Source organism: Salvia hispanica, chromosome 6 (assembly GCF_029641045.1).
Source record: "Salvia hispanica isolate PSC_SH4W2 chromosome 6, Shi_PSC_v1, whole genome shotgun sequence".
NCBI lineage: Eukaryota > Viridiplantae > Streptophyta > Magnoliopsida > Lamiales > Lamiaceae > Salvia > Salvia hispanica.
In genome coordinates this window covers 42,844,342-42,905,303 of record NC_142697.1, presented here as the reverse complement: position 1 = coordinate 42,905,303, position 60,962 = coordinate 42,844,342, and the positions used below count along the sequence as shown (strand labels likewise).

Sequence of the window (60,962 nt, the reverse complement as noted above, 5' to 3'; positions counted from 1 at the left end):
TGATTTAGTCGCGTTGTCAATCGAAACTCTATATATAATTAATAATTGAGTGTATAAAAATCTTTTTATGTTGATGTCAAATACAAACGGCATCATCTATTTTAATTCTAGAGGAATAAATAAATTACTCGCCATGCAACTACTTAAAAAAAACGGCAAACCATAATCTAAAAGTTGAAGCAATTTAGGTTTGTGAGCTCATTGATTACCTCTATATCACAATTTATTATTTTAATATATGGTTTATTGGGCCATGCATATTGTATATGGCCGTTCACACAAGATTTTTAAGATTAATTTCTTAGATTTCAGATTTGTAAAAATTAGAATTTAGACTTTAAAATATTAATTAATTATTAAAATATATAAGAATTAAGTAGAAATGCATAACGTGAACACATATTTGTATTAGATGTATTTACTACTCCTAATTAATTAGTGGGGACTATGTATGACACCAAATTCTTGATGTTGCACCATTAAATAAGGTGGACTGTCTAGCATTTTCACAAGTCATTAACACACCCCCACCTACATAAATTATAAATTTAAATGGCCCCAAAAATTTGTTGAGTAGCTTTAAATTAAAGGGTTGATTTTTATTCCAATTGTGATTAATTTTTTTTATAGGGTTGTGATGCTATTCGCCTATTTTCCCAGTTGATTATCTTAGTGATTAATAATGCTAGTCTGATCATTAAAAAAAACGTCTCTTGTAAGAATATGAAAAATGAGGCGAAGTTACGTTGGAAAATTTTTAATATACAACAATTTAGAAAGTAAAAAGAAAATGTTTCTAAATTAAGGATAAATTAAATTAATCTTTTACTCATTTAAGGTGCTTGTATTTTTTTGAAGTTCCAATATAATTGAGATTTATATTTTTGTCAAAAAATAACTCTTTGTTCTCTTTATGTCTCTTACTTTATTCATAATCTATTTAACATATTACTCTTGAACTCTAACATGGTAAAAAGTAAAAACCAACTCAAAGTCTCAAACGGTAATATTTTATTCACAATTTGCATAATTTAGGGATATAATAATACAAATCCAAAACAGTTTAAAGATAAAATAATACACTATACAGTTGATTTTATAATTAAATATACATTATACTATTAGAAAAAATGGTAAAAACACGATTTTATTATTCTTCTAGAAGTGTGGCAAACCTTTACCCAGAGCATTGACGTTTATGAAGAATCCAACGAGATCTTGCCGGTAAGGCAGATACGATTTCTTCCTATCAACTTCGTTCATCGCTCTGTTTCTCACATACAGAGCCTCGTGCGCCGAACGCGCCGCCGCGCCGGAGGTCGAACCTGAGCCTGAGCCTGAGCCGCTGCCTCCTTTTCCTTTCAATTTTTTCGGAAATTCCGCCGGCAATTTCTCCTCCCTGCTCTTCGGCGTCAAAAAGACCAAACTGTCCTTCCCGTCGCTATTGCTCCGCCGCATCAAATCGCGAAACTTCCACCGCTTCGACGCCGATCCGGTGGATTTGCTCTTCTTACACCGGCTCGGCGACGCCAGATCGCACGCCTTCGGCCGCCAGACGCAGTACGTGCCGGCGGGGACGCTCTCCAGCTCGTCGGCCTCCGACGAAGAGCACGACGGCGGATCACCGTCTCCGCCTCGGCGATCTTCGAGGAGGAGCTGACTTAGAGGAACCTGAACACTCGAATCGCGCCGATCGTCGCTCAGCAGCAGATCGCGGTTGAAAACTGGAAAAATCGGGCCGAGCTGGCCGTCGTAGACGAAATCCTCCGCCGATAGCTCATTATCGTCGCGCACCAGAGAGAATTCGAAATCCTCGTCGTCTCCGATCTTCTCCGCGGCGATTTGCACGGCGATTTCGGCCAATCGATCGGATGAATAGCTGTTGAAGCTAGGGCTCGTATATGCATCTTCTCCGCTAATTATCCTGTTATCCATTGCAGAAATTTGTGATTCCTGTGTACTCATAAGATATGCGTGTGTATATGTATAACTGTTATATCTTGTATGTATATGAGAGAGAGAGAGAGTGAAAGGGGGTTTATATATACGCGGGCGGCGAAGGCGTTGCAGAGATTAGCGAATGACGTAATGACGATTGTAATCACCAATTGGCAGGCTTAATATTAATAGGAGTATAATATTTGGAAACAATAAAATAAAATCAATTTATTCACCATGCATAGAAAAAAATTTAAATGTCACTATACTTTATATTTCGAATTTTAGACTTTCCATACAACTGTGTTAATTCAATTTAAATTTTCAAAAAAAAAATCTAGTTTAAGAAATTTGAATCAGAACGTTGCTTTTCAATTTCTATAAATAAAGCCAAATTTATTTATTGCATTTGAAAGCGCAAATCGAAAATTCTGAATCACCTTTTCCACAATAAAATTTTGATTTTGGGCCAAAAGTTTAAAGGTAAGAGTCATAATAATTGAGACAAAATTTGGATAAGGCTGTTTATACTAATTTATATTGATGTTTATATATATATTTGTAGTGTCTAACTAAATTTTGGGAGTTGTGATAAAACAAAAATAGAGAATCTAGAACAAATAGATGACCGGGTTTGAGGGATTTAGCGTGTAATTTTAGTCTTTTTTTCTGTTACATAACTACGTGTTTGTATTTAATAGTAGAATATTAAATTAATAATATTCCTCGTAAGAAATTGGTTCATGCCGCGGTGAGTTTACACTTGCACGTGGGCTTCTAGAATGGTGATTAGATAAATAATTACGTTAAGTACTCCCCTTTTAAATGAACGCAAGACTTGCTTACCAAACCTAATTAACGACGTTTTTTAATTTAACGAAATTTATATGCTTTTTATTATAATGTGTTCGTTTAACTTGCTACGGGATTTCGTGATTCTGAAATTTAATAATTATTACTATAGCTAGTGGAGTACTTAGACTCTTAATAAAATTATCATGTACCAGTACATACTCCCTCCATTCCATAATGGAGGCAAAACTTTTCGGCACAGAAATTAGAAAAATTGTGTTAGGCGAGTTAAGTAAAGAGAGAATAAAATGAAAAATTAAAAAAAAAAGTAGAGAGATGAAGAGAGAAAAAAGTAAGAGAGAAAGAATAAAGTATGTGTGGAAAAATTTATTGACTTTTACTAAAAAGAAAAATGAATCTATTATTATGGAATAGAGAGTATTACTTTATTGTTTGCATCGTCTACGTTATAATTAAAGAGGATACAATTATCATCTCTTGGTAATTAATATTGCTATTTTATGCAATCCAATCCTGTAAGAAGGGCAAAATAAGTGTACATCAAAGCGGAGGAAAAAGTTATGCGCAGGCCCTTGACTTTAAATTACATGTATATAATATATGTTCTTTCTAAAATCAAATAATATGAAATTTGAAAAATTATTATTTTGGACAAACGTTAATAAATTATTTAGATTTTAATTTTCGGAAGTCAATGTCATCCAATCAATTCCACTTGACTATTGCATATCCAGCCGCCTTCCAGAATAATGTTCGGCAAATAGCATGAGGAATTAATTATGAGAAAATCCATTGAAATCTTAGTTTACGCTGTCATAAATATGTAGAATCTAAGATTGGAAAATAGCATGAGAAAATAGCACACTTTCTAGAAACATGATTTCACTGAATTAAGTTGTTGTAATTTATACTCCATATCTAGAACTTCTTCACATGCGTTCGAATAAAATAATATGCTATGGAGATTTATTATTTCAATTTTGTATTCCTTCATTCATGCATGTCTCATTTATATTCCATATGAATTTTTATAAATATAAAAAAATAAATATTACTTTAATTATATAAAATATTAGTGAAGTCTATTTATAAAAAGTACTAATAGTAAAATAAAAGATAATGCTACTACTTATTAAATTACGGATATCTAAAAATGACAATATGTTATACTCTAATAGTATGTGTGATATTTTAAATTTTCTTGACCATAGATGCACGACAACATATATGATATATGTATGAAGTATTTCAATATTGTACTAAATTTTCTTGACCAATGGGTGCACGACATCATATAGTGTGTATGAACTATGAAGTATTTCAATATTATACTAGATGAATGAAATACAAGATGTAAATGAATATATGATAGACAGATCTTGCATATCTTCTGCATTAAGATTACTGTCATAATTACATACTACTTAGGAGAAATCTTGATTACTACTTAAAATGCAATTTTTGGTGATTAGACACATGTCATCAATATTAATGAGATGTCTCTATTGAAAACCACACGTTTAATGTCGAAACTGATCATTAAACCTTACATTTCTAACATCCAAAATTCTAAAGGTATGTCTGCAGGTTGAATTTAGTACATGCACGGAATATTGAAAGCTTAAATATATGTGTTTTAAATGGTTGACCAAAAATTTGAAGAATTAAATATATTACTTACTATCTAATTTTCAAAGCTCATATTTTAATAGTGTAAATAGAAATAGAAAATGTACACAGATAATTTAAAAATGAACAGAGTGACCAATGAGAATAAACTTGAATGCAATCAGTTATAGATTAATAGTACTAATTGAATGCATATATACTAACTACATAATCCCAGTGATCAACTTAAAATAGGAATTAATACTAATTTCATCAACAATTTTTATGTCAAGTTATTCGAAACATATCAGGTAACCACCAAATTAAAAGAATATATACTCCAATTTGACCAAAATAATTTGTCTACTCACGACTCTTTCAAAAAAATTCAAAACACATGATATGAATAAAATGAAGTGGTCAGCAAACAAAAGGCCGGAGCTAGGGGAACAACCGAACAAGAACAATATAAAACCTGTTTACTATATCAAATAAAGATAGTAGAACTATGTACATTTTTCTATAATTAATGCCATAATTAAATATTTAGGAGACAGTTCACCAGACCCTCGTGGGATTGGAGGGACTGCAGAGCCGGGCCGGCAATCGGTATGCAAATTGGTGAAACTTTTTTTAATTTCTGTTAGATTTAATTAATTTAAATTGTAAATACATTATACATACAAATTTATTATAATTGTCTGATTTATACACACCAATGATTAGTAGCTAGTTCGATGAAATCCACATTTCCTTCACGAACACTCAAAAGCAAAGTCAAACATAACTTTATTGGAGTAGTACCTAATGAGTAACGAGTAATGGGCATACGAAGTTTCTTGATAACAAAATAAATATTCACTTCCAAGTGGCTTGATGCAAAAGAAAGGCCATAAACAAAGAATTCATGCTTTGTCACTCTGCAATTCTATACAATGTTAAAATCTCATAAACAAAGAAGACAACGTAACCAACCTCTCTTACGCGCTCTACTAGTTAGTACGCGCTATGAAACATTCGATTAATCATCCTAACTAACACTTAATCACCCTAATTAATGTCATCTAATGGTAACACTCATTATGAGAGCACCACCGCGTAAGTTTTTAGCAACAATTCCATGCTTTGTTAAAATCTCATAAAGACACTTATAATTACGCTTTTAACTTAATTTAACTACAAAACATTTTGTTGGTTTTATTGGGTAGACTTTAATTTAGGCTGTGTTATTATGTTGGCCCGATGTGATTAATTCGGCTGAGCCCAATTACTTATCCCCTCTCACCATATGCTGCCACGTGCCCTCTCATTTGGATCCCGCTTCTCAGCCGTTGGATTTAGGGCTGTGTTTGTTATGTGAGAAGGAGATGCGCCGTTCTCATTCACTCTCTAATCTCTCTCTCTACACTCGATCCAGTGTATTCTCTCTTCTCTCTCTTCTTCTCCGATGAACTTCCGGCCATCTCATGGTGATCTCCCATGGTTCTTTGTGTGGTAGATCTGTTGTGAGTGCTGGTGTGAGACAATCTCTTCGATTGCTTGTTGCTGGAGAGGAACTAGGGTTTGTGAGACTAGGAGGCTTTGTGCTGAGATTTGTTCGGTGGAACTTTGATCTGGTGTGAGGGGATTTTCTGGTGGAGGTATTAGTGGTCTGAGGGTTAACTCTATCCTATCCATCCGTGCTCCCTTGGATCTTGTTCTGGAAGAATAGATTAGTGTTGTTGTGGCGGGTTATGAGCCAAGAATCTTTGATCTATTGTTTCTCTCTTTGTTCTTAGTTAGTAGTTTGAGTTTAGCTCCGAGAGGGTCCTTCTTGTTATTACTAATTGTTTTGATTAAATGTGCAGATTATGGAGCTAGCAAGGATAATAGCTTAGATCGGTTCAAGAGGCGACCGGCGACCACCGCGGAAGTGTGCGGAAACCGCCGGCGCCCGGCGGGCAGATCAATGCAGCGGTCCGTTTCGGAAAAATACGCTTGGAAGAGAAGTCTCGTCCGGCGACCGCCGAAAGTCGTGCGGCGGTCCGCCGCCGAGGGAACAGACTCTCTGGAGTTCAACGCGAAGACCGCCGGCCAAGGTGCGGCATGAAACATTTAATTACAGATATTCCCTCCATTTTTTATAAATATAAACTATTTTTCTATTAGTTCATCCTTGACATACAAAATACTACCTCCGTCCCTCAAAATTTGCTACACTTTGACTCGACACGGGTTTTAAGAAATGTAATGGAAAGTGAGTTGAAAAAGTTGGTAGGATGTGGGTCCTATTTTTAAAGTATTAGTTTTATAATAAAATGTGAGTAGGAATGAGTTAGTGGAATATGGGGTCCACTACCAAAAATAGTAAAAGTGAAGTGTATCAAATTTTCAGGGACGGACCGAAATAGTAAACTGTATCAAATTTTCAGGGACAGAGGTAGTAACTTTTACCCTAAGATAAAGTATCATGTAGTAACTTTGTTTCTATCTAAAATGCATTATTTTTGGGATTAGACTCATATCATAATAAATAGTGAGACGTCTCTTTTATAATAGGAGTAATTATCTCAAATAATTATAAATTAACTAAATAACTAAAAACGAAATTCATCCCGCGGACCCACATGGGTGTATAGTTTTCCATGGGTGTATAGTTTTCCCTCCATTATCAGGAGTAACGAATATTGATTCCTTTAAAACGGAGCACAACCACGCTTGTCACTCAGTAAACTGCGATGTATTCAGTTAAAAATTTGAGATCGTCTACGGCGGTTTGTTGCTGATCAGCGGAAATTCTACCATCGCCGCCGCAGCATTTCTTCTAGGCCAGTGTTCGGATTCCATTGTTGGTCAGGCGTTGGAAATCGTCTCATTTCTCGATTCTCTGGAGCCCTAGGTCCGTCTAAATTGCATAGCGATAATTGTGTTTTGGATTATCATTTCACTCTGTGATTTGTAGCGATAATTGTGCTTTGGATTGTTGTTTCCACTCTGTAATTTGTAGCGATAATTGTGTTGCGGATTGTTATTTTCTCTCAGTCATGATGCACGATGCAGTTGTTTTGTCTATCTTCGAATAAAAACAATAATGAGTTTATGCATTTCTACGTTCTAGCTCATGTTAGTTGGAATTTTAGCTATAATTGTGATAGAATTGTTATCTCCACTCAGTTTCGATACCTGTTACACTTTTGTTTTTTTGATCTTATAAAAAATAAGATCCTTTAAATTTCTCATGTTGTTTGAAGATGCTTCATATTATACATTTTCAGATCATGTTAGTAGAACTGTTAGCTGGAATGCAGTCATGTATGTTAATTTGGTGTCAGAAACAATCTGATGGAGGAATGCCAGTACTTAGTTATTTCTCTTATTATTTAGTCATTAGCATAAATATCTGATTTGCATCAAACTGTGCTGCGTTTGGGCTTCATGTAACTGTTTATTTATGTGGTTGTTAAGCTTCATCATATGAAGCTGTTTTTTCCTTTTCTAGTCTAGTTAGTTGCACAGCCGTTGAAGTTGCATATTCACTTTTACTCTTCATTGTATTGTTTGTGCATATATTGAGGCATGCAACTATAGTTCTTTTCAATCATGAGTCATGAACTAATACTTTAAAAGTAGGACCCACGTCCCACCAACTTTTTCAACACACTTTCCATTACATTTCTTAAAACTCGTGTCGGGTCAAAGTGTAGCAAATTTTGGGGGACGGAGGTAGTATGATGTAGTAGATGATTTCTAATATGTTGTTGTTATAAGATACTTTAATGAATGCTTTCCCAGTTTCCCATGTATGCGATTTTGCAATGTTTTTGTATAGCAGTTGCTCTCTTGATAATTTGCGGTTGGTTTTTCTTTAATTAGCCGATTAGTTTAGTTGATAAATTACCGATCACACTATTCACACCTTTAATGAGTTTCCTAGTTATACTTTCAATTATTTTTTTTGAAAGCCATAAATTGTGATAATTTCGGTGCAGAAAAATTAGTTATTTTTATTTATTTTTTAATTTATCTTTTTTGCTTAGAATATTACTGTACTTACTTTTTAAGAAGGTGTAGTTATTTATTTGATAAGGTGGAGTATGATTATATATATTTCTCAATTTACCTTTCTCTTTTGGAGATGCCATTAAAAGTAAAACAATTGTTCATCAATTGGTAATATGCTCTTACATTAAAAGTAAAACAATTGTTCATCAATTGGTAATGTTCTTAACTTGTGAATTAATCCTCTAAAATGGGCCAAATATGTCTTTCATATTATTTTTGTCAGCTTCTCTTTCCTTTCTCCAACTTAATTTATTTTTTTTGTTTCAGTTTAATTATTACTCCTACTAATTAAGATGAATTGTCGTTTGTATTCTGGTTTTTAATGTATAGTTTCTAATTGAATATTATGATTGATTAAATAAATCTTAATTACACTTTAATTACAAATTCATACTACAACAGTCAAAAAATATTAATCGGAATTTAATATTCATAACTATATTAAACTACTACTATCAAGTATCATTCAATTTGTCTCCTCTCCCTGAACAAGCAACGTAAATTCTTGAATATTAACTTCCTTGCTAAAACAAAATACACAATAAAAAAAATTGACCAAGAAAAAAACTACTCCTACTTCCTTGTATACAAACAAAGCTTTCTACAAGACAACTTACAATCAATGTAACTGTGAATTGGGCTTCATCAATTTGAATCCCAACAAATTATCATACTTTACTATTTACACAACAATGTATCTTTCTCCCTCTGTTTACTCCTACTATCATCCGAGGTTTCCCTTTGCCATTTTTGGATAATGTCGTGAGGCATGGGAAAGAACTCCGTCTGAACCGTCCTGTACAAGACGTAAGGCAGCAGACATGATACAACCGCGAGCAGCGTCCCGAGCCAGAAAATGGGGCTCGGCCCGCAGGCCTCCACAAACACCTGGTAGGCCGTTGTCGAGAACAGAGGCGGGAAAGCCCCGTAGATGAGCAGGAACGCGTACCAGACCGCGATGCTCCCCCAGATGACGAAGTGCTGCATCCACGTGAAGTAGTTGATCGAGAGGGCCATCTGGCAGTTGACGGCCCACACGACGCACGTGTACATGTAGACCCCGAGCGCTTCGAAGTCGAGCACGCGGCCGTCTTCGCGGAAGGCTTGGTGCAGGGCGGAGCTGGTGGTGAAGAAGAAGACGACGACCGAGCAAATGATCCCGTTGAGTATCCATCCGAGAATCCGCGGCCAACTGAAGAGGATGTTTTGTATTCCTTCTTGATATAACTCGGGATTCTGCAAACCCGACTTTCCCATTCAACGATAACTACTACTATAATTTTGGGACGGGACTAAATCACGGGCAGTTCGTACCTTCAGACAGAGTCGTGGAGAGACGTCCTGATCGAAAACACCGAGTGCTATCACGGGGAGCGAGGTGAAGAATACGTTGTAGCACGACATATACCAATCGTTATAAGCTGGCTGGCCAGAGAAGGAAGCGTAAGCCTCGAACCAGAAGAGAGTGAACCCGAATGCAATGTTCTTGTAAAAGAAGTAGCACACCTGCATTTTTAGCAGAACGACGAAAGGAAGAGCATCAGATTATCCCGATACTATGTACTCGTTTTTCGTGAGAAGTCTCGATAGAGGGAATGGAGACATACCATCATAGAGATTCTTCGGTAGCACCAGTGGCCATGAACCAACAAAAGGCGTTCCAGAAATCGGAACTGTGCTATGGCAAAGTCACTCGCCATCACAGCCTGAAATAAACGAGTCAAGTTTTGAAATACGTGAACGTTATGCCTTAAACGAGTCTAGATCGTGCTATAGAAGAATCGGGGCGATGTAGGAAAGATATACAACGTAAAACAGGAGCTGAGGTTACCTGCATTCCTTCCACACCGCTGATTCCGACCCCAATATCAGCTTCTTGAAGCATGCCAACATCATTTGCCCCGTCGCCAATAGCCAGCGTCGTCCTGCCCGTACTCTTCTTAACCAATCTTGTAATCTGAATATCTTCAACAGTGACATTACATTATTTGATCCTAGTAAACTCTAAATTCAAAACAGTACAGAAAAACAACGAGCATATTTGAGAAGGGTGGAGATAGGACATACAAGGGCTTTCTGTTTAGGCGTGGATCGACAGCATATAACCGAGGCACAACTAACTGCAAGCTGCCAAAACGGACCCTCCAGATCATCGCTCAGAATGAACGACAGTGACTTGCCATCAATTATCAAAGCGAAGAAACTAAAGTTCCCTCCAGACGAACTCAGTAGCAACATTCCTTGTCTGATTTGGTTCGTTATGCTTTTACGCGAAGCCTAGCATGGCAGACAAGAAGATAAGTTAGAAGGAGGTGTATTTTAAAGACATTTATGGATATTTCGGACCTGTTACCTTTGCAACAGCCTCCTTGTCGCCTTTCCTTTCTAGCTCGATTATTTCTGGAGAGTCTAACGTAATCACAATTTGCTCCATGTCCTCTCGCAGCAAGCTGCAAGCAAACCTACACAAAATCACGGTAGTATAAGATAGCATGTCGCTTTCAATCTAATGGCCACAGTAGCGATTAATCTTACCCGATGTTAATGGCTGTCTCCATCTTATCACCTGTTATCACCCAAATCTTGATGCCTGCCTTTTCGAGCCTTTCAATGCACTCGGGAACCTAGAGAGCGCATACGAGTAAATAACATCAAGAATGGATACATCTAGACGAATACCATTCAATTCATTGTGAACAAATTGAAAGAAAATGCAAGTTGGAGAGTGACCCCTTTTTGCAGTTTGTCCTCTACAGCTGTAGCACCGAGGAGAATCAAGTCTCTTTCAATCTTATCAGCCGCCGCCTCGATCAATGCATCTCTGTCGGGACCAACAGTTGCCTTGGCATCCCGAAACTCTTTCTCCCACGAACTGAACTCTTCTTCGCTAAGCTCACGGTATGCAAGTACTAGAGTTCGTAACCCTGCTTCAGCATATCTTTTGACATGCTCCATCGTGGTAGCTTCAAAATCTTGTGAGTTTTTCGAGAGCCTTTCAAGCATTACACTGCACGCAAGCACAAAAATGCATAAGCAAGGAAACAAAAGGCCCATGTCGAAAACAGGACACTTCTAGTGCATCGATGTCCTCAGAGAGAAATGTACATGTCAGAGCCCTTGGACAGAAGTAGCAACTGGTTTTCGACATTTCTTACAATCACGGACATCCTTCTCCGACTACTGCTAAACTCCAACACATGGAGAAGCTCGTATGGTCTGTAAAAACAATACCACATAAAGCTAGGATAATATAAACTACATAATAATAAAATTCCCAAAAAAGAAGCATGGAGATTTAAAGAGATTGCACCTGTCGACTTTCTGGTGGCTCTCGTGATCCAATTCGCTCAAAGAGATGTGAGACTGTGTTCTTTTATACATCTCGAAGCCAAGCTCCCTAGCAGCAATGACGAAAGCAGCTTCGTCAGGCGACTCAGCTTCATACAAGATTCCCTTTCCTTCCTTATCGACCTCGGGAATGGCAGTATGGCAGAGTGCCAGAACTCGAAAGAATTTCTGGATCATATCCGCATGAGGCTCATTCACCCACTGACCATTCATGACCCGTTCATCGTAAAAGTTGAAGCCTTTAACCGATTCTCCATGTGCCATGCCATCGTCACTCTGCAAACTAGCAGATGAAGTGACTTCAGAGTCATCAAGTGCATCTCCTCTTCTCTTTGCAAGAGCCCTCTCCACTTCCGTTAAACCACGGCCATACGCAGTTCCAACAATCGAACACTTGACAAACTCCATTGAGTTGCACGTCAGTGTTCCAGTCTTGTCAGAGAGTATAGTATCCACTAGACCAAGCTCCTCATTCAAATTCGACGTCTTTGCAGTGGCCGGTCCATCTGTTTCCTCATGATACATATTGATATCTTGATTGATAAATATAATTTGCAATACTTTGACTATCTCAATCGATACATATAGGGATATCGGTATCAAATACCCATACAACATAAGCCCGGTCAGGAGATGTAGGAAGGCAGCCATAAACGCATCATTCGGGTCGAAAAATGCAGTTGTCTGGTCTGGTCTAAGATACCACCTCCTCATCTCCCCGTCATCATCTATATCGCTCTCCGTCATGATTCCAAAGAAGAACGACCCAACGAGAGATACAAAAACTAACAGACTGAAGAGGACGTACACAATTTTATCCATCTTTCTCTCAATCCTACTCCTTTTCGAAGGAGGCTCCATAGAATTCTTCATCACTTTCGTATCATGATCAGTGAAAACAACCACACCATAGACATAATCAGTGTTTCGTAACTTAGAATCTCTTAGAAGAAGCTGTTGCAGGGAGAGGGGATGCTGCTTATTGTTATAGTAAAGAGTTCCGACAAAAGAATAAAGATCCTCATTCGGGTCTTCACACTTGATAACGGCTTTAAAGTGCTCAAAGGAATCATCCTCGTTCAGGGTGCATGTAACATCTAAAGCATGCTTCACCTTTAGATTAGTCTCCCCATCTAAATTTGTAGTTTCGACATAACAAATCCCATCCTCATAACTCGAGGAGAGAAGCAGCAGATCAGCAGGAAAATGCTCGTCCTTGTGAACTTTTACCAAATCACCGACTCTTAAATTCCTCCATTTCTCCTTTAGGAATCCATGATCTTTATCATAGACTTTAACCTTCCGATTGTTGGCCTCTATGTCCTGAAAATAGGTTTTCAGATCAAAATTCATTACACGGGCCAAGGTGTACAGAGAAACGAGAGAACAAGCAAGAGTAATACAACCACGAAGAAACAGAATAACCTCTATTTCCAATAAAATGCACAAGAATGAATGTTAAATAGAATCACTTTTGTGTTTGCAAATAAAATACGAATTTTTCCAAGTACGACTAGTTGCATTCACACAGATAAATTAGGTACTAAAAAATCAGCACATTATGATCAGTGAACTGAACAGATACTATCACACAATAAACCCTTCTATCTATGTTGGAAACAGTTGAGTCATATAGCCTAGTCTATCAAACAAAGTTTCTTAATTACAAAAGCAACGATGAAACATCAAGTTTTCGTCCCTACATATGTTTTTTTGAAACATTTAAAGTAATTCTCCTATAAAACTGTCACAAGCTTTGGCCTCATCTATCCTTCTCTAGTTCAAACAATTCTACTTATATCACCGCCAAAAAAGGAAATTCCACCATCATTCCAATTCTACCAATTGCTTTTCCTGATTGAGGCTACATTGCACAATCGGAAAATAAAACTTCTGCTACACAGCCTCACACATTCTAGACAAAGCGAAACAAGTAGTAAAATCAACATATGAGGAAGCTCTTCCATCCAAAACGAGCAACGAACAATAGCATACAAACAGAGAAATGTCCCTAGTATAGAAACAAACCAAAAGCAACAAAAAAGGATAAAAGCAATAAGAGTATATACCTGCTTCTTACGCCTCCAATCCTCAATGGCTTCCTTACCAATGGTCGCCCCGATCACCAAGAGCAAAGGCAGAAGCACACTATACGCAGAGTAAGGCGCCAGAGGACTAAAAGACACACAAGCCACCACAAGGAAATATATGTTTGCAACCCTCCTAAACTGCTCAAACAACGACTTCGGGATGAAATTAAGCGCGGTGTACTTGGTAGTCGAGACATAGTTTCTCGGGTAACTAGGCAGAATCTGCTCTGGATTATCAGGATCATTACAATACACCACCCTTGAGTAACCCTTTAGCCCAATTTGACTATGTTCATCTCTAAATGATGATCTAAAGCAAGAAAATGAATACAGTCTACTAAACCGAATCCCTTTCTTCCCAGGACTAGCCATATCTCCCCTGTCTCAGACCCTATCCAAATTCATAAAATCAACTCCTCAAATCAACCAATGAGCTGTAGCAATAATTTCAAGAATCCACATTGAATAGCTGTATAAACAGATCGGCAAATGAGGTGTAGCAAGAAATTCAAGAATCCAAGATAATCACAAGAAGAAGAAAACAAAGATGCAGTAACTAAACCCAAATGGGGAAGAAAAGGAAAAGAATTAAATCAGCATCCAACCAAATTGAGCTGTCAAGAAAACCTCAAGTCTCGTTTCCCCTCATAAAAATCCATTCTTTACTTTGGTAGCAAGTTCTCGAGGCTTCTTCCCTCCTTCCTTCCGCCATTACGTGATCGCGAGGAGAGAGAAAGGGTCTCTTTCTTGGAGCAGTAGAGAGAGAAAAGGTGGGAGTTTGGAGTTAGTTTAGCTTCTTCGTTGACGAATTTGAATCAACAGAGAAGAGCAGGAAATGGGCGTGGATTGAATGAGGTGAAAAAGTGGGAAAATTGTTCGGTTTTGGATTAGTTAATGATGATCAGCTGGCATGATTAAGCGTTGATGTAATCAAGATTTTCATGTCGTGTCGTATTTTTGCGTGCATACTAACTACATTATCGTATTGGTCTTAATTAATGATAAAATGTGACACGGCCAATTTTGTATGTGGCGTCTTTTTAGGCTAAAGTATAAATTGGGCTACGTTTATAGACGCAGAAATTTATGCATGAGCCAATGTAAAAGTAGAATAATTGTTGCTGACACGACCAGACAAATATTGCTATTACAATACAAAATTTGTCTTCTGATTTTATCATTGTTTGTACAGGTTAGGTATGTATTGATAATGAAATTTAGACTTGATAATTGAGTTATCGTATCTCGATAAAATTTGGTCAGATTAAGCTTGGAAAATAATTTCAAAACCATATCATTTCAAAAATTATTTCAAGAGAAAGTAATGGGATTGTGCCATTAAAGAGCACTTCACTTACACTATTTATATATTTTAAGAACTTCACTTGACACCGTATACATATTGCCTATTGGTATTAAGAAATGCTTAACTTATAGTACTATTTATTTTTCACATTTTTTAAAATGTTTTCATATTTATGTAAAATTAATTGTATACTTTGATTAGTAGGTAGAAAAGGTGCACATATCACACATATTAAATGCTTAACATTTACTTAAACGTAAGCATTAAGTGTTAATTCTTTTACAATCGATAAGCACATAATACGTGCACAGAGTCTTACGCAAATGGCTTGCTTGTTGATACTCTTAGTATTCCTTAAAGGCTAGCATTGATACTAGGAGTACTAAAAGTATCAATAGCAAGTCATTTCCGTAACACTCCGTGCACGTATTATGTAGTTATCGGTTGTAAGAGAATAAACACGTAGTGATGTATATTTTGCTGGACAGATGCAAGAGAAGATAGAAAAAAAGAATTAACCAATTTCATACGTTTTGTTCAAATGCCAAATACAAACTAATACTTGCCAAAAACAAGTAAACACCCAGAGAAAAAGACAATAGGGTGGGTTGATATAACTCATGTCATAAGATAGATTGATTAGTTGGCCATCGTGATTGATTGCGCAATCTGGACCGTCCAACGCCACATAAGTTGTTGAATTATGTGGTGCGACTACGACTGTACAACCGTACGGTGACAAGCACTTACACGACTTTGTAATATTCATTTGTTGGAATATACTGTTGGATTAGATTTAAACTTGTTTAATTCGGCATAGTTTGATGAGGTATGTAATATTAACTTTTTGTATAATCACAGTTGTTATTTGATAAGTTTACATGCACTTTAATTAGTAATATACTAATAGATACTATAGTAGTAATATTTTAGTGCACTAATGTGTATGTGCGTGCGACATTAATTTTTAGGGCAATTAGTATAAGATTTATAGACTAAATGAGCTATTTTTTTTAATAGACTAATATTTTGGGATAAATTCTCCCGTCCTGGTCTATAAAAAAAACATGCATGTAAGAAGGGATAAATATTTGAATATAGTGTAATTAGCTAATCAAATGTGAAAATAAATTAAGCCAATAAATAACATTAACATTCGTGGGGAAAATTTTGGTGTGGAGGTACACATGGTATCTTGATAAAGTATATTCAATTATGAATATATCCGTCATATTCACAAATAAGCATCTAAACAGATACAACTAATGCATGACTATAAAAAAAATTTAATTTTGCACAGAATTGAGTATTATGATGGTTTTATCAAAGCATACATATGATGAAAATGAGAAATTAAAGTATGAATAAATTTCTGTAGTAATTAATTCCACTTCTAAAGTGATGTTGAAAATTCAAATTATCAAAAAATTTGCTGGCACCACAAATTTATCTTGGTCAACTAGATTATGTCAAACTAATGTTTTACATATTATGATTGTTAAATGCTAGAGTCATTCATCAGTAACTAGTTCTATCTTTGACTTTAAATATGAATTAGTCTTAAAATACTTTAGGTCATTTTTCTTATCGAGGTGTTTACAAAATAGAGAAGAAATTAGTCAATGAAATTGCATATTGATACGCTAATCTTGAAAAAATGTTATGATTGGCTAAATAGAATATTGTTATTATATATCCATACATAGGATATTGATAAAATAAAAATCATATATTATAAACTCCAAATTATAGGATCGTTAAAAAATGTCGATAGATTATAAAATAATAGCAACAGAAAATCTTAACATATTGTCAATGACTGAGACCGTGTTGACACCAAAATCTTGAAATTTTAGATTGTGCTGACACTCGTTAAATGTGATGCGTGTGTGTATCTCATAGGTACAAGATGACAATTACGAGCACTTGCCACATTCACTCATTTTACACCATTGTGCAACAACATTAGGCAGACATGTAACATGTGTAAAATTTCAATTGACTATAGTAGTATATATGCATAATAAAAATATTAAAATAAACCATGTATAAGAAACTTTTTATTGTGAATTGGGCCGTCTTATTTGACGAAGTGAGACCACGTGCTTATCGGGCCAACCCGTCGCTGTCGGTGGGCCCTCTACGGAAAATAGAACAAATCAACTGCATGGGAATTATTGCAATCATAAAAAGTAATTTTGATTTAAAATTTTGAGTACTATCCTTTTCATCTTTATTTTATTGCTTTTGACCAACTATTTAAATAATTTATCAACGACCCCTCTCATTTCTCAATTCATATTATGATCAAATATTTCTCTCTCCTTATTCATACACATAATTAATGATCCACCCCCTTACTTTATTAAATAATACTCCCACTCTAGTATTTTTTGTGTCTCCTTCTTTTTAATCTATTTATATGTCAAAAGTTAATTTATCTACTATCTTCGCCATAGTTGAGGCAAAATTTTCCGACACGGAGTTTTAGAAATAAATATTGGGTATGTTAAATAAATAGATAAAAAAGAAAGAGAGAGGAAAAGGTAGAGAGAATAAAGTATAAAGTGAATAAAGTAGAGATAATAAAGTAAGAGAGAGTAAAATAAGAAAGAGAAAAAACTTACCATATAAAGGAATGACTCAATTCTAAAGAAACTTCCCGAAATAGTAAAATGACTCAACTATGGCGAAACGGAGGGAGTATCTTATTAAAAGCTACGTACTCCCTCCATCTCATTCAAGATGTTCATATTTTTTAATGATACATAATTTTAGAAGGAGTTGTAAGATGAAATAAGTAGAGAGAAAAATATAGTTAAATATTTTAATGGAAAGAGAGGAAAAAGAGATTTGTTTTCAAATATAAAAAATGAACATCTTACAAAGGACAAACTAAAAAGAAAATGTGAACATCTTGAATGAAACAGAGATAGTATTTTATTTCCTAATCTTAAGGCCTATTGAAATGGTACAACGGGACAATAGTTACTCCTAATCTATATTCTTTGTTTGTCATAAAGTTTTTTCATCGAAATAATTGTGATTACCTGTTTTATTTTTTTACTATATTTAGTATATAGGACATAAATTTAACTAATGTATATTCCCTCCGTCTGTAAATAGGAGTCTCGTTTTTCCATTTTAGTCCGTCCGCGAATAGGAGTGTGGTTCATATTTACCATAGATGGTAATAGGGTCTCACCTTCTACTAACTCTTTTCACTCTCACATTTCATTTAAAACTAATATATATATAGTGGGACTCCTATTCCACTAACTTTTTTACATTCACTTTTTTTTAACATTTCTTAAAACACGTGCCGCCAAGAAATGAGACTCCTAATGACGGACAAAGAGAGTATATCACTCATGTTCTTTCATAGTTTCATACTCTCTTCATGCAATCATAACAGACATGATTCTTTTAAGCACTCGCCCAAAGAAAATGGGATAAGAGCATCTACAATGGTCGGCTAGCGATCGGCTAGCCGATTCGCGTCGCTGGCCGATTGGTGGGCGCTGGCCGATTGGTGGGCGCCATTGTGGCGGCCCGATCGGCCAGCGCCGAATATTGTTTTTTTTAAAAAAAAAAAAAAAAACTATATAAAGCGATTTTAGTTTCATTTTCATTTGCACCACTTGTTTTAACGAGTTTTCTTTCTCTCTAACTTTCTGTACAAGAGCATCATCGAGCGATGGATCACAACAACGAGTCCAGTACAGCGACGAGTGGATCTCATACTCCCACGGTACCTGTGGGATCTGGATGGGGCCAGATGGGCCCAGGGTTTGACGTCCCTTGGGGACAGTTGATGGGGATGATGGTTGGTGCGCCGGGGGGGATGCAAGGGGGGAACCAGGGGGGTATGCCGGGGGCTATGCCGTGGGGGATGCCGGGCGGGGGGCAGGGGAGCCAGGGGAGCGGCGGGCAGTCAGCGCCGGGGTGGGGAGGTATGCACCCCCAGATGCAGCAGCAGATGATGGGGATGATGTGGCAGGGAGGGATGCAGGGGGGGATGCAGCACGGTATGCATCCCGGGATGCAAGGGTCACCGGGAGGGGACACGGTATATCGTCCCTCGCTTGATTTTTTGACGGCTTCGTCTCACACGTCGACCCCAGTGGAGACGCAGTTCACTGGCGATGACCTTCTGTCATTGCATGATATGGTGATCGATCTCGGGGATCCGGATACTCCCGTTCCAGCGAGGCGGGCCGCGCCGAAGAAGAAGACGAAGGGGAAGGCTAAGGCGGTCGGCGAGTCGTCGCAGCCCGTTGGTGGCGACACCCCCGGCCAGAGGAAGTGGACGGAGGATGAGTACGCCGGGGTGGCCAGGGGGTGGTTGGAGGTGTGCGACGATCCGCTGATTGCGCACAACCAGCGGGTCGTCAACATGTGGACGAAGATCAGAGCTTCCTATAGTAGGCACTGCCCGCACGGGAAGGACTTCAGCGGGGATGAGGTCCGGAAGGGGTGGGAGCGCATCAGGGCCGTGGTCGGCCGATTTTCGGGGTTGTACGCCAACGCCCTCCAAGAGCTCACTAGTGGGCAGAATGAGGAGGACGCCCGGAGGATAGCCGAGAGTCGCTTCCCCGAGGCGGGGAAGTATAAGGAGTTCCTCTTCTGGGAATGCTTTTTGTTGCTGAAGGAGTCCGAGAAGTTCCTGGCGGGGTGCGACGCTGGGTGGCCGAAGAGGCAGAGGCTGAACTATTCCGGCGACTACAGCGGCAGCAGCGGCTGATCCCACGACCTCCCCCCGGATGCTGAGGAGTTTCCATCCCCTCCTTCATTTGCTGGTCGCCCTCGCCCGATTGGACAGAAGCGGGCGCAACGGGCTGCGAGGGGCGGGTCCCCCTATCGCCCCGCGAGGTCCAGTCCTCCGCCCTCCCACCCGCCCCACTCGAGTACACTCTCCATTCGCGTAACCATACGCGGGATCAGATGTACAAGGTTTTCCAAGATTGGAGGGCCGACACTGACCCCACGGAGAAGATGTTTCTTCACTCGATGCTCGAGAGCATGCGGGTTGATTTGGAAATCGCGAGGGCACGGCTAGCGGGTTCCGACGTGGGCTCAGATACCACGGGTGGCGGCAGCGGCAGCGGCGGCGACGACGGCGAGGACGGCGGCGACGGCGAGGAGGAGTAGAGAGTGGCGAGGCTCGTGTGTGGAAGCCCTTTTTTTAAAAAAAAATCATGTATTTTTTTAAAATCTTTGTACTTTTTTTTAATGAAATGAATTAATTTTCCCGTATATGTGTCGTAAATTTAATTCCGTAATTTAATCGTAATTTTAATTCCGTAAAATGTAGTATTTTTTGAATTATTTTTTTGCGGCTGGCCTATGGCTGGTCTAAATCTGATGTGGCAGGTGTATTTTTAGTGCTGCTGACGTGGCAGAGAGGGAGAATGACTGACCTATTGCTGGCCTATGACTGACCTATTTAGCATCGAAGATGTCTAATAAATGGTAGAGAGAGAAATATGTTTGGGGAACAACAACTTGTAGAAAAAAATTCCAGTCATCTCAATTCTTATACCCGTTATTGCTTTTTGTAACTGGGTACCCAACAATATTTTGGAAAATACTTGTTACTCGTCATAGGCCCAAAATAATTTTGAATCGTGCCCCGTTTAAAGGAAATTACTGATATTATTAACAAAGCTAAGTTAGGCCACTTATATCCAATAAGCATACATGAAGTTCTTGGGCTATAGCCCAATATTGTTTCCAATTTATTTGACTATCTTTTAGTTGACTTTTCTTAAATTGAATTATCTAAATCAGAGGATAAGATTTAAAATTTTGCAGCAATACTTAGATTTTTTTCATAATAAATAAAATATTAGAGATGAAAAGGACGTTCGAATAATGTATACTTACATATTACTACATGTTTTATAATATTGTGGGTCATAATGTCATCATAACTTGACTAGAAAAAAAAAATGGATAACAAGTTTTTTAGTTTGGCTGTCCACCAAACCACTTTCTGCTTTTATTGGTTTTAAAATACTATCCCACTAAGATTTTGAACATGTTCTTTACTAAATTACAACCTTACTATTTTTTTAAAATCATAATTAATGGTTTCCAATACTCAATATAATTTATAGTACTCCCTCCGTCCTAGAAAGATTGTCCCAGTTCATTTTTGGCACTTGTTTTGCAAAAATAATAATAAATATGTAAAGTTGAAAAAGAGTAAAATAAGAGAAAGATTAATGTAGGTAAGACCATTCTCTACATTATTCTCTCTTTTATTTTACTATCTCTCTACTTTAACTATTTATTATTATTTTTGCAAAACGAGTGTGAAAAAGGAAATGGGACAATCTTTCTGGGACGGAGGGAGTAACATGTAGCGGTTGGTGTTTAACTACAAAAATGTGGTTATAGTTAAAGGGGAATGAGAAATAGAACAACATCCTCAAATGTCAACTGTATTAGAAATTTTATTTTGTAAAACATAATTAAATAATTGCAATATACATATATGAATATACGATCAACTTATAGTGTGAGTGGATGAACAATAATTGCGACATCTCATGTGATTCAATTATCATTATGCTCTCCACACCACGTTGATCACTAAGTTAATGAAGTTTAGTTTAATATTTTATTCATTGTTAATCAATATAAACCAGCCACTTTAGATTTGAGAATGTGAAAGCACACAAATTTCTTTAATTTAATAAATATTCACTCGATACATGCCAGTTCGGCACTTTTCACTAATATATGTCACCTAGTATTGATATATAGTAGTACATATTTATACCCAACATATATGGTTGGAAAACTATGCAATCTCTCCCAAAATGGAGTATAAAATTTAATACGATTGTGGAAGTATTGTAAGTAAAGTTAAAATCACACGTTTAAGTGAGTATTATAGAAATTGAGACAATAAGTATCATGTGGCAGGTGTTCAATTTAATGAATCCGACAAGATTGAGTGTTATGAACTGAGTATTATAAAAATTGAGACGATAAGTATCATGTGGCAGGTGTTCAATTTAATGAACCAGACAAGATTGAGTGTTATGAACGTAGTTTGATCAGATAGAATGTAAATTAAAATTAACTTTATTATCGTTTACTCGAACAATCACGAGTCAATTCAATATCGGAAAATGTGGAAACAACTAAACCCGAGCGATCGAACATCCCGGTTGAGCTGAGTTGACTAGTAAACGAGATTCATACCGCGGGACCACATGGGGTGCGACTCTAGCGATACAGTTGTCGCTCTGCTTATCAAATAAACGAAAATTGATTCCCTTAAAAAGAGGAGCAACGAAATAAGCCATTCCAATTGCTACGCTTGTCATACAGTAGAGCTACTGCTTCTAAATTTGCGCAATATACGCGAGATTCTATTGCTGCATACGTATTCAGTTGACAATTTGAGATCGTTGTTGCTCAATACCGGAAGTTCTGCCATCGCCGCCGCAGACGGCGTATCTTCTCGCCGGTGATCGGATTCCGCCGTTGATCAGGCTTTGGAAACCGTCGCATTCTCATTCCGCGATTTGCCGGAACCCTAGGTCAGTCTAAATAGGAGATGAACTGCTTATGAATCTGCATAGTTTTTTTATTGGATTTGTGGCGATAATTGTGTTTATATTGTTATTTTAACTTTGTCATGATGCACGACGCAGTTGTTTTGTTTTGCATATCTTCGAATAGTAACAATCGTGATATTATGCATTTCGAGCTTATGTTGGTTGGAATTTTAGCTATAATTGTGCTAGGATAGTTATTTTCACTCTGTTCTGATACCGTTGCAGTTATTTAGTTTTTTTAATCTTATGGAAAATAAAATCCTCAGAATTTGTCATGTTGCTGTTTAGAATGTTTCAGATTCTCCATTTTCAGATCATGTTAGTATGTTACTTGAACTTTTAGTTGAAGTGCAGTCATGTATGTTAATTTGGTGTTAGAACCAATCTGGTGAAGGAACGGAGTACTCAGTTATTTTCAGTCAGTAACGTAAATATCTTATTGGCAATTGGCATCGGACTATGCTGCGGTTGGCCTTCATGTAACCATTTATTCATGTGGCTGTTAAGCTTCGTTGTGTGAAGATGTTTTGTCCATTTTATGTGATGTTGGTTGCGCTGCTGTTGAAGTTGCATACTTCATTGTTTTCTTCATCATGTGGTCTGTGCATATATTGATGCATGCAACTTCAGTACTTCTCAACCATGAATCATGAATGATACTTTAACATTATCAGTTTCAAGTGGCCTTTAGTGGGACCTGCTATTTGCTGAACATGTGCAGATGATCAGTTATCAATTGTCAGAAGTGTTCTTCCCCAGCATTTGACCCTACTATAAGTTATAACTAAATGACCCCATGCCATCATAACTTGTGTCTTCTCAACAGTTGTTTATTTGGTTTTTATAAACTGTGCAGATCTTATTGTATCATACTAAACTGAAAGCAGACTTGGTGTTTGACTGAAATTTGCAAGAGGATTACCTTTATGATCATATCTTTTCTCATCTGTAGAAGTTTACAAGTGATCACTTCTTTAAGGGCTGGACAGCACTGCAAGTTACTAGCAGTTGCAGGGGGGAGACTTGACGTGACTGCGGTCAGGCTTCACTTGCTAATTTAACCTTCCTAAATTCTTGATGCATCATCAGATTGATATTCTCTGAGCACAAACTCTTGAACATTTTTGGCACATGAGGAACAATGCTAACTTGTTTAAATAACCATAATATAGTACTTTTTCACCAGCCTCCATTGCAACCAGTGAGGGGACTTTTACTATATCAGCAAGGTGTAGCCGTGTAGAAGATTCAACAAAATAAAAAAGCAGAAAATCATGAAGCCGCCATCAGAGAAGAAATTCCCTCTTACTGCTAAAGATTACAAGTTGTGTGAGGAAATTGGAGAAGGGGTCAGTGCTACTGTTTATAAAGCCCTCTGTTTACCGCTTAATGAGAGTGTTGCAATCAAAGTTCTTGATCTTGAGAAGTGCAATAATGACTTGGTAAGTCCTTTTCACCTCTATCTGGCAGAAGATCCTCTTTCGTAAAATACTGTGTCTCATATTTGTTTTTTTAGTGTTTATATTAAATCTATTCTGTAGCTGCTGAACTTACGAAAAATACCTAGTATTTCATCCAGATTTTCATGATTGTATATTTGAGCTCATGTCTTTTACCTCATATGGATACACAAAAAGCTTTGAGTCATGAATATTATCAGCGTATAAAAACTCATTATCATGAAATTGTTTAAATTTTGCAATGGTGGGGATATGACCAGATTAGAGTAAATAAGACACTACACACCTGACACCACAGATTATATAAGGGATAAAGGAATAAAATTCTATTAGATGTACACAGCTAAGGTGAACTTGGAGGCATGAGTCTTGATGGTTGGGGGTTTGTGCTTATCCTAGTCTCTAGGCATGGCTAAGGTGTGTCTATATTTCTAGGGAGGCTTACTATTGTCGTGCTTGTTAAGCATTGTTACTCTGCACACTTGCAATTTGTGCAGTATATTACATCTTTCTTTTGACTTTCTCCTGTTGGGTTATTGAATGAAATAGGATGGCATCCGGCGAGAGGTACAAACAATGATTTTGACAGATCATCCGAATGTATTGCAAGCTCACTGTTCCTTCACTGTGGGCCATAACCTATGGGTTGTGATGCCATACATGGGAGGGGGATCTTGCCTTCACATTATTAAATCAGCTTATCCCGAAGGTTTTGAGGAACCTGTTATTGCAACAGTATTGTGTGAGGTTCTTAAAGCTCTTGTGTATCTTCATGCCCATGGACATATTCACAGAGATGTAAAGGTATGCCACATCTATCTCATAGGCTATTATGTGTCATTCATTTTTACAGTTCAAACCCTATCGTAGTAACTAATAAAGAATCATTGGGTAATTTGGTAAGCAGACAATCCTCATAACGTTCAGATTTATTTTCTGATACCTGAAATTGAGCATCCTCTTTACTTTATACGGTTAAGGAACTATGTGCCTTCTGGTATATGGTTGATGTGCTTTTTCCTCTTAATTGCAGGCTGGTAACATATTGATTGATACTAATGGTTCTGTCAGATTAGCGGACTTTGGAGTTGCTGCTTGCATGTTTGATACCGGTGATCGCCAGCGTTCAAGAAATACTTTTGTTGGAACCCCATGCTGGTACATTATCCCCACAAAAACAGTTCTCAGTTTCTAGGTGCACGCCGTTTGCAATACATGCTAGCGTTTGACTTCAATATTTGTTTTGATTTGATCAGGATGGCTCCTGAAGTCATGCAGCAATTGCATGGATATGATTTTAAGTAAGTATTCATTGAAGAATTTTTGGTCAATTCATTTCTTTGATATATTTATGTTTTTTATTTCTTTATGCAAAATATTTTCCTATGACAGAGCAGATATCTGGTCGTTCGGAATAACAGCACTTGAACTTGCTCATGGACATGCACCATTTTCCAAGTATCCACCTATGAAGGTTTAGATCTTTTTTCCCTATATCTCTCTTTTGCTCTCAAATGTGCAGAGAATTCAGTTTGCTCGTTCTTCTATTATACTCCATAAAATTGCAGGTTCTGCTGATGACCTTGCAAAATGCTCCACCAGGGCTGGACTATGAAAGAGACAGACGCTTTTCTAAGGTTTATCTTTTTTTAGGAAAATTACAATGTCGAATCTCTCACATTGCTACTGAACTACAGAATTTTGCAGTCTTTCAAAGATTTGGTTGCTGCTTGCTTAGTAAAGGATCCGAAAAAACGTCCCAGCTCTGAAAAGCTTTTGAAGCACCCTTTCTTCAAACATGCTAAGCCAGCTGATTATTTGGCTCGTGCTATCCTCGACGGCTTATCCCCACTTGCTGAAGGTTTTAGGAATCTTAAGGTCCCTTGCTTGCCTTATTTCCGTGCTTGGTTTTTCTTTTGTTTTACATGAATTGTATTTTGCTTCATTATATTGGTTAAGATCTCTGTAAAGAATCATTTACATTTCTTCCAGGCTAAAGATGCAGAACTTCTTATGCAAAATAAGTCATTATATGAGGACAAAGAACATCTATCACAGGTAAGGAATCATTTAACTCAAGCATGAAACTGTTTGGACACAGAGATTATAGAGAATCTTGAATGTTGACATGTTGTCATGAGTTGTTACTATGTGCAGCAAGAGTACATTCGAGGTGTCAGTGCGTGGAATTTCAATCTGGAGGATCTAAGGAATCAGGCTGCCCTTGTATACCAACTTTCTTCTGATCACTTGGCTAATGGTTAAATTTTAGCACAAGATTCACTAAGGTCGTTTTTGTTGATCACAGATTGAAGATGACCCTACATCATGTTCAGAAGACTCAAGTATGAGATGGAAACACATCAATGGTCAGAATGATCTCAACCAGACAAATAATTCCAGTGCTGCTTCTCATTTGGAAGTATGATTGTATTTGATATCCTTGTGGCTTCTTTTTTTGCTATATTCCTGCTTTAGGGCTTTATTCTCATTGATCTATTTTTTTTCCTATTTTCCTAGGATGAGCTCAATGACATCGATGATTTGGAGAAGTCATTAGCTGCATTTCCTATAAAACCTCTACAGGCTCTCAAGTAAGCCACCCAGATGTGCTTTTGGTTCCTTGCTACCTTAGATAATGCTTCACATATCTCTGTCTATCTGTTGGTAGCTGCTAGTTGCCGATGTTGGATGGTTCCACAGTGGGCTTATCCGATGCAGACTTTCTAATATAGAGTAGTCGGTTCATTAAAAAATCTCAAAAGCTACAAAAGTGTATTCATATCCATCATCTACTATCTTTTGTAGATAATAAACTTTATTCTTATTCTCTTTTATTTTTCAAGTAAGTCTCTTCCCTAAATAAAATAAGAACAAGTAATATCCTTTTTGTCCATGTTACTCAGCCCTGAGGTTGAACTCATCCCTTATGTTCGGATTCATTTACTGTTTATTAGTCGATTATATATGAGGAGATTTATTGTAGACTTATTGAATGCAGAGGTTGTTTTGATGTACATGAGGATGACCCTGGTAGTCCAAGTTCAATAGATTCCGCCCACTTAGACTCCGAACAACAAAGCCAACAACAGCCATTGACAACTGCTGCAGACGAAGAAACGGCAAAAAATAACGGTGGAGATTCTCGTCTAAGTCTTAAAAGAATTCCCAGCATCCCTGTACTGCAGGAAAATAGCCTCCCTGCTAAAAGTTTCAATGGTGATGGAGACAGGTATATTGTCCTCTCTTAGAGTAATGCAATTTTATTTTCCAAAGGTAAAAGCTAACTACTGGTTTTCTTTAGATTTTTATTTTTAACTTTTATTAGTTCTTTTTGGATATAATCCTACTTAACTGAGTTACTATGGTTGCATTTATGTCGTCTAATTGTGCTTCATTAATTCCTTTCTATTTTATCATTTAATTTGCTTCCCATGTGGGTGTGTTGGGGATGGGCCCTGTGGGGGGTGGCGATGCAGGGGAGTTGGGGTCGCAGGGGCAGGGTATGTTTGGGGGAAATGAGGGTTGTTGCTAGTGAAATCGCATTATTATTTCTTTGGAGTTTGGCCCATCTCTTGTTTTTAGCTCCAAACTAGAAAATTCTTTCATAGAAAGCTTCGTGACTCTCCTACCTTGAAGACTTGTTTACATCCACACTTGCACTCCTGTTACCTTGTTGGTGAAAATTCACAAAGTCCTAACTTATTTATTCCTAGAGGTGAGTCTTTGAACTTTTTGACTGCTTGTTTAACTTTAGAAGCATTGATAAAAATCGAATGTCCGGCATTCAGAATCTAACTGGTTAAAGCATTCATCGTATACACCGTGTTTCTCAAGTAGTTTGTCATGCTATAGTCAGCTTTTGAGATGCTGATTTTAAATTTTATGAAGGGAAAATATGCCACAGAGATACCAGGTGGAGCGAAATTGTAGTGGTCCGCTGCAGAATCGTCAAAGAAAAGATTTCAATTATTCTGGGCCCGGTAGTTCATTATTTAATCACCTACATCAGCCTGAGCTTTCTATTAATTTTTTTCGAGTGCTAAATACTACACCCATATTTTAAATGTAAATCCAGGAGAGGATGCATCAGAAGGGGCTGTGGTCGAGCGCAGAGGGCGGTTCAAAGTAACTTCAGCAGATGTGAATATCAAGGTATCAAAACCCTTCTTTGAATCATCATTAACTGTATCCTCTTCACATTTTTGAGGCAAGGATCCGGGATAGTCAGATAGTATGAATGAGTATGATGTAGATTCTCCTACGGAGTATATCGATCAAGCACACCTTTGAAATTATACAGTACTTGGCTCAGATTTCAGTTTTTAGGACATTTTGTAACTACTGTTATTATCAAATCCAGGATCCGGTGAACCATGTTAACTCGATTTCTGGTAGTTCTGCATTCCCAACGAATTCTAGTGTCTTGAATGCTTCAGTTCTCCAGTCATTGCAGTGCATATTGCAGCATAATACAATTAAAAGAGTAAGACCCGCCTCAACTTTTTGCACTTTATTTGCTCTTCTCTTGCTCATCTGTCCCGTCTCATCTTTTCAGGATGGACTGCTCAAAATGATCGAGTTTGTGGAACAAACATCAGGTAAGAATAAACGAAAATCCATACATGACCCATATGATGCTCCTTTACCTTCCCCTCCATCAGCTTAGATATCGGCTCTTTGCAGGAAATGCTAGTGAGTCAACAGATGCAGGAATAACCGACCTTTTGCAGGTAGAGTTGCTCAAGTCGAAAATTTCACCAATTTCTTGTCAAGATCTCCTTTCATTCAGAAGAAACAAACTGAAAACATGTTTTGATGTTTCTGCAGATGAACCCTAGTTCAGCACGCGAACGCGAGCTGCAAGCTCAAGTGATTCAAATGCAACAAAGGTATGAAACCAAAATCACTCATGCACACTGATTTGTCTGGATTTAATGTCCTACCATGCTGAATTGATTTTTTAATATCAGTGTCGGAGGTATGGTTGAGGAACTACAGAGACTCAAGGCTAAGAACACTAAGGTTCGTCTTTGGTTCTTCGTTCAAAGGACAAAATTTCCCTGAACCTGATCCCTGTTCAAATACATGTGTATGTCATAATAACTTGCTGGATTTTGTTGGATTATTTGCAGTTGGAACGAGAACTATTCATGATGCTCAAGAAAGATGACAAGATACCAGAATAATGAGAGACACAAGGGAAGCTCGTGATTCATCAAATTTATCCTCTGTTTTTCTCTAGGAAATTTTCCTGTGTATATACTTCCAATGCAGCTTTGGTTTGTATGCTGAGGTTTTGTGTTAATTGTGAGCTTGGTCCAATTGTTTGTTTGACATTACAATCATGAGTTGCTGCAGTTTCTTAGTGGAGATACCACTTCATTGTATTGAAGCATTTTTATCAAGTTTTTGCATATTAATTAGCAGTTTGCTTCTTCCAAAATGAGATTCCAGACAGATATTACATATAACACCAAGTTTCTGGATGGAAGTGGAAAATGTATGAACATAGAGTTCACGTCATATTCAAAATAAAGGTTTCTAAATTAACAAAGACTCAGCCTTACAAGTCCAATATGGCACGACGATCGAGTTAAATTACCTCAGCGAGTTTCTCGGTTACAGCTGAAACTATTGTCTTCAATATCCCCTGCGCGTAGAAAGGAAAAGATGCAAAAAGTAAAACATTAGAATATTTCTCCCTCCTTCCACCAATATAAGGCCAAGTTTGACTGGGCACGGGTTGAGTTTTAAGAAATGTAGTGAAAAGTGAATGGAAAGGGTTATTGGAATGTGGGCACAACTTTTATGGAGTATATTCGTTTTATAATGAAATGTGAGTGAAATAAAGTTAGTGGAATGTAGAGTCCATTACCAAAAATAGTAAAAAAGCAAATGGGACATTATTGGAGGACGGACAAAAATGGCAAAATGGGAAGTTTATTGGTGGACGGAGAGAGTACTATAATAGTTGCCTAAATGGCCATATTTTTAGGTCAAATGTTGGATTATGCCACAAGTCCACAACTTCTGATCATTTTTTCAAGTGTTCGAAAACATACGGACATATTAAAAAATGCTCAAAGATTGGGATATACACTGAAATTTGACATTTAATTTCAGTAGAAAAAAGAGGGTGCAATCATACCAATGAATGATCTCTCAGACCAAGGGACAAGACTAATGTTTTTGATGATCCGGAGTTGCTGCAAATGTAACAGTAGAAATTATGTGGCGGTTGTTGATTGCAAAGCACCAATATTGCAAAATGAAATGATGCATCAGATTGGTATCACAAAATACCTTATATGTTCAATCAACTGTCGAGCACAGGCGATGAGCATGGGCTGCAAACAGTCACCTTATACATCAGTATGATAGTACTATATATCCTTAATAGAAGTAACAAGATCCCTCAACTTAATCGAAAGACACTTTTAATGAAGATCCACTTACCTCATCTCGTTTACCAAATACTACAGAGATGTTGTAAGTTGGATCAGTTGTAACCCCTCCCTCTTTCCTGATAGTCAACAAAATGTTTGCTAATTTCCATCAAAGTCTGCAGTTCTATCTATAAATGTTTGGAAGAAAAATATAAAGCAGGCATGAATAAAAGAGGAAGTAGAAGCAGAGAGAAAGCCATATTCTAAGACAAACACACCCATACATTACCATGTCATGGACAATGATCGGGTAATAGAATCACAGGCAGGACTGACTATGTGTGTGGGAATAGTAGTTTTGATTTGCCAAAATGCAATCTCAAAATTCTCATAATTACTTAATGCTTATGAAGCACTCTGTTAAAGCTTCGCAATTAGCTGAAGCTCGATCCTATTGTGAGCTTTATTAGCATCTTGGAGGACAAACTAAATTCCGATCTCCCGCCCAATAAGTTGAATATACAAAAACATCAAGACAAATCCAGATCTATATAAGCAGTTTGCCAATGAAACATGGAATAGATCACACTCGGTAACATTGTCAAGTTATGGCCTCATTTTATCAATACATTACTCAACATCTCATGAGTGACTAATTGTGATCCATAACGAGGTTCTTGAGTTCATATGGTCAGTTATTTCTGATCCATTACCTAAATGCAAAGGATCAACCTTAATTTCCAATTTTCTTAGACTAACAGTCTGATACTGCTACAAGCGCAACCAAAACGAAAATGGTTAATAAATCCTACATTACTTAATATAACCAAAATTCATTAAATGCTATGAAAATCCAGTCATCATTGCCATAGTATACTATCAAATTCTTTAAAGCATAAAGGTCAAGCAAATCGGCCTTCTCACGGAGAAGTAAACTAAGGCAGTGCAATCACATTTTTTTGTCAAAATTAACTAAAGAAATGCAGGCTCTTCTTCACATCGAAATTATACTTAACACTAGAATCTAAAGCAATGTTACTATGCCAATACCTAGCTTGCAATATAGTTCCCATGCTTCCAATCTGAGTTGCCATGACCTGAAATAAATCAAAATATCAACACATAACTCCAAAAAATACCTTAATTTCAAAATTAAACTAAAATCTCACAAGAATATGATCTTCGTAGCTGCTTATGATAATATCCGTCTTATGTCCCTGTATACAATTAAACACGACAGTAAAAATCATTCAATTAATAACGAATCAAGCATACTGAAATCACAGCATCCAAAAAATAGGGGCGAAAAGGATTTCAACTCATAGATTGTTTATCTCGAGTAATTTTCCGTCTAAATTTGAGCTCAATTACGCAAAAAAAAAAAAAAAAAAAAAAGAAGAAGCTCGCACAACTATAACCACTGAAATTCAATACATAAATAAGCAAATATCGCAGAAAATTAAAGCAGAAGAAACAGAAATTACATTGATATCTAAACATAGCGAGGTGTTCGGAACGGGAAAAGCAGGATCCGACGATCTCATTTGCGCGGAATTTCGGAGTTAACGAATGTTTTACCGAAGATTTTTTTAGGGGTTTAGAGTTTAGTTCAACTTCAACAAATAAGTTGAGCATTCGCGCGGTTCGGAACCGAACCTGAGTTGGTTTTAATACCGAACCAAAGAGTGTAGAGCAGGAAAAAGACAATACTTAAAATAGTAGTACTCCTATTTCTCCTATTTTTTGGACTTATCATAATATATAAATTGTGACAAGCAATCTTTAATTTAATTTTAATACCTGTACTATTCCTTTGCTGAGTAAAAGAAAACATTTTAAAGTTTTATTTCAAAATAAATCTTAAATTTGTTTCTGCTTTGCAATTTTGATCTCATTTCTTTAAAAATCATATAAAGCTCTCTTTCTTTGGCGTGAACCGAAAAAATGATAGACAAAATGATGAGTTTAATGTGTAGCACAAAATTTTAATAATTTGACTATTATATATTCCGTATTTCGGTTTTACACTCAATGTGGATCAAAAACTTAAATCGCAAAATTTTCAATGATTTCTATCTAATCAAATTTATAAATAAGATCGAATTGTTACATAAGTGTGCATATCATACAAAATTAACAGTTCCAAACTACCATATGCTATAGCAAGTGAAAGCTCTTTTACTAACTGACCCAATCATAGAAATTAGAAACAGTAATAGTTGGAATATAGAGAAATTTTTCTATAAGTTCATAGCTTTGTATCTATACGGGCTACAAGACTTTTAAACCCAAAAAATACAGATAATTGGGCCTTTCAAGGGTGTATGTCAAATTATTTATTTGGGCTGGTAGTTAAAGTCTACTTCTGTGTATGTAAAATGTATTTAGGGTTATTAGTTGTGCTTTGTATAACACGAGCTGCTTAAAGCCGTAGCCAAGCCGGATTGTTTACTAGACTAGTCACTATATTAGTGTCACATCAGAAAAATATGTTTTTTCATAAAATAGGACGTTTCTCAAATTGGACCGTGACTAGCTGATGGATATAGTTGCATCTATTTTTTATTTTTTGTCATATGTCTCACTCCATGTCTGACTTTCCAGAAAAATGTTAAACCTCCAATATCCATTTTTCTCAAGCATTTAATTTCAATTTCTCTTACTAATCAAGTGGCCAAAAAACAATTCTTTACTAATAGTCTAATAGCAAGAGGTTATAACTTATAACCAAATCCGAATATTAGGAACGTCAAGGTTGAAGAAAAATGTTGCTGCTGTCTCATTATGGTATTTGAAATATATACAAGGGGACTTTGGAAAAAAGATTTAATAAAGAATGCATGAAAATATTTTTTAAGCTTTTAAAAAAAATTTTGGAAGTGTATTTTTATTGCATAGTCAATATGTAGTTTTAACTAGTAGTAGTAGTACTAGTAGCTAGAACTCCCATTTTTATTGTAGCGCTGACAAGACATTAATGTCTTTTTCAACCATATATTTTAACGAAATAGACAATCTCACTCCGTCCCGACTAAAATGACACATGATTTAACCGGCACATAATTTTAAGAGTTATTGGTTAAAGTGTTTAAATGGAGAGAGAGTAAGTGGGTGTAAGTATTAAAGTAGAAAGATAAAGAAAGATAGATATTTTAATAGGAGTGAGAAAAAGTGGTTGAGTGTATTAATTGGAGAGAGAAAGTTACCGAAAAAGGAAATGTGTCATCTTAGTTAGGACAAGCTAAAAAGGAAAACATGTCATCTTAAGGAGACGGAGGGAGTAGAAGCTTATAAATTCAACACTTTTTATAGCTTAATTTATACTATGCAATTACATAATTTATGCTAGTATAAAATATTTTATTTTTATTTTATGCTGTTTAAAAATATTTCAAATTGTATGAATCATACAAAAAATTTATTTGCGCCTCAATTTAATAAAACTCCGCATTTGAACATTGTTAACTTTTCATTGGGTACTGATAAAATACAAATTTATATATTGTAACTGCTTCAACACAGTTTCAATACAATATCTAACACAATGTAAAATTTCTAGATTTTAATGTCAATAGAGTATCAACAGTATCAACACAACATCAATAGTTGACTTTTGTTGAAATTCTGTTGAACATTTTCCTGTTGATACTTCTCTGTGGTCTATTGACATGAGTTTGTACAATATTTAGAGGCATCCCACTTTTTATCTACTTTATAATATTTCAAATTTGTATGAATTTCATTTGGGCTTCAATTAAAATTTGTATTTGAAGTGTAGGAACACTTAACTGTTGCTTTCAAACTCTACCGCAAGTTGTTGGATAGCCGAAGTAATTGGGATCGATATAATCTGCTGCAGCGCTTTTTTCATGATTCGCTTATGTTTCCGTCTTTTTTCTGTTCATTTTCTTCTCCAAATTCAGTTTTTTGCGATGGGAATTGTGAGGCAGGAGGCAGAGCTCGAGGAATTCCGGCGGATGCTATCGTGCGCCGCGGTGAACCGGCGCAAGGCCGGCGACGGCTTCGGCGGCGCCAGGGTGACTGCGTTTCCCGGCGACGCCTTGGACAGGATGGTCTGCGTCACCAGCGGCGTATCCTATCTCGGGATCGCTATCGTGAACCAGCTACTGCTCAACGGCTACTCTGTTCGCATCATCGTCGATAATGAAGGTCGGTTGCTGTTTTCGAGTAATTTCGTTTTTTTATATATCGAATTCGTCAATTTTTGCTCAGAAATCAAACAACGAATTCATCAAAATCTCGATTGAGATTTTTGCAAACATTTTTGGATTATTGATCATTTGATCTGGTTTGAATTTTGTTTTAAATTTAATCGTTAAATTTATTTTTTGTCCATTTTTATATATCATAAATCCGTTATTCCGTGAATTTCAGCATTAAAGGCATGAGCGGGAGAAGCTCAGGCCTATTTATTGAATGCTTTTCCAGCTAAAAAAAATGAATGCTACTCACACATTTTGCATGTATTGTTTGGTGCGATGTGTAACTAATTAACAGCTTTGAAATCGGAAAAATGCAGAGGATGTTGAGAAGCTGAGGGAGATGGAAACATCCGGTGAAATGAGGCTTAACAACAGTGTAGTTGAAGTCGTGATGGCCAGGCTCACTGAGACTCAAAGCCTAACCGAGGCGTTTGATGGCTGCCGTGTCGTCTTCCACCCTGCTGCTTTTGTCGATCCGGCTGGGCTGTCCGGCTACTCTGTGAGTATTGAATGTTTGCATCAGTAAAAAATTGGTTTCTCATTGATGAAGGATGAGTAGTTTAAGTATTGTTAACCTAGTGTTGGAACATGATTTGGATATAACTATTGCACCTTATGTAGTTTTGATGTTAAATTGCTGAAATTAGATTACAATCTGTTTAATCAGTTCAAGAATCTGATCCACTGAGTTGTGGCTGATGTAATGCTTTTTTTAGATGAGCTAACTTAAATTCTTTTGTGTAGAAAGCCATGGCTGAGATTGAAGTGAATACGAGCAAGAACGTCGTGAGGGCGTGTGGGCTTTCGCCTTCTGTTAGACATTGCGTGCTCACCTCGTCTCTCTTGGCCTGCATTTGGCGCGACAGCTCTATGCGTGTCATTGACCACAAGTGCTGGAGTGATGAGTCTATATGCGTAAACAAAAAGGTATATATAGTTCACTAGCGTGGTCGTGTAATCACGGTCTAGCTAGAATCGATCCTAACCTTTTGTTTCTGCCTGTAATCATCGACAGCTCTGGTACGCGCTTGGGAAGCTGAGGGCAGAGAAGGCCGCGTGGGAGATTGCCAAAGCCAGTGGCGTGAAGCTGGCCACCATCTGCCCCGGGCTCATCACTGGCACGGATTTCTACAGGAGAAATCCAACACCTACCATTGCATACCTTAAAGGAGCCGAGGAAATGTATGCATATGGCCTGCTGGCAACAGTGAGCATCGACACGCTAGCTAAGGCGCATGTGCGCGTGTTTGAGGAGATGAAGAAGGCAGCCCCCGGCAGCAGGTACATTTGCTTCGACAAAGTGATGGAAAGAGGAGACGAGGTCGAGAGGCTGGCTGCTGAGACGGGCATAAGTGTGGCCTCGTTAACAGGGGGCGCCTCGTCCAGCTGCCGGCCTCGGTATGAGCTGTCGAACGCAGAGCTTAGGCAGCTCATGTTGAGACCGCAACGTTGTGAGAATGAATGAATGATGAGATATGATTATAAATCAAATTTTGTTGTATCATTTGAAGAGCATCAAGTATGAATGGGTCTTCCATAGTTAAGAATTTGTGATTTTGAAAATATAATTGTAGTTATTGACCTCAACTTTAAAGGTAGTTTCATCTGAAAGGCCCATTTTAAGTAGCCCATTATAAAACTCCTTTGCTAATTTTCCTCCTATAATTTCATTTTTAAAAAAATAAAAATAAATAAATAAAACGCTAAAAGCAAAACCTGCCATGAGATGACGTGTGCAGCACGCACCATGCCATTCGTCGAGACGGATGTGTGCTGCTCGACAACGTGCCTAAAACTTGACATGAAGATACATGTTGTGTCGGAGGCTCTGCAACATTTTGTTACACACTATACGTCATTTTTACACAATATTGAACATGCTCATAGAAACACACAATGCTCGCACAAATACACACGCAACCCACATTGCAGTATGCAGAAGCTGGAATAGGTGATACAAATTTTGAGGTATGTCTGTGTTTTTATATACTACTACTATTTATTTTCAATACGCCTTAATTTTATTGATCGCATTTCTATGGTTTATTTTGTTCCTTGATACAAAATCATAGTAGTAATTTTGAACAAGCATTATAATATGTTGTGAGTAGAGTTAAATTCGAAGAGAAAAAACATTTGTTTCCCTCTTTTTCTGATTCTATTTTTCGATACCCTTTATTAAGCATTAAAGTGGATATATTAAAATTGTATACGCAATTACGCATTAAAAGTTTTAGGAATTGTCAACACTCAATCAACACAGAATATTGTTACTACTTTGAGAATGCTTTATTTAATTTTAACGCAGGTACTCTGAATTTAGTGCTTGTTCTAGCAATTTTATCTAATCTTCTTGCTTATTTCCTTACACTTAAATAGCTGTTTCTATCATATTCATTGATAATAATCAGTAATTCAGTATTATTATTAGAGCATCCACAGCGGTGTCTCTTATCCGCCTCTTAACCGTCTCATCTCTTTACTATTCATGGGCTCCACTGTACTTTTCACTCCATCTCTTAACTAAGAGATAGCACCCACATCAATCCATCTCTTAACCATCTCATCTCTTAACTATTCATTCAATTTCATTTTTCATTTTTATTTTCAACAAATCCAATTAATAAAAAACACACTTCATTAAATAAAATAAAATTACAATTTAAAATCCTAAAAATAAAAAAAATACATAATTAAAACCCTAAAAAAATAAAAACACACATAATTAAAATCCTAAAAAAATAAAAACACACACCATTAAAAAAAAATGGAGGCAAAGAGTTGTCTAATGAAGATCATTTGCGTCTACTCGTTGCCAAATTTTGCCCAAATGTGCTCCATTATATCCTCCTGGAGTTGGCCGTGGGCGGTAGAATCACGTGTCCTAGCCCGAATACACATCCGCTCTTCCAAAGACGGATGCAATCCACTGCGAGGCGGACTACTTGCGGTAGAGCTTCCCGCGGTCTCAGGGTCGAACCAATTTCCCGCCCGAGGTCCTTCGTCGGCAACAATCATGTTGTGCAAGATTATGCACGTATACATGATGTCGACCATATTATCTATAAACCACGTACGAGCAGGGGCTTTGATAATGTTCCATCGAGCTTGAAGAACCCCGAACGCTCTCTCCACATCCTTGCGAGCAGCCTCTTGCTTCTGCGCAAAAAGAGCCTGTTTTTCGTTCGCATGCCTATTGAACGTCTTCACGAAGGTTGGCCACTTCGGATAGATGCCGTCGGCAAGATAGTACCCCATTTTATACTGGCGGTTGTTAGCGACGAAGTTGATGGCCGGCGCTTTACCATTCAGAACTTCAGTGAAGAGGTCGGAGTGGTTGAGCACGTTGATGTCGTTGTTCGAGCCGGGGACCCCGAAATACGCATGCCAAATCCATAGTCGGTAGTCGGCGACGGCCTCGAGTATAACGGTGGGGTGGGTGCCTTTGTAGCCGCTCGTGTATGACCCTCTCAACGCCGTTGGGCAATTCTTCCATTGCCAATGCATGCAATCAACACTCCCGAGCATCCCGGGAAACCCGTGTGCTTGTTCGTGAAGTTGGAGCAGAAACTGACAATCCGCGGTGTTTGGCTTCTTCAGAAATTCGTCGGTGAAGGCTGCCCGGACGCCTTTGCAGAATTTCATCAAACAAAGTCTCCCAGTGGTTTCTCCGATGTGTAGGTATTCGTCGAACAAATCCGTCGTTTGTCCAGTAGGAAGCTGACGGAGCTGCAGTACATTTCTGGAGCGTCGTGTGACTGGGACGGCCAGTAGCGTCGAAACCTTCTTGGAAGAACTCTTCCCGGGCCGCCAATGTATTTGCGATATGCAAAAATAGCGGGCGTGACATACGAAAACGGCGACGGAAGTAGGTATCATCCCATATCGGGTTGTTAGAGAAGTAATCGCGTACCAACCTTGCGGCGGCTTGCTCCCTGTCACGATGGATGTATTTCCGGGTTCGCTTTTGACGCGCCGCGGCTTCCTCCTCCTCCCTACGTCGATCTTCTTCTAGCGATTGTTCCATTAGTTGACGCATTAGCTCAAATGGATCCATGAATTGATTAAATTTGGGAGAAGAAAAATATTTTGAGATGAAGAATGTAGTGTGTTTGAGTGAGAATAGAGAGTTTTTTTATGGTGGATAATTTGTGGGAATGATTTGGTATTTATAGAAGTGATTTGGGGCATAAAAAAAATTTAAAAAAAAATAAAAAATTTGTAAAAAACGGCTATAAACGGCTATAAACGGCTAGTATAATTTTTGAAATTTTTTATATATATATTTTTTATTTTTTTGAATTTTTTCTGATTTTTTTAAAAAAAATATAAAAAAAATCAATTTTAACGGATATAAACGACGCCCACTCGCGGGACGGCGAGTGGGCGTCACGCATGAACTGGAGCTCGCCACGTCGCCCAAGCGCGTGGCGAGACGTCTCGCGGGGTGCCTCGCCGCGACGAGACGCGGGACGGGTTGGCGACGAGATGGGGACGAGACGACGCCCACAACGCCGTCTCGTCCCTCCGAGACGAGATGGGGACATTTTTTTTTTGCCGTTGTGGATGCTTTTACTAAGTTTGAACGCCTCTTGGAAATGTACTTTCATATAGTAATATCTAATTTTTTAATTTTTAGCACTTTGAAGTTAATATTAGCGTTTGATTGAAAGAAATTATCCTTGTAATCCATTTTCGCTTTCACTTCACTTCTAATTAAATTTCATGAAATCTATTGAATACATGGTCAACTTGGTTTAATGAAAACTCATTAACTATATTTAAATACTAAAAAATGTTTGAAATTCTCAAATTTATAATTACAGTCATTCAATTTGCACCCTGAACTGATAACAAATTTCTCTTAGGTCCTAAATTTACAGTTCATTTGTGGAATTGGAGTAACCTACCAAATTATGAACACTGAGGAATTTAGGTGAATGATGAAATAAAACTGATAATACATTTCGAATAGAATTTTATTTCTAAAGTCAATTTCTTGCATATTTTCCGATTTTTCTCTATATAGAAACATGTAATATTGTAATTAGTATACTATTTCAATTAAACATTTCCACAAATACCATAACGATGGATTTTATCTTGCATGAAGAGTGAAACTGCAAATATTTTTGTTTAAAGTGAAAAATATATGTTTTGTAATTACAGAAAGAGAGCAATAATTTGTAGTCCCAAAATACAAAATATATATGTTTTGGCAAAGACAGAATAAGAATCAGTTTGAATAGCTTTTTGTATTACATTGACAGAAAAAACTTACTGACATTACAATCGAGAACAACTTTTGTTTCTACCTCTGTGTCTCTATGTATCGTTCCTCATATTCCTCAAAATCTTCTTCTTTCATTTTTCAGGGAAAATATAACGACCCTACTATTGTTAGTCACCCCTACACCATGTATTTTTTAGAATATTTTTCACCCTCTACTAATTTCTTATAATTTTAATGAGATATACTATCCACATAAGATCATGATAGAATTATATACATGTATAGCCATAGTTTTTTGGGGGTTATTTTGATGATTTTATGTTACAAATACGCAAGGTAGAAGTTACATGGTTGAAATTAAAAGTAAAAGTCACATTTTTATAAATATGATTATATAGAGTTTTTGTTTAACAAATTATATATGATTATAAAACTCACTTCTTGGCTTTCCTAGCTAAGCTAGGATTGTAGACTTGTAGGTTGGGGTTACTTTGATGATTTTAGGTTAATTTATTTCCTTAATATATAATGAAATATTGGATTATATATAGTACTTTGTTGTGATTGTTCATTTCATAATAAGAAATCCTCCTCTTTTCCCCAAAAAGTATTTTTTTGAGACGTCAACATATTGTTCAAAGGTAATTGGTGGAGATCTTAATTAGTGGAATGCCTACTTTCCTAAATGTTATAACATATCTATTTATACCTATATGGTGATTGTTTCCATTAGTTTGAGATATTATTGACAACCAAATGTTATGCACTTAATTTTGTTTTTCTCTACCTAATATTGATAAACATGTAAAATCAGAGAAGTACACAAGTTTAAAAAGGTAAAGAGGAACTAATTAATTGGTATATTAGCATTTGGACATTTATATGTACCAAAACGTTTTTGTCATTGGTAACTATCAAATCATTCTTAAATATTGATAGGATAAATTACACAGATCATTTTACTCTTAATGTTTGCATGAAAACTGAACAATTAAATAAATTATTGGGAGTAATTTTCTGTAGAATTTCTAAAACAACATTCATCAAATTAATGTACACTAATTAAGAAATACTATTCTCTCCTTCACACAATAAAAGTAATATTTTGTCATTTCAGGTCGTCCTACAATAAAAATCACATTTTACTTTTCCTATAAATGGTAAGTATGTCTTATATTCCTCCAACTCACTTCACTCACATTTTATTATAAAATCAATACAAAAAAAAAAGCGGAGCTCATATTCCACTAACTTTTCTAACTGATTATTGTTTACATTTTTTAAAACTCGTGTCAATACCAAATATGACTCCTATTGGGGACGAAAAGAGTAATATTTATCCATTTATATTTAATAGCGATGTTTAACATACGTCAAATGCGTATTAATATCGGTAGTATTAATGAATGCAAATTAGGCATACGTCATTTATCAAAAAATGGAAAAAGAATATAATTGCATGGGAAAGCACCATATTTGGCACGTTAACGCAATTAATATATTTCTCCCTTTCTTGACTCACGTCTTCTTCATATGAATTTAGATTTAGAGAGAGAAATCCGAGCTCGATTGTTCATCCAATTTGTTGTTCTCACAGATCAATCGAATTTCAAATTTCTTCAAATTAGAATCAATTGAGAAGCAGTACTAGTAAAATGGACGACGACCGCAATCCATCGCCGCACCGCCGCGCCGGAGCGAAGTCGTGCGCGGCGCTGGCGATCGGAGACTGCGTGGCGCTGTGCTGCTGCCCGTGCGCGGTGGTCAACTGCTTCGTGCTGGCATTCGTGAAGCTGCCGTGGGCGGTGGCGCGCCGCCGCCTGCGGAGGAGCCGGCGGCGGGTGGAGGTGGAGGAGGAGAGGAAGTGCGAGCTTGAAATCGTGGTCGCCGGAGAGGGAGTAAGCGCGGAGGAGTTGTGGATTGAGCTGGCCGAGATTGGCCACTTGGGTTTTGGGAGGATTTCTTCTGCTGGAATTAATTACTACAAAAAGGGCAATTGAGGTAATTCACTTTTGTGTTTACCTTAATTATCACCAAACTATGTTTGATTATAAAACATAAGAAAATTAATCCAATTCCTTAGCTATATAATTTATCACAATTCCAAAAAATCATATTTTTAAGAATTTCACTCTTTGCCAATTAAACGAGACCGAAATATTTGTAGATGGAATATTCTTTGTGATTGTCTATTTTGCTCCTTCATTCACAAGTTATGCCTTTTTTTAATGATAAATAAACATAAATTTAACGGTTGCATCACAGTGAACTCGTATCTGAAATCTTTGGGTTCAAGCGTTGCCAACTCTACCACAAGACCATCAGAGACGAACAAGCTAAGCCTTTCTTGTAAGCTATGTTAAGTGTTTATGGATAATTTTAACAAGTTATGATTGTATTTAAATTTATTCAATTGTGTCATTATAGTAGACCGTTGCACTTTCTTTGTTCTTTTTTTTTTTTTTTGGTTTGAGTATTAATTTGTATGTGAATGTTATAAGCTAATTTTTCTGTGCCTTGAACTCTTTGTATTTTGTTAATCAATAAAATGCATAATTCTTGCAGGTATTTATTAGTATTAAATAATTTTTTGCTTGTTATAGTTAGTGCCATTTTGTAGTCATCTTGGAACTGAATTCATACTAAAATCGATTTAATGTTTGTAGGTGAGTCGGTCACAGTCTCAGGTGCAACTTTTAGAATTCGATATAAATTCAATTAAATGAAGAATTATGTTATGAACGTAGGGCTGGCAATTTTTGACACGACACGATAACACGACACGAACCGGCACGAAATTAATGGGTTTGGGTCAGAGCTTATCGTGTTCGTGTCCTTATCGGGTCGACCCATTAAGGACACGAAAATTTCGTGTCGTGTTCGTGTCGTGTTCGTGTCGGGTTCGTGTTATCCGTTAACAATGCGTGTTCGTGTCGTGTTCGTGTTATCCGTTAACACATAATATTTTTATATTATTATTCTTATTAACACATAATATTTTTATATTATTATTCTTATTATTTTCATTTTTCAATACTTATTTTCGTGTCATTAATGGGTTCGTGTCGTGTTCGTGTCGTGTTGACCCGAAACGGTTCGTGTCGTTAATGGGTTCGTGTCGTGTTCGTGTCGTGTTCGTGTCTGAGGGTAGCGGGTCGTGTTCGTGTTCGTGTTTGAGGTTTTCTTAACGTGTCGTGTTCGTGTTTGTTGTTATCGTGTTCGTGTCGTTATCGTGTCGACACGATAACGACCCGACACGCACGATTTGCCACCCCTATATGAACGGCTTAGCTTATTAAGTAGCGGGTAGGTTTTGTTATTGTTAGATGAATTTAATCAATTTTTATTCAAACACGAGCTCTTGGTCTCCTTTTATAAAGAAATGGGCCCATTTCTAATAAATAACTGGGCTTTCACAGCACCTTGGGCCCCATTTCATTAAGTTTAATACTCCTATTTTTTATTGTTTTTCTTTTTGATTTCTTTCTATTTTTTGTTTCTGATTTTTGGTGAAGTAGTCAAAATCAAGAAAATATTAAGCTGCAATTAGTTTTGGGAGAGACTGAGTAGCATTTGATTATTTAGTTTATATTTTGATTGATTCATTGTGGTATATTAAAAAATTAAATTAAAATGTCAAAAATTACAAAATACTCGAGTTTTTTGGAAACATGTAAAACAATAGTAGTATAAAGTTGTGAATAAATAAAATCAATAATTATTTTTGTGAGTGTCGCCTTAAAAAAAAGTTGTGATGGTATTTTCCGAAAGTTCATACATAATCGATTGAAAAAATAATTATAAAACAATCGGTGCATATTTAGTGCATGCCGAGTGCAATTCAGTGCATAATTAGTGCATGCCAAATCCACAAAAGACCCAAAAAATAAGGTTACTAGCTCTCAATAAATAAGATGAAAATCATCAAAACTCTGAAGAAACATAAAATCAATCAACACATTCTGAATACACGCAAATCAACAAAAATTGAAATGCAAAATCATCGTAGATTCATGATATGATTAATGTATATTGTTTCCAGAAAAGGTCAGTTGTTAGGAGTAGTATAAACATAAACTGTTTTCCCCCACCACAAAATGAAGAAACATTCAGAAAAATTTCAAAATCCTCAAAGCAAATTTTCAAAAAACAAGACTACCTATCTCTTCATTCAAGAGGAGCTCTTCTCAGCTATCAACCTCACCTTATCGCTTGCCACCTCCACCTTCTCGATCAGACCGTTCATCTCTTCTCTTAGCCGAGCTTTGTCGTCTGATGAGAACTTCGAGACACAGCTTTCCAGCATCTTAGCCATCGAGTCGACCCTCTTCCCGATCAGTCTAGCATCCAACACGAGACTATCTGTTGGCTCGTGTGCAGGCGCAGTCAATCTCAAAACCTTGGGGCTGCCAGTGAGCTTCTTTCTCTTACGGCTGCTCACTTTCTTGCACCGGAGGTACGTTTTGAAGTGGGCGCCGTGCAGGTAGGTGGAGCTTCTGTATGCTGAGGCGAAGCTGCAGATGGAATCGAGATGGCCCTCGTTTCTCAGGTAGAAACGATCAACAGCTGCGGATTTTAACCTCAGCATCAATTCATTCACCTCTACTTCAACATCTGATGCCAGAGAAGCCATTTTATCTTTCTCAGAGGCCTTCTCATCATCCAGCTCCTCAAGAAATGAAGACTTCCTCATCTCGAACCAGGGCTTATAGCCTATCTCGTTCAGATTCGTATAAGGAGGAGACAGATACTTGCTCTTCTTCCTCTCCCTTGCAGTAGAAGGCTCGGCTTTAGATTCGATTTCATTTGGTTGGAAAACAACCAAACGATCATCCTTAAATCCACCACCAATAGCAGTTCTCAGTCTCTTTCTTTTGTAGACCTTCTTAACATCATCGGTGGGTTCAGGGGAATAGAAGGGGCTCACTACTCTACTATCTTCCAGCTCTTCAATTAAAACGGGCTCACTATACGCAGCAAGCCGCCTACCACCACATTCTGCATACGAATACGCAGATATCCAGCTCCTCAGGACTGTAAGATCAAGCACATTGCCAAAGGAGGCAGTCCTCGCAAATCGCACAAGTTTTGCACGTATATCAGCAGGCTCGTATTGTGGGATAGGGAGACGGTCAAAGTCCACCTCTGGCACAAGCAACCCCGCCTTGACACCAACATTCTTTGCCACAGGCCTAGCAAGATCGCCCCTTTTCTCCAACGATATGCACCTGCACAAGATCTTCGACTCCATAAGCCTCCCTATCTCATCGAACGCCCTATGCACCGCCTTCTCAAAGCTCCTCGAAGGCCTCTCACTCCAAATACTATCAAGATTCTCGACTAAAGGTACTAGCTGCACGGGCAAGCACCAAGAACAAGAATCTTCACCAAAAAAGCACACAAGCACACAGCCCTCTCGGCTATGCTTCAGTGCGAGCTCTGAGGCATCCCTTGGGTCGTAAACCTGAGCCGGCCACCACGGTTGGCTCTTTATCTTCGCCCACACAAGGTCCCCAGCTCGAAAGCCGTGATCTTGATCCTCCAGCAGCTCGCCATTCCACCTTCCATATCCCACCCGTCCCACATTGCCATTACCATTGAAGGTGATCAATCGTCTCTCTGTATTAACTGCTGCGGCAGAGCCACCATGATCTTTCATTGCTACCAATGGCCCAGCCCGGCCCGACCCGCCAATTGGAGTCTGAGAATCTTTGCTACTCATAATTAATGTATAAACAGTCTACTATTTGACAAAGGTAAGCCCCCTACGTTTCCTGCAACGAAATTATCGCTATGTTAATAGCAGTCAAAAAAATTAATTGAAGTATAATCAGGGAACTCATTAAAGGTGTAATTAGTAACGTATCAACTAAATTAATCGGCTAATTAACGAAAAAACAACCGCAATTTATCAATAAAACAACTGCTAAACAAAAACATTGCAAAATCACAGGCTACATTTGCGAATTTAACGACCAAAAATTATCTAAAAAAGTAAACACCAAATGCAAATAGTGTATCAACTAAAATAATCGGCTAATTAATGAAAAACTAACCGCAAAATATCAGAAAACCAACTGCTAAACCAAAACATTGCAAAATCGCAAGCAACATTACACGAATTCACCGATTAAAAAATCATCAAAATAAAATTAAACACCAAATGCAAATAATCACATATAAATAAATAAACAACAGTGATCAGTTACGTAGAATAAAAAAATACTAACAATTAAAAATTCCCAATAAGCAAAAACGCGGCGACACGGTTAGAAAAATCACAAGAAAATTTTGACGGAAACAAAGCAAACATCAAAATCAAACCCCATGGTTTTCCGTACACCTTCTCGCTGCATAAACTGGAAATCAAACACCATTTTTATCCCCAAAAACGAAGTAAAAACGTTAGAAACAAACGAGAATCAGTAGAAGAAGCAGAGGAGCTCACCAAACAACAATGCACACGCCGATTTTCTTCGGGAAGCTCGAAATCCTTGAAAATTCACCAGAAAAGGCGCAAAAAGGACAGAAATTTCGCTCAACGCGACGAGAGCTAGGGTTTCTGAGAAGTGAATCAGTAGTTTGTAGAGAAGGATTGTTTCTTAGCAGAAAGCCAAAATTAGAAGAAATTTAGAGAAATATTATGAGAGTGAAGTAAATGTATTAAGCTTTTTATAGAGTCTTTCCCATGGAAATGATGTGCTTCGAGTCGCCGATGCTGTGCTGCGTATTTTAGTCACTCATTTCAATCGCGGGAGTGAGGAGACTGGATTCTACTCGCTTTAATTGGAGAGTTACTGCTGATGTGGAAGCTGGAGGAAGCGCGTGCTATTAACATCGACTTTGTTGAGATTGGGTTTGATGAATGGAGTTTAAATGTTGTAACTGACAGCTGGCGGTCTGGCGTTTTGGTTGTGTTGAGTTTTCGTTATGCAAGTGACCGGACCTTCCGACGTAGCAGGTTTCAGGGTGAAATTGGATTTATTTTTAGTATTTTAAATTTTTTTTGTAATATATAAATTTTAAATTACTAGTACCCGATATTAAAACTAGGTGCAACAATCGTTAAAAAGATTCTTACATTTTAAAATGGACAGATCGATACCGGTGCAGGTGCGATTGTCGATACATTCGAGGTAATACCCGGTATTTATTGGGCATTTAATTTCCAGATATGACTCTTCTGTTAATATAATAAAAAAAATTAAAATTGTAATTAGACGGAAAATTTATTATTTTTATTATTTACACTTTATTATAAGATGTAAATTATATAGAACTAGTGCTTGGTATTAAAACTAAGTGCAAAAATTATTAAAAAGGACTCTCACATTTTAAATTTGACAGGTCCATATCGGTGTAGGTCAATTCCAGTGTAGATGCGATTGTCGATGCATTCGTGTTAGTAACTGATATTTATTAGGCGTTTAATTTCCAGTTATGACTCATTTGTTAAAAGGAAATAATTATAATTATAAAGAATATTTAATTTGATTCTAAATTTTTTAATCATGAGCTGGTATTTTCAGAATAATTAGATGAACGACTGTTATTCTTATTATTATTAATTTATTATTAGTACTCAGTGTTAAAACTAAGTACAAAAATTGTTAAAAAGATACTCACATTTTGAAATTGAAAGGTCGATACTGGTGTAGGTTAATACCGGTGCAGGTGCGATTGGCGATATATTCGAGGTGATACATGATTTTTATTGGATATTTAATTTCGAGATATGATTCATCTGGTAATGAGATAAAAAGATAATCGCAATTATAATGGGAAAGAATATTTATTTTTATATCAACAAAAATCGCTTTGGGTCAGTCATGAATAATTAAAAGCATTTGGGATATCTGTTTTACAAAAAGGATGATGGTTGGATCAGGATGAATAACTTTGTTAGAATAGGGGCATCGACATCGGCGTGCTCAGACATTGAAGTACGGCGGTGCCGGAGTAATTTATCTTCTTTTTTTTTTTTTCATTTTATAGTCCCTTAGTCTCTTCATAGTATATCGATACATTTCTTTTGGGTACAAGATTTAAGAAAATTGTATTAAGTGGATTAAGGGAATAACGAATAAAGTAGATAGATAAAAAGATAATAAAGTAAGGAGGAGAGTTTAAGTAAAAGTAAGAGTAAAAGTAAAGTAAAAGAGAGGAGATGTAAACTGTACTCGTATTTCACAATACTAGTACAAAATCATGCATAAAAAATGTGAAAAAGATTCTCTGATTTAATATTGATAGGTTGATATTGATGTAGGTCGTCGATATCATTGTAAGTGTGATTGTCGATACATTCGAGGTAGTATGAAATAATTATTACGTGTTTAATTTACAGATATGGCTTATCTATTACTATGAGATAAACAAATAGTACTATAATTAATTTATAACATAATGAATATTTTTTTTATCAACAAAAACCTCATTGCGTGAGTATCTCTACTGCGTGAACGCTCTGGCCTATAGTTTTTTTTATACCACTTACTTAGTAAATAGTACTATAAATTTTATATTTTTGAATATAAGAATTTTGTATAGTAAGGATGTGAGAAAAAATTTAAAAAGATTTTCAGATGTCGATATAGGTCGATAATCGATTAATTCGAAATAGAATCCAATTTCATATAAAATACACTGATTGATAAGATTGAATTGATTATGATTCCATCCACTAATATAAAATAATAAATGGCCTCGCACTTTAATAGATAGGTAGTTACTTGTATAGGTCGATAGTCGATTAATTAGAAATAGAATAAAATTTACGTTTAATAAGATTAAATTGATTATGATCTCATTCATTAATATAGAAAAATAAAAGGTAATAATAGTAATTTTCTTTTATTTTTTTTATCAACACAAACTTTATTGCGTCAATTCAAATGAATAATAAAGCACTTGGGGCATCTATAGAGTATACATTTAAGCATAATTGTTGGATAAGTAACTTTGTTAAAGTTTGGGGGCATGGGCATTGGGCACTTTGCAAAGACGTGCTCAACCAGTGGGGCACAAGTGCACATCGTTGTCGACTGTTGAGCTTGCTCGTGTTACACTGAATTACATTCTCTAGCAATCCTCTCCACTGATATATTGCTATCAAGTCATGAGACGCTACATATAACACTTCTTAAAAGAATTATTAATATGAAAATAAATTATTAATAAAAATAACAATTTAAATTGTTTACAAATTCAAACCAATTATATTTCCCCTTTTTCTTTTATTATTCTTATCCCAATTTCCACTACAATTATTTAATTTGTTTTATTTGAATTGTTTGTACTTTTTATTTGAATTATGTGAATTTTATACCTACTATACACCTTAGTACTTAGTTTTTAATTATTTTTAAAAATCAATAATTTTGATATTTATAAATTATTTTTTATTTACCACGTGGATACTGCTAGAAAAGCATCCAATTAGTATAGTAATGGGAGGGTTACCTATTTTCAAGGGAAACTATAGTAGTTAGCAAAAACTAATTTATAAAGCCATACGCAATTATTCACTGGAATAGTAATTTATAAGTTTTATAGTCCAAGTCACGCGACTAGCTGCCGCAACCTTGCCTTCTTTGCGAAGTGCCATGTAAATTAACACAAATTGCTTAAACAAAAGATTAATGTTAACAAATTAAAAAGATTCTCGCAGTTATATAAATAAAAAAATAAATTATAGCTTAAACAAAAGATCAATGTTAACAAATTAAAAAATTCTTGCACTTATATAGACAAAAAGATAAATTAATGTTCGTGCATCGCACGTCGCACGAGTATGTGAAAACAAACAGGTATGTGTAATTAGATGTATTGTAATAGTTATATGTATATCTAAATGTGTTGTAATATATAAATTACAAATTAATATGAGTAAATCATGCTCATAAAATGTGAACGTTTAATTTCTAGATAATACAAAATATTTATTGAACGTTTAATTTCTAGATACAACGCATCTGTTAGTATGAAATAAAAAATAACCAAATTATAATTGCATATAATATTTCTTCTTATACAAAAAAACTACACTCTAAAAACATGAAAAAGATTCTCGCACTTATATAGACATGGAATAAATTAATGTTCGTGCAATGCATGAACATGTGGGAACAAAAATGTACTTATAATTAGATGTGTTGTCATAGTTGGATGTATAATTATTAATATGTTTGTAAATCATGAGCAAAAAAATGTGAAATTGTTTTTTCATATTGAAAATCGACAAGTAGATACCTAAATAGTTGCATAGTCGATTAATACAAAATAGAATCTAATTTCCGTATATAGTGCAGTGATTGATAAGGTTGAATTGATTATGATCTCATCTACTACAAAATAGTAAAAGGTCTGGCATTTAAATAGACAGGTAGATACATGTATAGGTCGATTCGATTGTTAATTGTCGATTAATTCGAAATAGAATTTATTTTCCGCGTTTAATACAATGATTGATAAGGTTGAATTGATTATGATCTCATCCATATATATAAAATAGTAAAAGGTATTAATAGTGATTTTTAGAATTTTTTTTTATCAATATGTGAATTCTAAATTAATACTATATAAATAGCCAGTTAAAAAGCATGCGCATAAAATGTAAAAAAATATCTCGCATTTAATATTGATAGGTCGATACTGGTATAGGTATGATTATCGACACATTCGAGGTAGTATATGATAGATATTGCCCGTTTAATTTCTAATTATGACCCATCTACTAATATGAAATAAAATGTTATCAAAATTATAATTGTATAGAATATTAATTTTTATATAAAAAATATGCGCTAAAAAATTGAAAAATATTCTCGCATTTATATGCACAGGAAATAAATTAATAGGCCGTGCATTGCACGGGTAGATGAAAACAAAAAGGTGTGTATAATTTCAAGTGTGTTTTAATAGCATAAAATTGTAGAAAATTGCATGTTAAAAAACGCCATACATACATAATTTTGTAATGGAGGTGGACTATTTCAATTTGTTTCGTACCTCGTTAGCGCTGAGATTTATGATTCCCTAAATTGTTAATTGAAAGATTAAAAAGAGTCATAATTATTTCGGGCAATAATTATGATCATATCTCAAACATCTAATAAGTCAATATTCGTCGAATAGTTATCAATATTTGGTCTTATCTACACTTGTCTCTAATGAATTACTCTAGCATGTTACCTATTCCTAAGTCAGACTATGTTAACAACTACATCGATTTATGATAACTTGACGAATGAAGTGATCTTTGTATACAACAACACATCTTTCAAATTTTCGTTCACCAACCACTGAAACATTTCTCAAGATTTGTGGATTAATATTTTGAGTCAACTACGCAAATGGTCCCTGAACTATGCGCTTCGCACGTAATTGGTCCCTGAACTTAAAAAATATTACGGGTAGCCCCTGAACTAAGGTGTAATCACATTTACGATACTTTTTCACTATTCATCACAATTTTGCACAAAAAATGCCCCCAAGGCATGAAGGGCTTTTTAGGTGCAAAAATGCACTGCATGCAATGGGGGCATTTTTAGTGCAAAATTGTGAAAAAATACCATAAATATGATTACACCTTAGTTTAGGGACTACTCATAATATTTTTAAAGTTTGGATACCATTTACATGCGAAACGCATAGTTCAAGGACCATTTGAGTAGTTCGTTTTTTCAATTATAACTATTTTGAAGTTATACACTGTATCATTCTATCGACTGATTTGCGACTTGATGACTATCCGAAGTTAATCACCATTTCAAACCATCCAATTTACCAAAATTAATTTTCCAAAAATATAAAAATTTGGGAAAAAGGGGCGTTCCGTCTTTCCTAAGTTAATCACCATTTCAAACCATCCAATTTACTAAAATTAATCCAATTTACCAAAATTAATTTTCCAAAAATATAAAAATTTGGGAAAAAGGGGCGTTCCGTCTTTCCTAAGTTAATCACCATTTCAAACCATCCAATTTACTAAAATTAAATTTCCGAAAATTCAAAATTATAAAAATTTGGGAAAAAGGGGCGTTCCGAGAATTGAACTCGGGACCTCTCGCACCCAAAGCGAGAATCATACCACTAGACCAAACGCCCATCTTGATGAATTGTTACTTATCAAAGCACATAGATTTACAAAAAAGAGCCATTCTAGAACTAGAACTTACATCATTAAAGCAATGGTTCCTTCATGATCTGTAAAAGGTGTTTCACACAAGGTCATACAAATCGAAATTGGGTTTACAACTTGAATGTATGACCATAATTTAAGAGTAACTGAACTCCAATTTTTCGACAATACATTCTCGCGAGTTCTTGAACAACCAAAGGCAAAATGAACACATTAGTACATTACATGAAATGAACTATGATATATTATCTTATGGTTTCTCCTTTTTGCAGTTAGCAATATCTTCCACTTCACATAATCAAATCAACAAAACTGAAGTCTAGTTCCAAGAATCAACTCAATACCTGAAGAAGTACAGTTGATGAGTAAATAGTACTGAATCCAACAATCGTATACTCCACATCACATGTTTACGAATCTCCAAACTAAATCAAAAGCAAACAAACGGATTGAATTCCTCAGGAAGGGTCTCAAACTCAACTTCTTATATAATAATGAGCACACAAGCTACCAGGTTCTTGGCCGCAATCAAGACCTAAGATGGGTTAACAAGTAATAAATCAACACATTCCAAAAATACATAAGTTTATATGCATAGTCATATAGCCAGTAATAATTATTACAACGATACTTATGCTCATTTTATCGTGAAATATATCATGAGTTACATTGATTTATGAACAGATCTGATCCACGAATTTGAGATCAAAGAATTTGACCAAAAATTAAGTTAAAAACACATAAGATTGCATAAAAAAACTTTAGAGGTGCTTTATCTAACCCAAGTTGCTCCACAATAACCAGTATGCTAACATGGATTTACCATGTTCCTTGTACCCTCGTGGAGTCAGCCTTTAGCCATTGGTAGTTTGGTACCCACACACCAGTGAAATGAAGGAACGCGTGCTTGAGCTGAATATAACAAACAGGGCAGAGAGAAAACCAGTCAAAACAAAAAGTCAAAATTTCAGTTGTATAGAATCAATAAGAATTGAGAACAACATCATGTATATACAGATATAGAATGACACTGGAACACACATATACTGCAAAAAGGGGTCAATACATTAACACATCCTTTCTACAACTGGAATTTTTTATTCCGCAGGGAAACTCTGCTGGTGGGAGTAACAATAAACTATCAACTATAAACTTGAAACTGTAAAGGGCATATTTTAATCAACTATCAACGATATACTTGAAACCGTAAAGGGCGTATTTGAAATCTAACAAAACTAATCATGGTGGACATTATGGAGATGAAACAAAATCCCAACTATACAGCAGAGGCAGTTTGTGTAATCATATTTAACTTTACTAATTCACACCTTCTGCTTAGAAGGCTTCCCAGTGCTGGCAGAGCATGCAAGAAATGGTTGACAAGGAAATCAATACCTTGAGGAAGTAAATATCCTTTGCTTAATGCAGGCCTTTCATAGGGTACAACCTGCAAAGGATGATCACGTGCATATAATCAAAGAACAATAACGAAATCGGAAATACTAACATTTTGTCATCAGCCAAACTTCACCTTGCACATAATATGAGTACATCAATTTTAACAAAGCATGCTGCCCCTTCTCAAACTGATAAAATTCGTAAGAAAATCTCATGATCCAATTCTATGTATAATAATAAGCTTATGAAAGAGGACGAAGAGTTTGATGAGAAAATGAAGAATTGCTTATGACCATAGTTTCACAATGCTACAGACCACAGAGTCCTAAACAGCATATAGATAAATGCGTAGAGTGAACTGGATACTCTGCCATCAAATCCAACCGTCTTCTTTTTCGTTCTATGCACCTTTGCGTAACTCAGAGAGCTATATGTGTTGAAGAAGCTGTTGAATGGTATAGGAATTCTTTGATGCTGTTCTAGGGTACACAAGTTATGGCTATGTTGTGATGCAATGATTTATGAAGTAAAAACCATGACAATAGCAAATAATCATCCTAATTCCTAAGGAAAACACAATTATTTACAAAGCTCAAGCACCTTCAAGTGTAACTAATCGGACTCAACGCAATCAACTGCAAATCATAATTGAACTTGTAAATGCAAAACCACCAGTAACACACACATTTAATACAGTAAAAAAATTACCATCACTCGCGAACTACATAAAAAAAACAGCATCACACATTTTTATAAACATAAATGCATACATATTAGAGAGAGGGGAATTACCTGTTTCTTCAGTTTTCTCACAAATTAACCGACGCCGACGCCGACGCCGACACTCACCGCAGAGAATCAAGTACAAAAACGTTCTCGCCATCCGCCGCCGAACACTATTGATCCTCGCGATGTCGATGTTATAGACGGAGTAACCAGTAGAATACGTCCCTCCCTGTCTTTCTTCCGAGTTGAGTCAGCGCTCTTGACTCGTCAAACTCGCCCTTTTTAATGTGTTTTTTTCAAGTACAGCAGTTGCTAAAAAAAAAAAATTCCGGCTAACAAAAACATTTAATTTTATGTGATTAATACTCCAACTATTTATACTAAACTCAAATCTATTTATACTCAACTCAATCCCCATTTTAGTGTATATCATACTAAATATAATTTTATCTCCAACCATTTACATTAAACTCAGACTTAAAAAGAATACTACATTATGCCTTTTTTTTAGTAGTACAAAATTAGAAAAGTTTTACTCACTCTGTTTTTTAAAAATATGGAGGTTTGAAACATAGATTTTAATGCACAATTTGTTAAAGTAAGAGAGAAGATGTGATAAATTGGTAAAGTAAGAGAAAGAGATAAAAAAAGTAAAGGAATTAATGTTAGTGGATCATGGGGTCCACTTTAAGTTGTTAATTGTGGTGGTATAAGTGGTAAATAAATTGATGTATAATAGTGTAAAGATTTTTTAAAATAGAAAATTTGAAAGTTGCTATTTTTAAAGAATGTGATAAAATGGAAATAGTTGCTATTTTAAAAAACGGAGGGAGTATTTTGGTTGAATGACCTAAAAATAGTACTATTTCTCTATTCAAAAATAAAAAATGAAATTAATTTTCTAATATCAATAAAGCTAATTATCTATCTCATTTTAGATTTTATTGTATTGTTAGAGATGGTCTTACAAGTTAAAACTATTTGTTGATAAAAAAAAAGGTGTCGATTTCTGGTAACATCATTTTCTAAAGTTATAGTTTCATATCTTTATTTATTGAATGCATTAAGGCCATCTCCAACCATTTACACCAAACTCAAACCCAATTTTGAGTATGTGTCAACACCAAAAGTAATTTTACTCCAATCATTTACACCAAACTCAAACCCAAAAGAATATTCTACATTCTCCTACTTTTTATACTTTTTCAATTATACTCACATACTTATTTAAATCACATATCAAACCCACAATACTTTTTCAATAACTTATTTATATTAAAAAATTAAATTAATTTTCTTATTAATAGTATTAAATATACTTTACATTAAAAAACTTACACTAATTTGAAATGTTCTTAATTTTAAATAATTAATGAATCTCACTTGACTATAAATAATTTTAAATAACGAATGCCAAGCCAAAAGAAATAATGCATTCCATTGCAACATTACTACCAAACCAAAGAAACAAGTATTCCAGTAGCATGCTTTCTTGCTGCTTAGAAAGACAACGTATTCTTTTTCATATATGGAGTGATTTGCACATCTTAAAATTTTTTGCAGTAGATACCCAAATTTGGTGTTCTACTCTAAATTTGGTGTTATCACATAGAAAAACCCAAAAATGGGTTTGGGTTTAGAGTATGATTGGAAATGTTTTTTACACTAAAAATGGGATATGGTGTATGGTTGGAGATGGTCTAATACTTTAGAATATATGTTTAGCTCAGTCAGTACTCAATACTCATTAGTGTTTGAAAGTAGCTTCTATGCTATATATAGTTCTATCAAATTCTGAACTTTATTTACCTGCTAATTATTAGGTAAAATTCAATAAACTCTATACTGTGTGTGGTTGAATTTTGATGATGTCGACATAATTTTAACTCGTGATTTTTCGCATAATGTCCATTTTACCATCTTAGTTCTAGAACATCTACGAAGAAAAGTGACATGAAAGTTGTGTGTAGTTGCATATCAACCCAATTTTCTTATATAAGAGACTTAGTTAAGATAGCAACTTGGTCACGCAGGTTTGTGTTAAAATGACAACACCTCTTAAAGTGACACCATAACACCATATATTACAACAATATTATAAACGTTACACATCAATCTATAGATTGCTATATAGTGTGTCAGATATTGCTGGTCAAAAAAAATTGTTGTATAGTGTATACGATATTGTTGGCCGTCTTTTTTAGGTTTTTATTTTTTGGCCACGTGACAACTTATTATTCGTCTATATGTATAAATGATTGGCTAGGAATGGTGGTACGGTGTTATTTTAAGAGATGATGGTATCCTATCACTCTCCTAATCACACATTATACATTTATTTAATAAGGATATCGACATGCTAAAGTTTCATAAAAAGTTATCAAATTATAATGTCGGTTCAAGATAGAGAGTGAAGTGTAAGTGATTGCCGAATTGACTTGTCCATACAACCAATTTATGCAATCTCAATCAACCTACAAAAATGGAGTGAGATTTTTTGGTGGAAATTTTGATCAACAAGTCTATGCAACCAAATTTTGTACAACCAAAATTTAGTTTATTTAAGTAAAAATGTAATTTATTTATGCATTTAATTAAAAAGTATAAACATATATATAGTATAGGGAATGAGCATAATATTATGGTATTTGTCTATAATTTTTTAAATTTTTTGAATCATAAAATATAATTAATGCATACTTTAATACAAATTTTAAAAATAATAGAGAAATAATTCAAATATAAAAATAAAAAATTGAAAATGAGGCCAAAGACTAATAAATTAGTTTTAATTTGTTAACTAACTATATCTATTATTTTAATATTTAATTAACACATCAAAATTACTAATATAATGTTGTTTTGGTTGTACAAAATTTGGTTATTTATCATTGCTCAATTTTGATTTCGACTTTATAGTACAAAATCATTGAAAAAGATATAAATGAAAGCGATGTCACCTCATACTTGTAATAAATTGAATCACTAACAACCACTGATAGTACTACATTATTACATACACATCAAATCCATCTTGTCACAATTTATTAAACTGATTCGTATAAAATCCATCTTAATTATGAATATTAAAAACAACAATTCCATACTTTTTACACTTCATCAAGTGCCACTAATATGAGTACATTCGAGTCTGAATTATTCAAAGACACGCAGATTTGAGTAAAAATGGTTGATGTATTGTGAGATGAGAAAGAGTCTCACTTAAAATAAGGGTTTGCAGTGATTAAATAATACTCCCTTCGTTCTATAAAAGATGTCATATTTAGTTTGTCCCGCTAAAGATATCACGCTTTCATTTTTTTTAAAAGTTCTCTCTTACAATAATATAAATATTATATTTTCTCTTTCCACCTAACACAAAAAATAAAACCTCCTAAAATCTCGTGTCGTTCCACAAATTTGACATCTTTTATAGGACGGAGAGAGTACTCCGATTAAGAAAGTGATAGAGTCATATGACTCATATCGTAGAAAAGGACAAAATGTCATTATTTTGATGATAATATATTAAGTGGGGAGCGCTAGGGCGCATCCTTAATTAGAGTGCTAACGTACATCCAACCGCGTGCTGCCATGTGGCACGAAAAATGCAATATTGTATATATAAAAATGCAATACACATTTGTGAAGTTGTTCATGCATTTCCGCATATTGCATTTTAGTTATAGGAAAATTGCATTTTTTATAGTTAAGTTTTGCATTTTCACATAATTGCATTTTATATTGTTAAGTTTTGCATTTTCACATATATAAATGCAATCCGTATAGATAAAAAATGCAAATTAAACAGTCAATATTGAAAATGCAAAACTCAACAATACAAAATGCAATCTTCATATAACAAAAATGCAATATGTCGAAATTCATATTGCATTTTTCTGTATATAATATTGCATTTTTCGTGCCACGTGGCAGCACGTGATTGGATGTACGCTAGCACTTTAAAATTAGTTAGCTATTAGAGCATCTCCAGTGGTAATAGGCCAGCCATAGCCCAGCCATTCCCTCCCCTGCCACGTCAGCAGCACTCCTGCCACATCAGATTTAGGCCAGCCATAGCCCAGCCATAGGCCAGCCGCAAAAAAACAATTCAAAAAATACTGCATTTACGGAATTAAAATTACGATTACATTACGGAATTCAATTTACGACACATATACGGGAAATTAATTCATTTCATTCAAAAAAAAGTACAAAGTTTCAAAAAAAAAAATTACATGAATTTTGGTAAAAAAAAGGGGCTTCCACACACGAGCCCCGCTACTATCTACTCCTCGTCGTCGTCGCCGCCGCCATCGCCGTCGCCGCCGTCATCGCCGCCGCTGCCGCCACCCGTGGTATCCGAGTCCACGTCGGTACCCCCCAACCGCTCCCTGGCGAGTGCCAAATCAGCCCGTATGCTATCGAGCAACTCCTTCAGAAACATCTTCTCCGTGGGGTCAGTGGCGGCCCTCCACTCCTGCAAGACCTTGAACATCTGATCCCGCGTATGGTTACGCGAATGGAGAGCGTACTCGAGTGGGGCGGGGGGGAGGGCGGATGAGACCTCACGGGGCGATAGGGGAGATGCTCCCCTCGCAGCCCGTTTCGCCCGCCTTCGTCCAATCGGGCGAGGGCGACCGGTAAACGAAGGAGGGGATGGACGCTCCTGAGCATCCGGGGGGAGGTCGTGGGATCCGGCGCTGCTGCCGCTGTAGTCGCCGGAATAGTTCAGTCGCTGCTTCTTCGGCCACCCAGCGTCGCACCCCGCCCGGAACTTCTCGGAGTCCTTCAGTAACAAGAAGCACTCCCAGAAGGTGAACTCCTTATACGTCCCCGGCAGGGGGAACTCACCCTCGGCTATCCTCCGGGCGTCGTCCTCGTTCTGCCCACTACCAAGCTGACGGAGGGCGTTGGCGTACAAATTCGCAAAACGGCCAACCGCGGCCCTGATGCGCCCCCACCCCTTCCGGACCTCCTCATTGCTGAAGTCCTTCCCGTGCGGGCAGTGATGCCTATAGCAAGCTCTGATCTTCGCCCACATGTTGACGACCCGCTGCTCGTTCGACACCAGCGGATCGTCACACACCTCCAACCACCCCTTGGCCACCCCGACGTACTCGTCCTCCATCCACTTCCTCCGTGTGGAGGTGTCATCAGCGGCGGGCTGCGACGACTCGCCGGCCGCCTTGGCCTTCCCCTTCTTCTTCGGCGCGGGCCGACGCGCTGGAACGGGGGAAGCCGGATCCCCGAGATCGATCCCCAACTCCTGTAATGAGAAAGTCTCATTCCCATTGAACTGCGTCTGCACCGGGGACGACGTGTGAGACGCAGCCGTCAAAAAATCGAGGGAGGGACGATATACCGTGTCCCCTCCCAGCATCCCCCCTGCATCCCTGGATGCATACCGTGCTGCATCCCCCCCTGCAGCCCCATCATCTGCTGCTGGAGCATCATCTGCTGCTGAAGCAGCATCTGCTGCATTTGGGGCATCCCCCCCCACCCGGGCACTGACTGCCCACCGCTCCCCTGCCCCCCGCCCGGCATCCCCCACGGCATACCCCCCGGCATACCCCCCTGCATCCCCCCCCCGGCGCACCGCCCATCATCCCCATCATCTGCGGCCAAGGGACGTTCCACCCCGGGCCCATCTGCCCCGATCCAGATCCCACAGGTGTCGTGGGGGTCTGAGATCCACTCGTCACTGGACTAGACTCGTTGTTGTGATCCATCGCTCGATGATGCTCTTGTACAGAAAGTTAGAGAGATAGAAAACTCGTTAAAACAAGTGGTGCAAATGAAAATGAAACTAAAATCGCGTTTATATAGGTTTTTAAAAAAAACAAAAAAAAAATTCGAAAATAGGCGCTGGCCGATCGCTAGCCGATCGGGCCGCCACAATGGCGGCTAGCCGATCGGCCAGCGCATCGGCCAGCGCCTCCCGATCGGCCAGCCCTAGCCGATCGTCTAGCCGATTTGCCGCTCGCCGGCCCCAATGGTTCGGCTAGCCGACCGGCTAGCGCGACGAATCGGCTAGCCGGTGGCTAGCCGACCACTGGAGATGCTCTTAGGGTGTCCACAATGGTGGCCCTCTTGGGCATGCCCAAGCCACCATTTATTGGGCATGCCCAACAAACTTGGCCCTTGCCCTCAAAACTTGGCCACCACAATGGTGGCCCTCCGGGCCACCAATTAAAATTATTTTCTTAACTTTTTTGATATATTTTAATTTAGCTAGAATAAAATTATAACAAAACAAAATTAAACTAAACAAAATTATAACAAATTTTTCGTTGTATTATAATAAAAGGGAAAATTACACAACGAAAATTTTCGATACAACGCGAACAACAAAGAGAACCCCTATCACGCTGCGCCCCCTCCTCTACGGTTCCAGACCTCTTCAACCAAATCAGCCTGCAGTGTTGAATGTGATATTTCACTCCGCATATCGGTGAAGCGCTGAATCAAGTATTCATTACTGCGTGGTACACCCATCTGTAGAGGAGGGGTTGCAATACCGTGACTTGTGCTAGCACCATCTTCCGGTGCCCAACGCTCTGCAGTAAAGCCTTCTTCTTCTATTATCATATTGTGCAGTATGATGCACGCAGTCATGATGTCCGCGACATCATCTTCGTGCCATTGTCGAACCGGACACCGTAAAATGGCC

General features: G+C 36.7%; 8 protein-coding genes, 1 long non-coding RNA gene and 1 other non-coding gene across 18 annotated transcripts in view; 3 read left to right on the top strand and 7 right to left on the bottom strand.

Annotated features, from left to right (window-relative positions):
• Positions 1 to 991: 991 nt before the first annotated feature.
• Positions 992 to 2,137, bottom strand: LOC125204849 (uncharacterized). Its single transcript, XM_048103593.2, has one exon. The coding sequence runs from the start codon at positions 1,963 to 1,965 to the stop codon at positions 1,159 to 1,161; it is 807 nt and encodes a 268-aa protein (XP_047959550.1). The 5' UTR covers positions 1,966 to 2,137; the 3' UTR covers positions 992 to 1,158.
• A 6,748-nt stretch (positions 2,138 to 8,885) lies between these two features.
• On the bottom strand, positions 8,886 to 14,773 carry LOC125207643 (putative phospholipid-transporting ATPase 8). 5 transcript variants are annotated; one of them, XM_089061123.1, is made up of 12 exons: positions 14,444 to 14,773; positions 13,818 to 14,307; positions 11,711 to 13,071; positions 11,506 to 11,616; positions 11,131 to 11,407; positions 10,936 to 11,024; positions 10,754 to 10,862; positions 10,468 to 10,677; positions 10,232 to 10,357; positions 10,008 to 10,106; positions 9,715 to 9,906; positions 8,886 to 9,636 (listed from the first exon to the last, which is right to left on the bottom strand). In XM_089061123.1, exons 2-12 carry the CDS (start codon positions 14,208 to 14,210, stop codon positions 9,079 to 9,081), a joined length of 3,525 nt encoding a protein of 1,174 aa, XP_088917249.1. In that variant the 5' UTR covers positions 14,211 to 14,307; positions 14,444 to 14,773; the 3' UTR covers positions 8,886 to 9,078. The 5 variants fall into 5 exon arrangements, with proteins under 5 accessions (XP_088917249.1, XP_088917250.1, XP_047963027.1 ...); XM_089061124.1 differs by having other exon boundaries at positions 13,818 to 14,229; XM_048107070.2 differs by having other exon boundaries at positions 14,466 to 14,773.
• A 7,658-nt stretch (positions 14,774 to 22,431) lies between these two features.
• On the top strand, positions 22,432 to 29,586 carry LOC125205353 (uncharacterized). 4 transcript variants are annotated; one of them, XM_048104230.2, is made up of 22 exons: positions 22,432 to 22,700; positions 23,671 to 23,755; positions 23,905 to 24,160; positions 24,728 to 24,982; positions 25,212 to 25,336; positions 25,435 to 25,479; positions 25,571 to 25,652; positions 25,747 to 25,815; positions 25,886 to 26,056; positions 26,171 to 26,236; positions 26,336 to 26,404; positions 26,487 to 26,600; positions 26,699 to 26,772; positions 27,180 to 27,410; positions 28,070 to 28,161; positions 28,257 to 28,333; positions 28,542 to 28,664; positions 28,737 to 28,779; positions 28,865 to 28,911; positions 29,009 to 29,070; positions 29,152 to 29,203; positions 29,314 to 29,586. In XM_048104230.2, the coding sequence occupies exons 3-22, from the start codon at positions 23,993 to 23,995 to the stop codon at positions 29,365 to 29,367; spliced, it is 2,019 nt and encodes a 672-aa protein (XP_047960187.1). In that variant the 5' UTR covers positions 22,432 to 22,700; positions 23,671 to 23,755; positions 23,905 to 23,992; the 3' UTR covers positions 29,368 to 29,586. The 4 variants fall into 4 exon arrangements, with proteins under 4 accessions (XP_047960187.1, XP_047960188.1, XP_047960184.1 ...); XM_048104231.2 differs by having other exon boundaries at positions 23,891 to 24,160; XM_048104227.2 differs by having other exon boundaries at positions 23,575 to 23,755.
• A 56-nt stretch (positions 29,587 to 29,642) lies between these two features.
• LOC125205354 (proteasome assembly chaperone-like protein) lies at positions 29,643 to 32,220 on the bottom strand. Its single transcript, XM_048104232.2, has 7 exons — positions 32,052 to 32,220; positions 31,737 to 31,784; positions 31,618 to 31,664; positions 30,638 to 30,704; positions 30,485 to 30,528; positions 30,330 to 30,387; positions 29,643 to 29,831 (listed from the first exon to the last, which is right to left on the bottom strand). Exons 1-7 carry the CDS (start codon positions 32,109 to 32,111, stop codon positions 29,775 to 29,777), a joined length of 381 nt encoding a protein of 126 aa, XP_047960189.1. The 5' UTR covers positions 32,112 to 32,220; the 3' UTR covers positions 29,643 to 29,774.
• A 2,101-nt stretch (positions 32,221 to 34,321) lies between these two features.
• On the top strand, positions 34,322 to 36,416 carry LOC125207714 (cinnamoyl-CoA reductase-like SNL6). The gene is made up of 4 exons (XM_048107178.2): positions 34,322 to 34,737; positions 35,108 to 35,289; positions 35,535 to 35,717; positions 35,806 to 36,416. The coding sequence occupies exons 1-4, from the start codon at positions 34,437 to 34,439 to the stop codon at positions 36,253 to 36,255; spliced, it is 1,116 nt and encodes a 371-aa protein (XP_047963135.1). The 5' UTR covers positions 34,322 to 34,436; the 3' UTR covers positions 36,256 to 36,416.
• A 5,122-nt stretch (positions 36,417 to 41,538) lies between these two features.
• Positions 41,539 to 42,427, top strand: LOC125203826 (uncharacterized). Its single transcript, XM_048102297.2, has 2 exons — positions 41,539 to 42,024; positions 42,289 to 42,427. The coding sequence occupies exon 1, from the start codon at positions 41,679 to 41,681 to the stop codon at positions 42,021 to 42,023; it is 345 nt and encodes a 114-aa protein (XP_047958254.1). The 5' UTR covers positions 41,539 to 41,678; the 3' UTR covers position 42,024; positions 42,289 to 42,427.
• Positions 42,428 to 44,045: 1,618 nt separating this feature from the next.
• LOC125203297 (uncharacterized) lies at positions 44,046 to 46,691 on the bottom strand. Its single transcript, XM_048101612.2, has 2 exons — positions 46,472 to 46,691; positions 44,046 to 45,797 (listed from the first exon to the last, which is right to left on the bottom strand). Exon 2 carries the CDS (start codon positions 45,743 to 45,745, stop codon positions 44,195 to 44,197), a length of 1,551 nt encoding a protein of 516 aa, XP_047957569.1. The 5' UTR covers positions 45,746 to 45,797; positions 46,472 to 46,691; the 3' UTR covers positions 44,046 to 44,194.
• A 5,368-nt stretch (positions 46,692 to 52,059) lies between these two features.
• Positions 52,060 to 52,131, bottom strand: TRNAP-UGG (transfer RNA proline (anticodon UGG)). The gene has a single exon. It is a non-coding gene; the product is annotated as a tRNA-Pro (tRNA).
• Positions 52,132 to 52,257: 126 nt separating this feature from the next.
• LOC125208282 (uncharacterized) lies at positions 52,258 to 54,577 on the bottom strand. 2 transcript variants are annotated; one of them, XR_007174083.2, is made up of 4 exons: positions 54,356 to 54,577; positions 53,561 to 53,612; positions 52,947 to 53,077; positions 52,258 to 52,700 (listed from the first exon to the last, which is right to left on the bottom strand). It is a non-coding gene; the product is annotated as an uncharacterized LOC125208282 (long non-coding RNA). The 2 variants fall into 2 exon arrangements; XR_007174082.2 differs by having other exon boundaries at positions 52,989 to 53,077.
• Positions 54,578 to 60,655: 6,078 nt separating this feature from the next.
• Positions 60,656 to 60,962, bottom strand: part of LOC125206880 (uncharacterized) — a 1,305-nt gene continuing 998 nt past the window's right edge. The window contains exon 3 of the mRNA XM_089061623.1: positions 60,656 to 60,962. This exon is cut by the window's right edge and continues 119 nt beyond it. Within this exon, the coding sequence (XP_088917749.1) occupies positions 60,656 to 60,962 (307 nt within the window).

What these genes read in the sequence shown, in the direction of transcription:
- LOC125204849 (XM_048103593.2), bottom strand. Translation starts at nt 1,965, where the DNA reads ATGAGTACACAGGAATCACAAATTTCTGCAATGGATAACAGGATAATT.
- LOC125207643 (XM_048107068.2), bottom strand. Translation starts at nt 14,210, where the DNA reads ATGGCTAGTCCTGGGAAGAAAGGGATTCGGTTTAGTAGACTGTATTCA. An exon ending in CTGTCCAAGGGCTCTGACAT is followed by an intron (nt 11,408 to 11,505) that starts GTACATTTCTCT and finishes GCTTGCGTGCAG; the next exon opens with TGTAATGCTTGAAAGGCTCT. An exon ending in ACCGAAGAATCTCTATGATG is followed by an intron (nt 9,907 to 10,007) that starts GTATGTCTCCAT and finishes CTAAAAATGCAG; the next exon opens with GTGTGCTACTTCTTTTACAA.
- LOC125205353 (XM_048104230.2), top strand. Translation starts at nt 23,993, where the DNA reads ATGAAGCCGCCATCAGAGAAGAAATTCCCTCTTACTGCTAAAGATTAC. An exon ending in TTGCATGGATATGATTTTAA is followed by an intron (nt 25,480 to 25,570) that starts GTAAGTATTCAT and finishes TTCCTATGACAG; the next exon opens with AGCAGATATCTGGTCGTTCG. An exon ending in ACAAAGAACATCTATCACAG is followed by an intron (nt 26,237 to 26,335) that starts GTAAGGAATCAT and finishes TACTATGTGCAG; the next exon opens with CAAGAGTACATTCGAGGTGT.
- LOC125205354 (XM_048104232.2), bottom strand. Translation starts at nt 32,111, where the DNA reads ATGAGATCGTCGGATCCTGCTTTTCCCGTTCCGAACACCTCGCTATGT. An exon ending in TATTTGGTAAACGAGATGAG is followed by an intron (nt 30,529 to 30,637) that starts GTAAGTGGATCT and finishes GACTGTTTGCAG; the next exon opens with CCCATGCTCATCGCCTGTGC. An exon ending in CAGTTGATTGAACATATAAG is followed by an intron (nt 30,388 to 30,484) that starts GTATTTTGTGAT and finishes TTACATTTGCAG; the next exon opens with CAACTCCGGATCATCAAAAA.
- LOC125207714 (XM_048107178.2), top strand. Translation starts at nt 34,437, where the DNA reads ATGATTCGCTTATGTTTCCGTCTTTTTTCTGTTCATTTTCTTCTCCAA. An exon ending in CATCATCGTCGATAATGAAG is followed by an intron (nt 34,738 to 35,107) that starts GTCGGTTGCTGT and finishes GGAAAAATGCAG; the next exon opens with AGGATGTTGAGAAGCTGAGG. An exon ending in CTGGGCTGTCCGGCTACTCT is followed by an intron (nt 35,290 to 35,534) that starts GTGAGTATTGAA and finishes TCTTTTGTGTAG; the next exon opens with AAAGCCATGGCTGAGATTGA.
- LOC125203826 (XM_048102297.2), top strand. Translation starts at nt 41,679, where the DNA reads ATGGACGACGACCGCAATCCATCGCCGCACCGCCGCGCCGGAGCGAAG.
- LOC125203297 (XM_048101612.2), bottom strand. Translation starts at nt 45,745, where the DNA reads ATGAGTAGCAAAGATTCTCAGACTCCAATTGGCGGGTCGGGCCGGGCT.